At 43.7% G+C, this 72,089-nt stretch overlaps 2 protein-coding genes across 8 annotated transcripts in view; both read left to right on the top strand.

The window, feature by feature from the left end:
* The window catches only part of mcf2l2 (MCF.2 cell line derived transforming sequence-like 2), a 108,141-nt gene extending 98,459 nt beyond the window's left edge, over positions 1 to 9,682 (top strand). The window contains exons 34-35 of the mRNA XM_034530085.1: positions 4,359 to 4,432; positions 6,393 to 9,682. Of these exons, the coding sequence (XP_034385976.1) occupies positions 4,359 to 4,432; positions 6,393 to 6,484 (166 nt within the window). The 3' untranslated portion in view covers positions 6,485 to 9,682. The remainder of the gene's footprint in view (positions 1 to 4,358; positions 4,433 to 6,392) is intronic.
* Positions 9,683 to 20,297: 10,615 nt separating this feature from the next.
* ect2 (epithelial cell transforming 2) lies at positions 20,298 to 61,565 on the top strand. Of its 7 annotated transcripts, none has more exons than XM_034530342.1 (26): positions 20,370 to 20,759; positions 21,450 to 21,607; positions 22,150 to 22,229; positions 27,233 to 27,415; positions 29,215 to 29,304; positions 30,986 to 31,093; positions 32,152 to 32,225; positions 33,576 to 33,706; positions 34,346 to 34,458; positions 34,949 to 35,011; positions 35,495 to 35,720; positions 35,900 to 36,082; positions 36,931 to 37,055; positions 39,509 to 39,628; positions 39,738 to 39,806; positions 40,379 to 40,489; positions 41,879 to 41,975; positions 42,213 to 42,294; positions 43,540 to 43,618; positions 44,989 to 45,108; positions 46,715 to 46,853; positions 48,464 to 48,618; positions 50,117 to 50,224; positions 51,580 to 51,714; positions 56,382 to 56,945; positions 60,076 to 60,173. In XM_034530342.1, exons 2-25 carry the CDS (start codon positions 21,475 to 21,477, stop codon positions 56,922 to 56,924), a joined length of 3,267 nt encoding a protein of 1,088 aa, XP_034386233.1. In that variant the 5' UTR covers positions 20,370 to 20,759; positions 21,450 to 21,474; the 3' UTR covers positions 56,925 to 56,945; positions 60,076 to 60,173. The 7 variants fall into 7 exon arrangements, with proteins under 7 accessions (XP_034386236.1, XP_034386233.1, XP_034386238.1 ...); XM_034530347.1 differs by lacking the exon at positions 60,076 to 60,173 and adding an exon at positions 25,792 to 25,884 and having other exon boundaries at positions 56,382 to 60,069; XM_034530345.1 differs by lacking the exon at positions 56,382 to 56,945 and having other exon boundaries at positions 20,298 to 20,759; positions 60,076 to 61,565.
* Positions 61,566 to 72,089: the final 10,524 nt, after the last annotated feature.

Below are 72,089 nucleotides of genomic sequence, written 5' to 3'. Positions count from 1 at the left end.
AGGCAAACTAAAAACACATCTTTTCCGACTATAACGTGAATAAAAACAGATTAGAACTTCAGTGGCACTTAAATGACACTTACTTAAAGCATTTTGTAGTTTAGTTTTCTTGAAGAAACGTTACTTTCTTGATTGTTGTTCTGAGTTTGTACTCAGGTTGAATGCACTTATTGTATGTCGCTTTGGATAAAAGCGCCAGCTAAATGAAATGTAATGTCATCATACTCAATTTGTGAATTGTAAGATGTGCATACTAATTCACTTCAAGCTCAGAAGTGGAGGTGACTGATCACGTCTCCCTCATGTTTGTGCAGATCAAATGTTGAGGAAAGCATGATGATCTTCCTCTGTTCCTCTAAAGCTGTTGTGCTGTCTTCACTTTACTCCTGTAATGGTGGCTTACCTGTAATGATGTTTTTTTAATGGTTTCCACCCATGTGTAAGGTCTGTTTCATTGTCGTCTCATGCTGTTCGAGCCATTCTCCACTTAGTCTGTGAGGCTCAACTCAAATGTATTGAGTGAAGTGACCCCAATCTGAACCCCAACCCCAAAGCAAACTCAGTCCATCTCAGTGTTTCTATTCAGGGCTGGAATGAGACTTGTGCCTATTTACTCTCGTTGTATACTCAGCTCTGGGCAACCTGAGCTGTCTGGCTGGGAGGCAAAGCGGCCGTGGAAAAGAAAACTATATCAGTCTCAGTATTTAGGATGTTTCCACCGCTTGGCCTCCAGTCAGACGGCCCTTTCTGAAGCTGACAAAAACCTCCCAGAACACAGTAGCTGCTGCTATATATTTATATAACCACTGTTATACTTTAACAGCACAGCCTTCAACACATATAATACATTTTGGCGAAAACATCTCTCTCTCTCTCTCTGTCTGCCTCTCTCTCTCTCTCCCTCTCTTCATTGAATGATTTAAAGTTCCCTTTCTTGACCTCCAGTGTTCCCTTTCTTGACCTCCATATATTGGCAAATGAAACAAAGTGTTTCAGTTCTTTTTTGTTCTTAAGTGGCTGATTGTGATGCCGTGCCAAAGGTCTGGTTATTTTGTTAACATTATTATTTGTTTCTAACAGCAGTTTGCCAGATAACTTTGCTACCCACGGAAAACGCCTCCATTATGTGCCGCCAACATTACTTTTCAGTCTAAAACTTTATGTACCCAGGAAGCAAACTGAATACATAGTGTCTGGCATTCTCTGTGCCGGCCATCAGATGGGTGACTTCTTCTGTAGTAAAAAGATGTCTGGTTGTATAGAAGTCTATGAGAAAATGAATACTTCTCTCTTGATATATTCCCTCAGTAAACACAAGTTTATGGTCTCACTCTCTAGTTTCAAGTCTTCTTCAATACAGCGTGATGTTCATTTAGTAAATGATGGTCCATTTAGAGTAAAAAAGACCCTAAAGCAGGGTTTGCTTTAGGGCGGGGCTAGACGGTCACTACAAAGGCGTTGTCGTATTTTGTGTTATAACTTTCAAGGTTAATTGTAACATTTTGGTCACCAACGATTCTTCTTCTTCTTCTTCTTCTTCTTCTTCTTGTTCTTCTTCAGTGTTTAGTTGTACTGAGCTCCACCCCCTCGGGTCACCTGTAGTTGTAAAAAAAAAAACAAGGTGGCAACTGACAAAATGCCAAACTTCCAAACTGTGATCCAAAAACAAATGGTTGAAATGTGTTAAATACAGTCAGTGTGTACTTGTACCTGATCTTGTACCTTTTATTTTTCTGGGTACCTTCTATATTCCGGCTGAGTATCAAGCCACACGATTTATTTGTGAGTCCAGAGAGTGTGCATGAAAAAGTCTTCTCAGATTCTGAAGTTTGTCTACTTATTCTTTGATCAGAGATTACATCAAATGTTAGCCAATGTTTTATTTATAAAGTGCTTGTGTGCCGGCTTGCATTTAGCGTTCGAGGCCAGTGCCACGTGCTTTATCCATGCACCCTGTAACCTCTCCCCACTGTACACCAACAGACACAGAGAATGACAGATGGACTTCCTAATATAATGCAGTGCAGTACAACAACACCATAAGGCTCGGATATTGAGTTGATAATCGAGACAAATCCAACATCAGGCTTCACAAAGGCAGTATTTGTGTTGATGATACGATGTAGCTTGAGCCTTTTTTTTCCATCGCCATCTGTAATCATTACCCATAGCATGGCTTCCCATGTTAAATGTCTATCTTGAGTTTGGTCCGCGTTAATCAGCCAGGACAAGAGAAAAGAAATGTGACTGGTGCAACAGCTGCTCCTCTGCTGCCCTGTTCTCTCTCTTCAAGGATTAAAGGCTCAGTGTGGCTCATTTGGAATTAAAATGTAATTCACTATAGCATTACCATCACGGAGCAGTGGGAGGTACAACAACAAAACGTCTGATTTATATTATACAATCAAGGGGGGAAAGTGGTGACGGAAAACAAAGTGGCTGGAGATGAATAATAGATTTGTGTTTGGTTCACCAAACCTCCAATCCTCTTCTCCAGAAACACAGAGCCTACGGCCTTCAAGGAGAAACGGCCTCTGGAATCCACCGCTGAAAGTGTTTTGATCTCACGCGAGCTCCCCGCATTTTTTCAAAGTGCCTAATACTCTTTAAGATAAAGGCTGGACTTGCTTTGAATATGCTCATTTCTCATCAGCTCATACATATGGCAGCCCTTAAAACCGTCTCCTGTCGCCTGCCTCTATGGGTTTTCTCCGCTAAAAGGTCTCCCTCACTCACACTCGTCTCTCTTCCTCACTTGAGGAATACGACGAATTGTAAATTTCTTTGAGCTTTGTTGTTGGATCAAAGCTAATGTGCAACTTGACAGGATGTGACTGATGGACTATATGCTGCGGTGTGTTTCCTGTACACCCACGTGCACGCTGTGTGCATCTTCTCCAGATGTAGGCGTTCATTTCACACACACACACATACACACACACACACACACACACACACACACACACACACACACACACACATCGCCCTGTCCCTGTGGGCTTGATGTTGGCTATGTGTGGTTTACATTCGTCACAGTCATAGACTGTAAGGGTATGTAAGGTTTGTGGACCGCCATTTTGAAGCCTCGAGGTCGCCATTTTGACTGTTGCCATCTTGGTTTTTTTGCAACCACAAGTGACGCTAGAGGGTGGAGCTAAGTACAACTGAACTCTGAATAAGACATTTAAAGGTGACTAAAATGTTACAGTTAACTGTTCGGGACTCGCCCCTGATGGCCAATAGAAAGAATGCAAGTTTAAGGCTTCTGGAGGTTGCTTCCTGGTGACAGAATACAGAGGGGAGTACTTCACTCTGATGTGCAAACGTTAAAAAAGCCCATGGTTCGGATTGTATTGTGGTTTTTGGGTCTCAGTTTGGGTGGAGAAACAAATGTTCGAAGTCCAAAATATATGATTGATATTGATATTATGTGACATACATTGGTTCTTTATCTCTCTTCTTTCGTATTAATTCCCATATTTATGTTCCATTTAACTTTCTCTTTTATTTACTTAGTTGTTAATTTTCTTGAACTTTGTTGTTATATATAAATATATAAAATCATGAACAAATGTTTTCATATATTTTAAATGTATTTTAAGTTGAATTACTCATTATTCAAGATATGTGTTCATGCATTTCTCTTCATTTGCATTAATACCCCATTTAGCTGTTAAACTGCTGTGCTCGTATCTGACTTCATATTAACTCCATTAAAAAGTGTGGGACTGGGATCCCACAGTAAAAATCTCTGAACCATTGCTGAACAATACCTCTTTTTTCTACAGTCTACCTCTTGACTACCATTTGCACTCTAATAATACCAAAAATGATTGACTGACACATCAGAAGCATTAAAGTGCTGCATAAACATCTGTCAGTCACTATATTTGAATGTCTCTATGTCGGTCCTGATGATGGGATGACAGATGCCCAAACTGACCAATCAAAGAGTGACCTGTCCGTCTGTTTAACTTCATGTTTACTCCTCTGGGTTACATTTTCTTTAAAACGTCAGTGTGAACAGGAACCGGACCAAATTAATCCGACTACAGGTGTGAAATACATGAGCTTGTGTTTTACCATGAGACCTATGAAGGAAATGCATTCTCTGTTTCAGGCCGAGGTGTCAGTCACATAGGTCTACTGCAGAGCTTCGTCCTCTAAGAACTGCCAATAGGTTCTATTTAAAGGCTGTTTCTAGAGAGCAGTCATGTCAAGAATGTCTCTATATGGAAGTGTTGTTGTCATAGGTTTATTTGTGTTACTTAAAACAAAAAGTTACAAAGTGTTACTGTTTTGACTTCCGTCCTGTGAGCGAGTGAAGACCCTGCCCTGCATTGTGTCTCATGTCCTAGGCTAGTGAAGAACCTTTTAACAGAGGAGACAGGGCTGGTCCCGCCCAGTATACTGCAGACAGCATCTAAAGGAGGTCACTCATTAAGTACCACTGCTACTTCTGACTAACCACTGGCAGCCTTGCTGTAACACTCTCACTCTCCCACCCACTCCTCCCTCCGCTCCTCCACTCCAACTCCGTCAGTTGCTCTCTCACTCTCTCACATGGCAGTTGGGTTGGGGGGGCTTGGGGGGGATTGGGTGGGCTTGGGCGGGCCGCTGCTCTGGGAGAGAGGGACGGTTGGATCGGGTTCAGGTTGGATCGGGTTCAGGTTGGACGGAGTGGAGGGGGATGGTTGAGCTTTTTCTTGAGTTGAATAAGCGGAGCATGTCACTGATCGCAACACATTCTCCCTGCTACACTCTCCTCAGGAGCACTCACTCTCTCTGTACTATTGATGCTGGAAGTGAAAGTAGGAACAACTAAGTATTATTATTATTCTCAAAGATATTTCTTTGTCAAATAGCAGCCCAGTTGCCTTGAATAAATGTCGTCCATGTACGTTTCTGCAAACCACGGATAAGTAGAATGTGGATGCTTTTTTATTTTTATTTGGACATTTTTGCATCCTGGCAGGAAAATGGACATTGATGCTGTTTTTTATTAAGCGTTACATGGTATAATAATATCATATAATATAAGTATAAAGAGCCAGAAGGTCTACTAAGGGGTAGGCAAACAAATACAGGACAATTACCCAGGAGACCACTTTGTCATGTCCCATGTGAAACCAAAAGTTAGTTTTGTTTCGTTAACAATGTGCATGTTAGCTAACGTAAGAAAGTCGGTTGTTATTCATTCATGGTAAGCGAGTTGCGTTAGGTTAGTTGCGTTAGGCTAGTTGCGTTAGGCTAGTTGCGTTACGCTAGTTGCGTTACGCTAGTTGCGTTACGCTAGTTACGTTACGCTGTTGCGTTACGTTGTTGCGTTACGTTGTTGCGTTACGTTGTTGCGTTACGTTGTTGCGTTACGTTGTTGCGTTACGTTGTTGCGTTACGTTGTTGCGTTACGTTGTTGCGTTACGTTGTTGCATTACGTTATTATTTTCACAGGAACCAGTGTGTTTTTCCTAACCGTAACTCTTTTTTTTGCCAAAGCCTAACCAATAATTTCACATTGTGGCATTGAGTATTTGTGCAAGCGTGATACATAATGAGGCTGATACGAAATGTATTTATGAAACATATTTCAAATTCAACGCATCTACAGATATTTGCAGAAACGTACCATGCCAACATTTGTTCTCTAGCGGCTGGGTTATTTTGTCATATAGGCAAATAATTACTGATGCGATGATCAACCAAGCATAGAACCAAAATCAATTGATAATCAAGTCACTCTACATTAATATATTAACTGAAAAGGACAGCCACTCCTGAACTATGTGTTATTTCTCTCTGTTGTCTGCTTCAAGTTCCCCCCTGTCCTTCATCCAACGCTCCACCATCTCCTCCTTTCATGCCGGCTTGAGGGCCGGTCCTTGAAGTGTTACAGCCTTGCTTGTTTTGTTATGGAGCTCTGTCCGCCCCTCTTCAAAACAAATATAACTTCCCTCTCACTTGCCCTTCTTTCCTCGTCCTTTTATCCCTTTCTTCTTCTGTTTTTCTCATACTTGAGGAGGACAGAACTCCAGTTCATCTTCAGTATTTTGGTTAAGTGAGGCCTGTCTCCAAAGGCCCTCTTCACCTGTCTTTGTTGATTGCCCATGTCTCACTTCCCTATAATTCTTTATGCACTCTACTGGCTGATATTGTTGCAGATATTGAACGCCCCACTATGACGTCTCCTTGTTTTACCTTCATATTAAAGCTGCATTGTTTGGTGTGTTTTATTGGCACTGCAGTCCTGGCTGTGCATCCCCCCTCTTAGACACTGTGTTTGAATGCCACAGTTTGTCCACATTGCCCCATGCTTGATTTGTATATCATATAATAAGATGTCATATTGTATATAAAGTTGGAGCTGACTTGAGTCCGTCTTGTTTTTTCCCCAGATATCTTCAGTGATCTCTGTACGGCAGCACTCTCGGACTCGGACGACAACGAAGCCAGTACGTGGGGAGATGTGTCTCAGGACAGCAGATAAACATGGCTGACTATTGTAGTTCATGTTGGACTACAAACATTTTGGTTGGATCACAAAGATAGTTTTTCAACACATTTTCTAAACTGGACTTTCAATATCAACGACTCTTAGCTTTCTACTTGAAGGTCTTCATTAGAACTACAAATATGACCTGCTATTGTATTTTAATTTTCATGAAGCTTCTCAGTGAAGCTTCTGGAAACAGCTGGTACCTTCAGGCTGGTTGCTAAAGTGGGAAAAGCCATATAAGACTTTTGATTCAAGGGAGTCCCAGCTTTCATTGGTCCATGGAGAACTGAAGACTGCATGGATGTGGACACTGAACTTCACATCCAGTCAGATGAATTCTGAATATTTACTGTAGAAAATGCAATTCCAGAGTGTGGTGAATAGCGGAAAAACTCAAATCCCTTTTCTGACTTGCACAACCTTGAAGAAAGGAATAAATTCCATGTGCTGGTTGTGAGCAGGCCTCGGCAACGGGCTCTGTGTTGCTGCTGAAGTCAAACTCTTTGAGACCAGGTTCTGCCTCCACTGCCCCGCTTCAGGACGTTTTGGGTTCAAACTACAGCCACTTCACAGTAGCTGCTGCCTCCTGAGGAACCTACAAGTTGTCTTACTTTCCTGTCTTGGCCCCCGGTAGAGCCCCCCGCATGATATCATCACATTTAATCTGATGCATTATCCCAACGTGCCCGTTTTCACAACCTGTAGACTTGCAAATGATCTGTGTAAATTGCTCAAAGAGGTTTTCATTCATAACCCAGTTTAAAAAAACAAAAAGTATTTTACATATGGTTTAATCTATCTGGAAATAACTTGAATTATGTGCTCACAGGTGTTATACGATACAATGTTTTGTTTTGGACAGAATCTTTTTAATATGTATTGTATGGTTTCCTGCTCGGCATCAATGAACACTCACAAGTTGTGTCAATTGTGGAGGAGTGGGTGAACGGAACAGCTTCTGGGAGGGGGTCCAAGATGTGCTTCTCTTGACAGAATACTTACTATATTTACTGTATATGAATATTCATATGAAACAAACATAACAACAATATAGGTCATATAGGAATATAACACTGTATTTTGTCACTTGGGGGCAGAAACGGATACTTTCTGTTTGCTTTGGTGTGACATGGACGTTGTCATCAGAGGGTGGACAAATGGCGGACTTGTCTGGACTTGTCCATGCGGCTACTGCGCTTAAAGTGCTAGCGGAGTGAGTGCAGGACATAGAACCAAAAAAAGAGCTAAAAGAGGTGATCAATAATTCATAGAGCTGAGCGTAACTCCAGAGTTGAGTTGATTTGTCATCAAATCCACCCCTGGCCACCCCTTTTGCATCACACATAGTCCTTTGACTCATTGTTCATTCACAATTCATTGATTGGTGCGGCTTTAAAAAAAGAAAACAGGGTTTACTAAGTCAGGGGTGCAACAATTGAGAACATTGTTAAAAAACAGAAAGAAGAAAAAGTTATTTTCAAGCAGAGAATTCATTTGAGGAATCGACCATCATGTGTTTATTCATTATACATGCACAGTGCATAGCAGATAGAAGAAGCCAAATGGCTTTTGATGGGAATTAAGCATTACTGCATCTCTTCTTTAGATGAATGGGCGGGTGGATTCATTATCTCTGTGACATGTCATGCTACTTGGACTCATCCTCTACATAAGGGGATTTATCCTAGCAAGCTTTCTGAGAACACGTCACACTCTTTGAGTCGCCGGATGCCAGCTGCTACAGTATCTACAGGCAGGACATATTCAGGCGTTGTGTTTCTGATTTGTGTGCATGGAAACACTTTATGGACAATGGATACGTTACGATGCTATCCAGGCAATCAGAAAGCTAGATATGAGCAAGCTCCTTTTCAGTGGCTCAGACAAGCGGAGCTCGGACTCATACTTGAGACCAGATTAATTGTAGAATCTGAGCGTTTGGATCAGTTTAGCAACTGCATCGTCAGATTCACGCCAGTCTTTTGAAGTCATTGTGGAAAGCTCTTACACCAGTGGTTTTGTTACCGAGATATTAGCACGTGTTAGCAATTTGAAAAGCAGCAAAGTGAAGCCAGCGGACTGGCTATTTGTTGCAAGTGATTTTTCAGGGAAATGTTTTTTTTAGCAAGCAGCACCTGGGCTGTTTCCTAACATCAGCTGTATAGGTTTCACCTTCTCAGAGAGTATAATGGCACTGCACACTGAGGGCTCATTCAAGGAGAGGACATTTTGGTAACTGTAAATAACAGTGTTAGTATATTGTTGCATATTTTCTGAATGACTGCTGTATTGTGGGACACCATGCTCCCTCCAAGGCTTTTCGGCATGATGTGGCATTTCTACTGACGGATTGAGTTCTGTGGACTGTTCACTGAGAAACCTGTATCTGCAGATAGATGGGATGTCACGTCACAAGAACATTGATTTACATTCACTCTGTAACTTGTTAGAAAAAAATTGAAAAAGGGTTATCAAAAGGCTGAATGTATTAACCTGTATACATACATACATGATGACTGAATACATGTCAAAGTGTAATACTGAGTTACTCTGTGAGAAAACTACAGTAAGTAACTGGGACCAGTCTTTTAAAACAAGTCAGAGGTTGGTTTTGATAAGCAATTAGAAAGTGAATGGACGATGCATTGATGGATACGTATATATGGATGGATGGATGATGCTATGATGGATAGGTGCAATAGATGGATGGATGGATGGATGAATGGATGAGTAGATGGATGGTTGGACAGACAGATAGACGGACGGACAGATAGATATTTTGACTGCAACTTGGTTACTAACTGTAACAGAACTCTATTAAAAGTCATATACATTTATATTAGTCTCATTGTAAAGAAATACGCTCCTCTTGAACATGCTGTATATTTGGTTTATCCTCTGCTCAATGACAAATATTGTATCTTTGTAAAGAAATATTTCTATTGTACTGCATCCTGCTGTAAGCCTATTATAGAATGTATCAAGTCTGTATATTGTACAATCTGTCATTGCAATGTACATATTGATTTATTATTATGATCAGGCATTTACGATATTCATTTTGTCACCTTGTTTTTTTCTTTTTTGTATTTTAGACATAGTCAATTATTCCAAACTTAATAATGCATGTAAGACTGAGATTTGATACAGAGAGGTGCTTGATTTAAAATAAAGACCCCATTTCTGATAGACCTTGTTACATCCTGTTGAAAAAGGAATGTTCATCCAGAGCAAGAAGACCACATACAATCAGACACTATTCAATTCAATTCAGTTTATTTTGTATAGCCCAAAATCACAAATTACAAATTTGCTTTACAATCTGTACACATACGACATCCCTGTCCCAGGACGTCACATCGGATCAGGAAAAACTCACAAATAATAGAAAAGGAAAAAAAAGAAAACCCTTTCACCACTACATTAACCAAGCGAGCTACCAGATAAAATGATGCAGTTATTATACATAAAAGAAGAAGAAAAAAAACTATTTTGAATACATTTTAGTGGGTCTGCTTTGTGCCATAAAGTAATCCAACGTAGTCACCATGAAGTCAACCTTTAGTTTGAAGTGTTGAGTTTGGCATTTTGGGGAGACAGGGCATTGCAGACAATATGCTAAAGCTAGCTGTTGCTAGTTAGCATGGGGAGCAAAATCTATTTGTAATTCATATTACCTGTGTGATTAATTTTGGCTATCGCTAAACAAGCCAAATAAAGCTAAAAAGCTGCTTTATGGTCTATATGACTCTAAATGGAGCATAATTTACTAAATGAACATCACGCTGTATTGAAGAAGACTTGAAACTAGAGATTGAGACCATAAACTCATGTTGAAAATAAAGGATAATAAATCAATTCCTTCAGTAAATATTGCAGTAGTCATTTCCCCATAGACTTCTATACAATAAGTTTAAGGCACTTCTATATTGGCTCCACTTTTCAGAAGTGGATGTTGCCTCTAGAACACATTTACCACCAAACTTGCCTTGTTTTTTATGAATTCAGCAAGAACACAGCAGAAGCTGCCAGTCTTCTCACTGATGCTCGTGTTTGTTTATTGGCTCAAAAAGCTGTGATGGCGGTTTACTTTAACAGACCGGCAGGTATCAGGGGTAACATATTTGACATATTTTGTGAAACAAATTCGTAATTTGCACTCATAAAGGAATAAATCATCAGAACATTAAGCAAATAATATTAAAGAAAAACTACTGTGCATTTCTATTGGTAATGATCACACTTTACTCAGCAAAGAGAACTACAATGAAGTTCCCAGGGACAAGAGACGTGAGCAGTCAGATGATAAAAACTGTAAAAACTGTATTGGAAAAAAAAAAGGCAAAGGAGAAAACGGTGAAGTGGGAGGGGCATCCAGAATGTCCCATATCCCGAAGGCCCAGGCCGCCAGCCTGTCCTGGTCAGAGCACCTGACTATAGAAGAGGGAGAAAGTCCTCTGTGGAGGAGGACAAGGTGGATGGTTGGAACAAACAGACACAGGACTTTCCTCTGTGTGAAACCAAGTCAACGATGACCTATTTCACCTTACTTTTGTTACATAACTTACATCACGCTGCATACTTATTTTACGTAGCAGTAATACTTGTTTTATAACCAAAACCTTGACCTTTTCCTAAACCTAACCAAGGAGTTTTGCTGCATACGCAAACCTCAAAACTCAGTAAACCTATGTTGTAATTTTATATATGTATATATATATATATATATATATATATATATATGTATTTACTTTGCTTTCCTATATTACAAATTCAAGGATAATCGAAGAGTACAAGTTACTAATATACCCAGAGCTCAAACCCCAGGCTTCATCTTAATGCAACACAATATGAACACCCACATTCAGCAGAGAGACTATGTGAGAGTGAGAAGACATCGTCTCTGCTGATAGGAGATGGAACCGTATGCACAGTGAGAATGGAGGAGATCTATTTCCAACACCTCGCAGTGTTCTCTATCTCACAGAAAAGACTTGTGTCAAGAAAGCACGGCTCTTCAAAGGAGGTGTTATTAAAGTCTGTGCCAGGAGGCGGTGGGTATACTCGCTGTCTGAGAAGAATCCTCTCTGCATGTCATCACAGCTTATTAATTTGGATTTGAGACTGTATTGACATTAAATGTAATTATTTCAATTTCTGGGATAAAAGATTTTAAAAAAAAAACAGCAACAAAGATCAATCTGTATCTATTGGCGCCCTGATGGAAGCATCTGGAACTTAACATGTAGTCGATGTGGAGATCCAGAACAATAGTGTGTGCCTTTGAGATGACGCTCCCCTCATACAGGTGCTGAAGGTCATTAAGGGTAGCAACAGTAATCGTATGGCACCTGTACAATTTCACATCAAAACCATTCAAACCGCCAACGAAGCAAATTTGTAATACTGCAACACGGGCCGAGCTTCCAGGAGAACTGGCAGTCTGTCTGAGGAAAACTGTTGTAAAGTTAAAGTAAGCTCTTTTATGAGTTCTTTTGAGTAAAACTGTTGAGTAAACAGTTTTGTCTAGGGCTTTTATTGTGAAAGGTAGGAACAAAAGGAGTGGAGCTGTTCTGTCTTGGGTCAGACCACAACACTTGCGAGCAAAAGCTCAATAAAAATCAACATAAACAACAGTTTGAAAAAAATATATGTATCTACAAAGAAGAAAAACAATCACCAATCACCTGTCAAGTATTTTTTTTAAAGTGCCCGCCCCTTTTCCAAAAGGTTTCCATTGACAGTTTCTCAGATGGAAACAGATGGATGTAACACCTTGCGAGTTACCATATCTCTTCAGTGAGCCAACATACTGTACTATAATTCATATTCAGAGTTAGAAGAAAAACAATCACCAATCACCTGTCAAGTATTTTTTTTAAAGTGTACTATAATTCATATTCAGAGTTAGATAAAAAGCCTGTGTGCAAGAACATGTGGCTCAATACAAGTAAAAAGACATGCATGGTTCTTATTTCCCTCCAGAGATAAGGTTAAGGGTAAGCGTCCTCCATTCCTCTCTTTGCCCTGTAGGCAAAATGTAAGGGGTCCAACTCCAACATGTTATGTTTGTAAAGTGTCAGATTTTAATATTGTTCTAACGAGGCACATGAGAGCCACAGGGAGACGATCATCCCATGCTTTAAGACTTGACCTTTGCCACTGGCACAACGAAAGATTCCTCCCACATGCTAGCAACTTTTCTCCCCACTATGCCTTCAGAAACCATATACAATTACCGTGTCTATTTTTATCAGATTTGAGCCTGCAGGCCCATTTCTAAAATTAGAAATCTCATCTTTAAAATCATACAGCAGATAATAAACCTGCAGGAGTTTAACTCTTCTGCCAATTCAGCACCAGGCTTCTCAAAAGGAAACCTCCTCTGCATCCCAACCATGGACACAGTTCCTTTAATTAGCTCATCCCTCACTTTACTTTCATACTTGATTTGAGCTTTTAACAAGTTTATGTGCCTCCCTCATTTCATTGTTCTTCATCATAATCAGACAGCTTCTTCTGATTAAGAGCATATTTAAGTGAATTGCTAATCCAGGACTTATTAAATATGATGTTCTTTGAGGAATCACCATATTTTAACAACAAGTAGAGGCAGTGTCTGTTCGATCATCAAAGTCAGAGCAAGAGTATTTCAATAGAACCCAGTCAGTAGAATGAAAGCAGCCCTTCAGTTCCAGTCTGCAGTCCAGACCTGAACGACTCTATTTATTTCTCACTCTCTTCAGGCCCGACTGATAATGCAAGTGGGACCACATGAACAGAGCCGTGGTCTGATGAACCCAGAAGTCATCAGGTAAGATTGATGTATTATTTACTGGTTCACTACGTTAGTAGTGTTGGACAAGTGACTGGGAGACTGAGAGAAATGATTAACAGGGTTAAACTTGCATTCTCTCTACTGACCACCAGGGGGCAACTCCTCGGGTTGTATATAAGTCTATGCTTCATGTGTTTAAGCTGCATTCTCTCTACTGACCACCAGGGGGCGACTTCTCTGGTTGTATAGAAGTCTATGATTCATGTGTTAAAGCTGCATTCTCTCTCCTGACCACCAGGGGGCGACTCCTCTAGTTGTATAAAAGTCTATGCTTCATGTATTAAAGCTGCATTCTCTCTACTGACCACCAGGGGGCGACTCCTCTGGTTGTATAGAAGTCTATATAAATGACTCTACTTCTCTCTTGATGTATTCCCTCAGTAAACATTGTAAACGTTAGTTTATGGTCTCAATCTCCAGTTTCAAGTCTTCTTCAATACAGCATGATGTTCATTTAGTATATATTATGGTCTATTTAGCGTCAAACAGACCATAAAGCAGGGTATGCTTTAGGGCAGGGCTATAAGGTGATTGACAGGTGACGGTCTGGCTGTTGTCCGTGCATTGGTCTAAAGGGTGGTTGAGCTCCAGGAAACAAAAGAATCCACATCCATGATCGACATGACAGTGAGATCAAACAGAATCACAATCATAATCGTTTATTTGCAACATACAAGGAATTTGAAAAGGTGAAAGGTGCACAACAATAAACATAGAATAAAACAATAAAAACAATAATAGAGACATCATTTAAAGATAAATGTGGTAATAAAAAACAACAACAGATAACAGTATTTAAACAAGTATATATTATAAAATAAAAGTGGCAATTGTATTTTAATAAAGAAAAGAAAAGATGCGCAAGGGTGTTGATGGATATTGCCATGGGGATGTCAGATGTTGTTGATGACAGATCCCCATTCGTACTCTCAAAAGCCGTCCACTGACTTCTGTGGTGTAAAAGGCTTTTCCATATGTTGACGCGTGCGATGCAATGCAGGCGTCATGATCAGGTGTCTGTCTCTTGTGATATCAGTGGTCAGCGGCTCCTCAGGTGTTTGTATCATTAGCATTCCAGTCGGGCTCTGCTTCTCCATCAAGGGGAAGAGAACGCGCTATACATGTTTAACTTATTAAAGCATAATGTATTCTCTCTGTCTGTGACTGGTGCTAACTGTTTTATCTGCTTTCCACGGAACCCAAACGGAACCATAATTTAAAGCGGGGAAACGTGTGTTGTAAAGACTTTAAAGCTCCAGAGTGTCAGTCTGGCATCGAGATGAGATAAGGCTGCCATTTTATCTGGATGCTGAGGCTGACTGTGACTTAGAGGGTAGAGCAGGTCATCATCCCGCCTACATGCAGAGATCAAGTTTTCTGTCGGTATATGTTTAATCTGATTAAGTTGACTTTTTTTCTTCTTTTATGACTACTTACTTTTCACACTGTCCCCTATATCTACCTACTGGCGTAACACCTATATACTTTAAAACTTCAAATAAAAAAGCAGTCAACACACCTCACATCAACGTAGTTCATTTGACAACATGATGGAGGTTTTTTAACATACTAATCTTAAGAAAATTTTTACACAATAGTCCATGTCATAAATAACTGAATTGCGGTGTTATAATTAGTCTTGAGTGGTTCTGTTTTGGCTGAAGAAATATTGTACTAACAAGGCTTGAGTGGCCACTCAGTGGCTGGATGCAAGAAGCAGGGGCAAGGAGGCAGGACACAGGAGCCAGGACCAGCTTCAGACACAGCCAGGAAGAAGTAGAGTTAGTAATGTGCAATGAATATATATATATATATATATAGAAAGGTGTTTTTTAGTAATATATATATATATATATATATATATATATATATATATATATATATATATATATATATATATATATCGATATATTATACCAGCTTAGGCTAGAGAAGGTAATGGGGTTGGATGAATATTGAAAATGTCAATGCAGACTTGAAAGTTGACATGCAACATGTTGATTTTTAGTAACCGATTAAAAAGATTGGACTAAAAAGGCAGTCTTTTCCTCCCAGAGGCCACTCACCTGCTGTAAAAACAAGCTGGCATTCAGTTTAACCTTTTCAGGACAGAAACATATTCACAGAAAGGTTGTTTGTCACTTCTTCCAATAGGAATGCAAATCTAGTCCGACATGTCTGTGACAAAATGACATACATCATAACGTATGTTTATGTTTTTTAGCGACTCTAAATTCTGAACCACAATGTCAGTCGAGTATTTATGGAGAAGCCACGATTGTTGTTTAGTCAGTCTGGCCAAGGAGCAGAGAGAGCGGTTGAGAGAGTAACATGATGAATATGTAGTCAGAGGGTTTCAGACACAGAGACAAATGTCGCAATAACCCTCAAAACTTGATAAACAAGTTGTGTTTGTGAATTGTCACTGACCTCAGAGGGTAAAGACAGAGTTTCTGAGCATATCACAAACACTAGGAAAGGGTTCTTTGTTTAGGTCTCTGATTTTACACCAGAGGTCAGAGTTTAATACCAACTGTAGATGATTGAGCCCTCATCAGTTCTCTTATATTATTAAAGGTATTGATTGAAACATTTGTAAATGCAATTAATTCCATACCTTGGTATGATCCTGAGAATGGAGACACTTTGTAGCCTTAGGGCTGGTTATTGTCTCGAAAGGTACGATGCCAGTACTAATACCAGTACCCTTACAAGGTCACAAGTTACAATGTTATTTTAATGTCATTGTACAACAGGGTTTAGCAATTTTGCTAAACAACAGAAATACAAAGATAAGCACAACAAAATATATCATATATGGAGGTGTGGAGGATGAATGGAGAAGTCTGTCAGCCAGAGGAAAGAAGTCTGCTGGTATCTCGCTCCAGACGGCAGCAGGCCAACAGGTTGTTTCTGGGTGTGTCTTTTAATAACCTTTAGCTCTTCTCAGGCTCCTCTTGTCTCCAACATCACTGATGCTCAGGAGATGGTACCACTGACGTTCTGGGTGGTTTTAACCCCCGCTGTAGAGCCCTGCTGTCCTGACACATCCCAGCTGAATGGGTTGGAGCTGCTGCCGTATAGCGGGCCAATCACACATTGCTTTAAATCCATGATCGCTTGCATTGGCTGAGAGCAAAACCAACCTGCTTACATCTCAAGAATTGGTAGTCTCCATTCACCTTTGTGTGTATTTATATTTGTGTTTGGTGACTGAGCGTCAAAGAGCAGAGGCTGAGTTCCAACTCTAAAGCTTTGGGGAAGTGTAGAGAGGACAAAGCTGGAGAGAGGGAAGATAAGGTCTTGACAAAGCTTTGTTCCGCACAGAGAACTTCCTGAGGGCTGAATACAGAAAGACAGGCAGAGATTGTGTGTGCGTGTGTCAGTGAGATGACTGAGGGAGCAGTCCGACAAGGCGACAAGCATACTAAGGATTTCACAGAAGTCAAAGGAAAAGAAGAAAAGCAAAAAGGAATCGCTGGAAATGAATGTCTCCAGTGCCCTGCAGACCGCATGCTGCTACCCTAAGGACCACTGTTTGTATTTCTGTCTTTTTACCTTTGTGTCTGTCTGATTGCGTCATTGTGTGTACGTGCGTTTGTGTGTAATGTGACAGATGTTGGATATCTATAGTTGAAGCCAACGTCCTCACAAGGACTGAAAGATGAGGTAGAGTCTCCAAACTCAGGTCATTCCAGCCAGCTGCTCCTTTATTAGACATATTTGTGGATGAAAAACAAGATTCCATAGCAGATTACAGTCTGGGGAAGGAAATTAATTTTAAAACATCCGAAGCTCATTATTCCTAAAGTTGAACAGCCACTGGGGTACAACCATGTTATCCTGAAAAAGTATGCTTGGTAACATTGTGCTGCTTCGGAAATAAGACCTCATTACACTGTGATTGCATATCAGTATGCAAATGAGGTAGTTGGCTGGCGCTGGGCTCTGTGTCAGGTTAAAGGAAGCCATGGATGACAATTCTTTAGGGACTGCAAGGGTCAATGGAGAAATGTGTTAGCAGGAGTGCTGGCGCAGCAACCCTGTCCTCGTCATGCCTTAACCCTTCATTTTGGACCGCAGGAAGAGGTGGAGTTAGATCTTTTTTCGGAAGAAAAGGGTCACCGTGCAGACTTATAACTAGTTGAGATCCACATTGTGAGCCGGACCATCCTGGACTGACTGCATGTTAATACTATGTTAAATGTTAATACTTCTGTGGCTCAGCAGCCACCAATCAGTAGGTCAGTGGTTCAATCCCTGGTCCTCGCAGCCGACATGTTGGTGTGTCCTTGGGCAAGATACTGAACTCCAAATTGCTCCTGATGGCTGCGATTGCTTTGTGCACAAGAATGTTTTCTTTGCTCTGGAGGAACACAATCACCAGTGTGAGAATAGGTGAATGTTGGCTGGTGTTGTAAAGGGCTTTGAGTGGTTTCTAAAAGTATAAAAGCACAAAATAAATGCAGCGTATTTATCTTTTGCCAATGATGGGGTTCGACGTCTGACAACAAAAGTGCAGTTTAATTGAATTGGTTGACGTTAACTTGACTGACTCACGCAACTAACGACTGACGTGATAACCTGTCAACAATGACTCACATGGGACTCGAACAGCAGTCACCTTGACAAAAGCCCTGTGTCTGTTTACGTTTGTAAATTTACATTTTTATTGTTTTGATGTTGTTGATGTTGTTTCATCTTTTACCTTTATCGTTCTCAGCTACAACAATCCCTCTCCTCATGCTACCTCATGTAACAATTGTTCGAAAGACTTCCACACGGTGAGATATGCAGATATTAAATTTGGGGAAAAGAGAGGCCTGGCATTGGATCAGAAATAGGTACGAGCAGATACTGCAGTGTCTCCACTCACTTTTAAAAAACTAAATCATAAATCACGACTATTGCATGTGCTAAATACACATGTTAAATACTTAATGGATGAGATCGAATAAATTCAAGATTCAAGATATTTTATTGTCATATGCATAGTATACATGCAGACAGTTACTCCGTACAATGAAAAACGTACTTATTCGGTATTCCTTCCACACAGTATTACAATAACTTAAAATGTAAGGCAAAAATATTACTTAAATTAAGAATACAAAAAAGGTAAATGCTAATAGTATAAGAAAATATATGGAAAAAATAATAACGCACAGAAATGTGAGAACAGTATTGCACAATCAGTTTCACTGAGTGTATAAGATGCATTATGCATTGTTGCATAGTATTGTATGGTTACCAACTCTAGCTTTAAATTGTGGCTCAGTGGTGAGCAGGGTCGTTCTGATAGTTCTGATGGGCCAGTAGCTCCTCCCATGAGTGTATGTGTATCAAAACATTGGTACTTGCGTACTGTGCTGCGAACAGATCGGGTCCGGTCTACATCCAGGACGTGGTCTAACCTCACATCCAGGACATGGTCTAACCTCACATCCAGGACGTGGTCTAACCTCACACCCAGGACATGGTCTAACCTCACATCCAGGACATGGTCTAACCTCACATCCAGGACGTGGTCTAACCTCACACCCAGGACATGGTTTAACCGTACACCCCAGCTCGTTCACTTCACTTGGCTTCTGCCAATCGGCTTGTAGCTCCTTCACTTCGAGCTAAACACTCAACAAAGTCACGACTGTTTGCTGTCCTGGCTCCTCATTGGTGGAACGAGCTCCCCATTGACATCAGGACAGCAGAAAGTCTCTACACCTTCCGTCGCAAACTAAAAACACATCTTTTTCGACTATACCTTGAATAGGGAAGGTAGAGCCGTAGTAGCACTCTAGTAGCACTTAAATGTCCCTTACCGATAGCACTTTGTTGTTTAGCACTTTAGTAGCACTTAAATGGCACGTACGGATAGTACTCTGTAGTTTAACGTTATTGAAGAAATTGTACTTGCTTGATTCTTGTTGTTCTGAGTTTGGACTCATGGTTTAATGCACTTATTGTAAGTCGCATTGGATAAAAGCGTCAGCTAAATGTCATGTAATGTAATGTAATGTAATGAATGGGTGAGAACGGGTGAATGATGTCATGTAGTGTTAAAGAGCTTTGAGTTGTCGGAGGATGAAAAAAGCGTTATACAAGTACAGGTCCATTTACTGTAAAGAGGAAATCAATGCAATGGCCAGGTAATACATTATCATTGGAATATTTTTGTTAATATTTTTAACATTTTAGGGTCAGCATGGGTTGTTTTATTGAGGAATGTGAACAAATGCAGGAAGAAATGATTTATTCTTGTTTTATTTGAAAATCATTAATTTCGGCTAAATATTCCAAAATTCCACTTGCCAAGACTATTCAGATCAGGTTTTTTTTTGTAGAGAAAAATAGACCCATACAGAAAACTACTTATGTTAAATTATTCTTTTATTGTTTTGTGGCTAAAACCATATAGCCCCCCACCCTCCCCCTCCCCGCAGCAGTATCAATGTAGGCCAATTAGAAACCACAATTTTACATTTTAAGTACATTGAGTTATTTCTATTAATTTGCTAATTTACTATACTTCTACTAATTTAAATAGATATTGAAATCCAATAGTTGCATTACACAAAATGATGTTCACATTTTTGTTATTCAGCCAGTGTTCGTGGATCTGGTGGACCCGCTGCATTTTTGTGTTTTTAATTTAACACAATCAAACAATTTCACGTTAAAATACTCAACAGATGTTTACTTCATCCTAATTACAAGCAATATAAACAGCATGTGCTACTCGTGTTTTAATTTGTTTTAAATAAAATTTTATGAAAAAAGAAAATATATTATAATCAAGATATGAGTGATACTCCTGGGCACAGTATGCTAAATGCTGGCAAAAACACAGTTTCGATATATCAATAATGAATACCCACTTTTTTTTCTTAGAAAGTAATAACATATTTCCGACAGTCCGTGAAGGCCGCAAGTCTGGGCAGCAAACCTAGTGCGCATCGTGATTTGAATGAACAGACCAATCAGCGGCCTCGCCAGTCGGAAGCCGCTGGCTTTCCGTCACTCTTGCCCAATCACCGCGCGGCACCGTTGTTTGCCTTGCTTTTTGAAATGAGCTCTAACAGCAGGCGGACACCTACTTGGGACTACTATGAAGTAGCGTAGTTAGCTGTCAACAAACTAAAGTAGCCATATTTCGACAATTTGAAACTATTTTCACGTATTAAGAGCAACATGCGTCGACACCAGACTTGAGATTTAACGGAGAAATGTTCCAGCTTTTCTGAGTATTTTGGACCGAAGAGGAATTCTCCGACATTATTTCTTGTATTGTTGACTTACTCGCTCGGTAACTAGCTCCGTTAGCCAGAGAGCGTATTGAATTGAACGAGCTCGGCCGCTAACGGCAGTGTCGCTCCGCTCGCTACCTCTCTGTTAGTCCCTTCTCTCAGGCACCAGCCGCCGGAACAGCCGGTAAGTTTGGTTTACTTTGAGCTAGTTTGAGCTGTGCTAAAAAAGCTAAATAACGCTAAGCTAACCTCTGGTGAAGGCAGCCAACGTTTAAATAATGACTCCTGTAAGCTAATGACCACTGCTGGCCTCATAGTTCAAGACATTCTGCCCACTATGTTACACAATGACTATCTTAGGTCTTAGGAAACACGAAAAGGAGAGAAAAGTTACCAACTAACTATGTGCTTCGTCTCCATAATCCGACTAACGTGTTTGTAAAAGAAAGGAAACGTGTCCGTTGTGAGCTTGTTACACGTTTTTACCACGGCACTGTTTGTCTTTGTTTTAGCCATAACCATAATTACACGTTATTTTTGATTGCAGCAGAGAGTTTTAGGCCACTGTAACTGTTACTGACTGTCATTGGGCCCAGGACACACTATGCTGTTAACCAAAACCGTTGTATCCTCCTCGCCTAGTTTTCCCAAAGTTATCACGGTCCACATATGTTGCTGGATTGTCACACTTGGGCAGTATTTTGCGTTTGAATTCATGCCGACTTGAGTCTCTGGCCTCAGTTTGACAGTTGTCTCCCTTCTTCTCCTCCTCTTCCTTGTTGCTCTACTGTCTCATTCCTCTCTGCCTGGCTGGCTTCTCCCTCTTGTGTCTCTCTCTCTGTTCATTCCCTGTAACTTTTGATGGCTTGGACAGTTCGGTGCCTTCACAAGTCCTCAGCATGGCTGACAGCAGCATACTGACTTTGGGGACAGCCCGGAGTCTGTTGGTGGACACTTCGGTCTACGATTCGAGGATCGCAGAAACCACCAAGGACCATGTATTTCTGGGCATGTCATGTGACGACGGGGAAGGTCAGTCTGCATCGGCTACCATTTTGTCTTCTCTCCCTCCTCCTTTCTCTTAATATCTTGACCCATATACCTCCAGTTTCAGCATAGATAACACCCAAGTTAACAAACCAAGGATTTCCCTGTAGAATAAGTGGGAGGCTTTGGCCGCCTGTGAAATGCCACTACTCCTATAGTTTCTTTTCACTCACCAGGTGAGGCGAGAAGGTGCTCAGTACCGGCAATATCTTAAGACCTGGTATTGGTATCAGGACTGATAAAGTAGGATCAGTGCAGCCTTAGATTAATTAATGGAATAGTATTTTTGCTTGATATGCCCATCCCATGTTCTCCTGGGAACATGTGCTGGCTTTATACTTTACTCTTATATCAATCCACCTCTCCCTAATTTCTATGCTCCCATTCTCTCTTACCTCTTAATCAAAGATGTTTTGTCGGCCTATAACCCCTGGCTGAAAAACGTACATGGCCTCCCAGAGACTACCTACTCCTTGAGGTGTGTGTGTCCCTTTACCACCTTGTTCACTGTTCTTTTTCTCTCTCAGATATGCTGCCAAAAGTGGAGACGAGGGTTGTTCTTGTGGGAGCAGCGAGCAGAAATGGAGCTCTGGTCAAAGCACTGCAGGTACATCAATCTCTATTCACCCTGAACTACCAATGGGCTCCATTAAATCGGCTGGCCTTCACCGTCTGAGCTTTTCTCTGTTCGACAAGTAGGCCACAGAAATTCTGTTTTGAAGGCCTGTCCATAGATGAACACTTTTTGCCCGTGTTTTTTTCTATATCTTTAGTGTGTAGATGGGAGTTGCATCTGAAGCGGCATGTAATGTGAAAATACCTCGTGGATGTCCATGAAGTTGTTTTCCCCCAACATCATGGACATGGAATTGCATGTTCAGGATTTCTGCACTACACAGCAGTGTAACCTGCTGTCTGTGTAGCAATGATTTCTGAAATGCAATCATATATAGTGACATAATTAATCTGACAAGAGCTAAAAAAAAAAAAGAAAGTAAAACCATCAATGTAAAACATGAAAACACTGAAAATAATAACATTGAAACTAGTGCTGCAACAATAAGTCAACAAATCAGGCAGTTTTATGGTGGTGGTATTATGAAATTAACATCGATACTCAACTCGAAACATGATTCTACTAATTTTCACTCTATTGGCAAAGCGAGTTTAAACTTATATAAAGTATATACAAAAAACAGATTATCTTTATTGGCTCCAAATAAGAAGGAAAATTAGGTATTTACCTAATATGTGTTTTGGGAGGACTATCCTGCATCATAATGTAAATGTAATATGATTGATTCTGAATTGGTAACCTAGTGACAACCAAAACGTGTGTGCGTTAATCATGATAAAGACAGTATTGCAAAATCCATGCTGTGGCCCAACGTGACACCGGTGATGGTGATGTGTGCACCACTAACGTACATACTGCCTACGTCTGGTACATACTCATGAATACAATATCTCAGAAACAGCAGGAGGGAATTTCTTCTCCTAGACTCAAGGGCAAACTGACTAGATTTTGGTGGTCAAAAGATAAGGTCACTCTAATCTAACAAAACACAAATTAAAAGTTAAATTGAAACCTTTATTGTTTTCAATGTAACCATTATGACTGCCCCATAAACCATTATCCACAGTATAGCCCATGACCATAACGCTGCTTTTACTTTCCAGTAAATAATTCCACACATTATAGTTTCTTGTTAAAAAACATTTCAATTTTTTTTTTGGTCACAATTCTCGTTCCACCCTGACGGCAATCAATGAATTAAATGCTCTGACGGGAAATAAAGTGGTACCAGTGGCGGTCTCAGGACGGTCATAAGCCCATCCAATCATTTAATATGGCCTGATTGTAATGATTGGACGCACTACCTGCCTGAGTGTATTCTACCCAAGCACCCATTGAGTCACCACAGTCTTCCACAGGCTGCTAGCTAAACGGCTGTGAGTACTTACAGACGCCGTGTTGGTAGTTTACGTCCATTCTGATCCTTTGGGGGAGTGTTTGGAGGAAGGCCTGACTAACCGGGCTCCAGAGCTACTTTAATTGGAAAGGATTGGGCGACGCTGCGCTGTTTTTTTTTGCTTGGATATTCTTGCACGTTTCTCAAGATGACATCGATTGCATTGTTCTATTTTTATTTTGTTTTTAAAGCTGCTGCATGCTGAGGCTTACCCCTCCGAGTGGCTCAGTTAATTGCCACTCGGCTTACATGTCTGTACTTGGAGACTTATTTTGACCAAAAGAAACAGCTTCATTTTTTAAATTCAGTAATACTGTTTATTTGAGGGAGAAGTGCGCACACACTTTTCTAAAATCTCTCTCTCACACACCTGTCTGAGGAGATGAGACATGGTAGTACAGGAGTCCTAGTAATTGGCTGCTTGTAGAGCCTTCACAACCCACAGTATTAAAGTGTCGTTTCGGCATTGAAATGAGTGATGAGTGGTTCTCGTGAACAGCTGCTGGCTGTAGCCGGTGTGTTTGTATCACAGGCCATTCTCTGCTCCCTCACTAGCATCGCAGCCCATCAGAGATTATCAGTTCACTACACAGCGCCACTTGGCTTCGAGGGCTTCTCACCACGCGTCTGTGTGCGCTTAAGAGAGAGGCAGAAGAAAAGGATCGCGGCCAGTTTGCTCATAATCTTGATGAATGATGAGATTTTTAATTAGATCTAATTATAGGCAAGACTCCAACACAGTACTATGGAAATGGTACTGTCTGTGATCTAGAAATCTATTATCTAGTCACGGAAGGAATTTAATTCCACTTTTCAGAAAAATTATACTTCAACAAATGGATGTCAAATGAACCTGTCAAAAATACTAATTGTCATCCGTTACTTTGTTATAGTTATCTCTAGTAGATGCAGAAACCCACATTATTCAAATTATCAGGACATTAATTGGCTTTCATTTCATCGGATGAATAAATAAATCTTAGCATTGATGTCTTTTAAGCTGCTTAGAGCTAGTGTTAAGGTCATAAGTCCCTCAATTATGTGACAACGTTTCTGTCAAACTACTGGATTTATTAAATATTCAAGTTAAAAACATTGATACTATGCTGCTCTTTTGAAGGGCACTTATTTACATTGTATTTGGTGACTTTTTCTTGCCTTTGGAATACTAAGTGCTTCGTAAAGGCTTAAATTAATTACTCAATTTGTTTAAAAGGCAGTTCGAACCTCTCTAGCTTCTGCTAGCTCCCCTAGCACACCCATTGGTGGGTCGTAGCAGTTGTCAGGTCAAAGGGATTTTGTTCCTAAATGGCTCCTTTACAATCGTCTTGCTAACTTTGTTCATCCAAATCCAAACTTAAAAACAATTTCCCCCGATTTCTTTGCCATTTGAGCAGACGGAAACATACAGGTAGGCCTACAGAAGCAACAAAGCCCTGGGTTAATGTTACATTTCCCTTTAACAAAACACAATGCACACAAGGGCGATTTATTTAAATGTCTACCAGTGGGTGTGGGTGTGTTTGTGTGTGGGTGTGTTTGTGTCGGCTCCAGTCAACAGCGTAGTTCTCTGTCTTTGAGTAGCACCTCGTGAAGGTGATTTGGAGGCGTGGTGGCAGACTAAGTGCTGCGAGAACGACTTCTTTCCCAGGTCTCCTGAGTCCTGTCACTCGTGACGGCTTCCTGCTTAAATCATCTATTCCTCCCTGCCGATCTGCAGCGCGGCCACTTCCAAAGGCGTCTGCCGACAGCTCCATCAGGGTTCTCCCGATTGCCTGCCGACCGCCTGCCGCCATCGCTCATGCAACCCACCGAAAGAGCCCCTCCTCCTACTTCTTCATATCCCCCTTCCCCCTTCTGTACCTGTCTTTTCCTGCCTCCCCTGAGGGCTTAGAACTTTTATATTAATTTTTCAGAGAAATTTCTCCTCCCAGGCTACCCCCTGTGATGCTCGATACTTGTTTGAAGTCCCCTGTCTTTCGACTTTGCAAGGACACGGACCCCGCCCCACCTCCTCCTCGCCTTCCTATATTTTGTCCTCATGTGGGTTTATTTGTGTGAATTTGTCTCTGGCTTTCACTTTTTCTTTCTTTCTCATTCTCTCCCAACACTCTGTCCTTCCCTTCTTTTTATTTCCCTATCGCCTCTCAAATGCCAGTGTTTGACATCTGCTTCCTGCTGGTTGGTTTTTTACAGGCCATCAGAGTAATGGAGGTACCGGTGGTAAAGATAAGAGAAGGCGAGGCGGGCGCCGAGGAGAAAATGATGATAAAATCTATAGTCAATATGGTACAGTACAGTGTCGGCCTCTCTGTGTGTGACTGACACTTTGATGAGGACTGGGGGAAGTGCCGCATGAGTCTTGATTCACACCGGGTACTCACTCAATCATTGTGCATGGCCAACTCACTGATGGTGAATTGATTTGTGGGTGCATAATTAATTGTATGTGATGCAATACTTGATAACTGGATCTCTCCCTAACAGAGATGGATTGAACTCAAATGTCAATGCGAGTTTCTGGGCTGAGGAGTCATTTAAAAACGCTTAATGGCATTTAAAAATGGGCTTTTTAAACAGGCAACGTCCAGCATGTAACATATTCCATGTATATTCCAAAAGCACTTGAAGCGTTGGTGTTTGAGTGTCCTCTCCTGTTAAAGAAATAACATGTCAATTAGCTTTCCCTTTTTGAGGGTGAGATGAGAAGATAACAGTGTCACGTCTGGATGTGGCTTTTACAATTATACATTTACATACATAAATGATTAGACATTTACTAGTGCTCTGCAGGAGGGTCGTCTAACACTGGAAAGCCAGGCTCACTGTATCCCCTTCAGGTCTTTTGCTAAGCTAGTGTATGATATTGGTATTAATCTGATCATCTCACCTTTCAGAGGGAAAGCAAATAAGTGCATTTCCCAAAATGTTAAATTACTCACACAGGTGTGTGTGTGTGTGTGTGTGTGTGTGTGTGTGTGTGAGAGAGAGAGAGAGACTCCGCCGATGCTTCTTCACTTTGTCCTGTGTCATTTGTTTTATGGGCTGGTTTACAGGCAGCACGAGTCATTTCACCCCTCCTGCGCTGCCAGCTCCGCACATAAGCGTCCCGACAGTTTGCTCCGTTATTGAAGCCGTCGATTCAGACAATTCTATTCAGATTCCCGAGTAACACATTCCCTCTTCTGAGAGGGCAGGACTGATTGTTTTCATGCAGCACTAAGCGTGGTCTCTGTGTGGAACACCATGCTGTCTACTGCGTGTAGAATGATGGGGTAGTGCAGTCTTTTCTACACTCCCATCAGGAAAAAAATCTTAATTTAAATTATTTTAAGAACTCACTGGCTCTGAATATCTCCTCTGAATCACGGTCGGATTATTGTGACGCAGTGTACTTTCTGCCTTACTTGTCAGTGAGTATTCAAAAGAATGCAAATATTTGGTCTCTAAATAGTTTTGAAGGTCATGGACATTTGATGTTTCCATATTTTTCTTAATAAAAAGTACAAACCGATCACCCGCCCTTGCCAACCCCTCTTTCATTCCCCGTGCTACGTTGCTGATTCATTATGACATTTCCTTCCGCAGTGCGCCACGCACCGCTTCATTACTCCGTCTTGTCATTCCTCCTTTTCAGGACATCAACAGCTCGTGCATCATGACGGACAACGTCGAGGAGTTTGGCGATGGCGAGAACACGGATTTCGAGACGGTGTTCGTCCTCACGGACTTCGATTCTTCCGACTACAACTACCTCTACAAACGCGACAACCGCATCGTGGGGCCTCCCGTCGTGCTGCACTGTGCTGCCAGGCAGGAAGTAAGTGATTCATCCTTTTCTCTCCGGGGCATGATGTGTCACGGACTAGATTCCCCAACAGGATGTCATCAAGGAGTGATTTAATTACTTTAATAACTTCCCCACTTTGGTCCAAGCGTGGCTTTTTAGACCTCATCAACTTTGAATTCAAACAAAGAACTTACAGCGTCCCTCTGACACATGTGGTCGGTTTGTCATGTGGGGAGGACCCAACAGAGACGGGCCCGAGATTAACCTTGATTTGACGAATCGGAATGCAGAGAATCCGTCGTGGCTCTGCGACAGAGTGATGAACGGGAGCTGCCTGCTGTGCTGTCGGTCTGACAGAGACATCACATAGGATGCTAATGCGGAAGATGAACAATATGCCCCGACTGTGGCTTCTTTCAACACGACGGAGGGCGCTCTGCACATTTGTCAGCTGAGGACGGCACACGCACACGCAGGCTGTGACTGCATTGCAGAGCACCATAGAGATGTGTGTCTCTCGACAACGGGACCAATGGTCTCGGGCCATTTAGCAGTTTTTCACCAACTTATCTGAACATGACTACATTACATTACATTACATTACATGTCATTTAGCTGACGCTTTTATCCAAAGCGACTTACAATAAGTGCATTAAACCATGACTATTAGGTGTTGGAGTCACTATTCATGCATGTTTACCTCTGTGAACCATGCACAATAGTGTTAAACATAATTTCCCAAGACCTTTTTACAGGAACATAATACTAATATTATAATTTGTACACATAACATAACCGTGGGTGGGAGGGATGCTCAGGGGGCCGCAGCCCCTCCTAAACCCAGGTATTTTGAAGAATATCAATTGATTTTAAGAAAGCTTAATCTTTATGTGAAGTACGCAATTATTTCTTGTGGGAAAGAGGAATTGCTTTGTTTTATATCTGTTTATTATTATAGTTATTATAGGGTTGGGTACCGTACTCTGTACTTTTAAAAGAACTGAACGCATTACGTCCCTGCTATGCAGGAGTTCACATTGAATCAATCAATAACGTGTTCCCCAGGTAAGTGTCGAGAGAGAGTGAGTCCAAGTAACAGGCGTCATCCTGTCAGACACACCACCTGGAGGGAGTTTCCTCCAGTCAGCTACAGCGGTCTTAACTAGTACTGGCACACTGGGTCATTTGAGTCTAAATTGAGAAGGTTTGGTATTTATTTATTTACGTTCTGAGGAAGAGAGAGAGTGTTCAAGTATGGACTGAATTGTAGACGTGATGCAAAAACCTGGTTTCATCATGAAGGAATTTCTTCAAAATCCAAAATGTCCACCTGGACTCGAGGAACAGTTGGTTATTGGGGGTCAAAGGTCACTGCAACCTCCAATTGGTCATCAGTCTGCAGACTGGTAGCCAATGGATGACCGCACCAAGACTTCCTTTTCTGTGCTCTGTTGCTTAGTTACAGTCTGATTAGCAACTTGAGTTTCACAAGCAGCCAGTTTAGAAGTCCATTTTAAACCAATAAAAAAGCTTTATGAGACGATGGCTGTTGGCCTCCCAGAATGCATTTTCGACCGATGTGTTCCACCTCTTTTGTGCTCCACGCGGACGGTTTACCTGCGTTCAACGAAAGAATGCTTGGACGTGATTGGTCAACACACCAGAACGGTGTTCCCCACGTGAAAGCAGCATTTGTTCAAAGAGTCGACGCTGTCCATCCCTGAATGTGGCGCTGTCGTCTTTTGCAGGGCTCTTCCACTCAATTGTTAATCACATTGTTAAAAGACACGCTTGCATTAACGGTATCGCTGTGTTATTCTATACTTCAGTCTCTCCAGTTTTCCTGTCGTCCTCTCTACTGCACCACAATGCTGAACCTGTCGCTGTGTTTCACCGGCTTCAGGAACAAAGAGGAAGTGGTGAGTATGTCAAGGCACTTTCTTTGTTCTTGATCCTTCTGCGTAGAAAGGCCATGTTTTTTTGTTGTTTTTAAACCGACCTGTCTTTTGGGCAGCACCATTCCAGATGCAATGCCATGAGCGTTCTTTCAGGATGCATGTTGTAGGGGAACACTTACTAATAGGGGTTTTCCGTGGTGGAGTTATGCCGTAAGCAGCCCTTTTGGAGTCGAACCGGATGTGTGTGTTAACCCATGGCACGGCAGAGAAATGTAGTTTACCTTGATGACTTGTTGAATGTGTTGCTGGTTTGCAGTAAAAGCAGCAAGAGCCTGTTGCCTGTTGCTCTTCATCCAACATCTCGCTGTGGCTGTTTTACCTGTAAGACAATGTGGGAATATACCGTTTTTCAAATGTTGCCTATTTATATGACTGCGATGGATTTAAAATAAAGAAGTCAACAATGTGGTTGAATTGTAGACTTTCAACTTTATTTCAATGGATATAACAAAAATATTGCGTTTAGGAATTAGTCATTTTTACACAGACACCCACCCATTTTCAGAGTTTCAGAAGTAATTGGACAAACTAACATAAAAGTAAATATGATTATTTGTAATACTTTAAGGAAGAGCCTTTGCAGTCAATGGTAGCCTGAAGTCTAACACCCATAGTCATCACCAAACGCTGAGTTTCCTCCCTTGAGATGCTTTGCAGGCCTTTACTGCAGCCTCCTTCAGGTGCTGCTTGTTTGTGGGTATTTCTGCCTTCGCTTTTATCTGAAGTAAATAAAAAGCATGCTCACTTGGGTTGAGATGAGAAACGCCACGGAGCAGGGTAGAACATGGAACTTAAAACGGAACATGTTTTGACTGTCAATTGTAGGCAGAGGAGGATGTAAGAAGAAGCAGCAAAACAACAGTGTATTATTGTACCGTGTGTTATGACATCTTAATATCCAACCAGGACTGGAGATCAGCTCCTCGTTCACTAGAAACGTCTCAATCCTTAAAGCAGTGCCTCTCAAACTTTTTCTGTCACGCCCCACTTCGGAGGAAGAAAAATGTTCATGCCCCAAAGCCCCAACAAAATTGTAACAAAATGGTCTGTGCTGAATATTTATTGAAATAACAACTTTTTGTGCTTTTTCAAATAATAGAATCACTTTGCAATCACTTTCAAGTAAACCAGATTGCCCCATCAGACAAAAACTAATAAAACGTGCAATCACTGTGTTAAAACAACACAAATAAAGTTATATCTGTGCAAAAAATAACTAATATTTGGCAAAAAAAATAGCTATAACAAAATCTGCATTCCCCCTTGCGTCCCACCTGTAATACCTTCCCCACAGTTTGAGAGGCACTGCCTTAAAGAGAGAGGTTGGAGCACTACTTTAAGCTATTTGGTTGAGATGCCCTTGTTTGTCTTGTCACTAAAGGCAATGCAGTTCAACAGCACTGCAAACTACAGCCATCAAAACATCCATCAAGTCAAACACTTACTGTTCCATATTTCCACGCTGTAATATATGCTATTTGGAAATCAAATGCATATCAAAAGTCTCAGGTATACAGAGGGACTGATCCACTATGTTGGGGAAAAAGATTAATAGCAATAGAGAAAAGGTAATTGGCAGAGCAAAATGTTTATCATAAACCACCTTGGTTGAACTTGTGCTGGCTGTTTTGTTTCCTTGTAGAAGAACTTGGTGAATCTGGTTCATCACATGGGTGGAACCATCCGGAAAGACTTCTCCACCAAGGTTACTCATCTCATCGCTTACTCCACTCATGGAGAGAAATACAGGGTTTGTACATGCATATCTTTGAATAAATACCATAATTTAGCCTCAGTAGGGCCATGGAAGAAGTAGAGTTAGTAAGGTGCAATGAAGAGATGTAAATTCATCCATAAGGAGAGAGAGAAGAGGAGATAAGTGCTCAGTGTATCCTAAAACATCCCCCAGCAGCCTATAAGCCTATAGCAGCATATCAAGGGGCTGGACCAGGGCAAACCTGATTCAGCCCTAACTATAAGCACTATTAAAGAGGAAAGTCTTAAGTCTACTCTTAAATGAGGTGACTGTGTCTGCCTCCCGGACTGAAAGTGGAAGCTGGTTCCATAAAAGAGGAGCTTGATAACTGAAGGCTCTGGCTCCCATCCTACTTTTTAGGACTCTAGGAACCACAAGTAGCCCCACATTTAGTGAGTGCAGCTCTCTAGTGGGGCAATATGGTACTACAAGCTCCTTAAGATATGATGGTGCATCACCAATCAAGGCTTTGTAGGTGAGGAGAAGAGTTTTAAATGTGATTCTTGATTTTACAGGGAGCCAGTGCAGAGCAGCTAATACAGGAGTCACGTGATCTCACATGGTGTCATTATTCCAGCTCCATCACTGGGCAGTCAACATTCTCTACATAATGATAAATTCAACCAAAATACTTTTTTATTACCCAGTTAAATCCTTTTTTAACTGACTGCAACATGGCCTCCTCCATAGCGATACACTGAGAAGGCAAAGATCTGTTCATCTTTTTGTCTCTCAGTTCTTACCGTTACTCTTTCCTCTTCATGGAGGGTGTATTTTGTTGAAGCTCAACAAGAGATAATCCAGTTGAACAACATACTTGTTTTTGTATGGTGCCTGGAGTGAAAACTGTTTGTACCTGTCAAATTTGTAGTGTGATTCTGAGTGACAAGGGGGATCAGGATCAAAAAAGTGACTGAGGGGGGGATTGTTGTACCGTGAGCACTGACAGTGGAATTACACGCAGGTCTTCTAGTTCAAGGGTTTTATTTACTCATTTGTGTTTCCTTTTCCTCCTCTCTCTTTCCTACGTCGTACTGTGTCCCATCTCTCAGCTGGCAGTGTGCATGGGGACGCCCATTCTGACGCCATCGTGGATTCACAAGGCTTGGGAGAGGAGAGATGAAGTGTAAGTAGAAGGAAGGAAGGAAGCACGCTCAAAGCTGCTGTCCTTTACGACGAACCAGCTCTACAATACGAGTGCTTTTCTCTGCATATGCGAGTGAAAAATCTCTGTGTGCCAAGTGTGAAAAGTAATTTTGCCTGACGGTTGTGAGCAAGGCTGCGTCCAGGTTGACTATGAAATCCATGGTTCAGCTAGCAGCGTCTCATTTCCAGCCACTGGCTATCTTTCACCGGTTGCAATGACGAGCGGCGGCTGGTCATATCTGCCGTTGCTGGCAGGCCGAAGTGAAACGTGGCCGTTGTCCGCTTCGTGTCCCGTCTGCCGGCTCGTATTTGTTCTCGGCGTTAGATTATTTGTGAGGGGAGAAACTCCACTCTGAAATATCGATTTTACAACTGCGAGGATATTCTGCCTCCCTGTAATCGAACTGGAAAAATTAGATTTAGTATCAGCAACTTTTAAACAAGGTGGATTTGGCTATGTGTTGCCACTGACATGTTTCAGGCACTTTAAGGGTAGCTGCAGTGCTGAAGAAGTACAGTAACTCCCATTTCACCCCCCGGCGTGCTCCAGATTCACTGTCATTTAAATGTGCTCCACACTAAACATTGTTATATTAATTTGTGGCTTTTAATGTCTTTTCTTTGAAGTGTTTGTGGAAGCACAACACAAACCTAGCACCTACAATTCTTCAAAGTTCTGGTTTTGTGAAGCCCCAGGTTATGGGGTGTGACGTCCTGACCAAGACTGTATGTACGTAGCTAGTTGATGAGTACACCTGTCTGTGTTCTCTCTTGATGATATCAATGTGCGACGTCTTGTTACTTCCTGCTGATGAAAGCTGGTGTATCTAGCACTAATATTTATGATTGCTTATTGGTCCCCGGAAGGGATCGTTGTTGATGGACGACTGTGGCTCTGGTCGCAGAGCCGGTCGTCCTTTAACCAGAGGATCGGCTGTTCGATCCCCGTCTCCGCTAGGCAATGCCGATGTGTCCTTGGGCAAGACATTTAACACAAAATTGCTCCTCTAGGCTGTGCCATTGGTGTGTGCGTGTGAATGTTGTATGATTGTTAGTTAGTCCTGATGGGCAGGTGTCACCTTGCATGGTAGCTCCTCCCATCAGTGTGTGAATGATGACAAGTAGTGTTACAGAGCTTTGAATGGTCAGCATCATCTGCAGGTAGCAAGCTGGTTAATTGTAGCATTTTCAGTTAATGATTGTCCAAGTGAATGCATTATGGTTGTGTGGATTTACACACAGATCAAATTAACATACAACTGGAACAGTTTTAGGAACGATGTCATGGTGGTATTGACTGACCTTGTTTCTCCCACCTTCATGTGTTAAGGCACTTTTACGCAGAAGAAGAGGCGTTTCGAACAGAGTTCAAAGTTCCTCCGTTCCAGGACTGCGTCCTCAGCTTTCTGGGCTTTTCAGATGAAGAGAAGGCCAACATGGAGGAGAGGACTCTGAAGCACGGTCAGTGTCATGGCGCCCACGCAGCAGCTTTTCCTATTGGGTTTTGACAGATAGTGACACATTTGACAGTGCTTAGACATTTATTGTTCAGGTTTTTGAAACCTCTTTAGAAACTCACTATGTTCTTACTCGAGCCCAGTGCAGACCTAATCTGTTGGGAAGTGTTCCAGTTCTGCTGCCCCTAGTTCTAATTGCTAAGCTAATTGGATAACTGCTGTTTGAGAAAGAGGCTTACATTACATGTCATTAACTGACGCTTTTATCCAAAGCAACTTACAATACGTGCATTCAACCATGAGTACAAATTCAGAACAACAAGAATCAAGAAAGTAATATTTCTTCAAGAAAGCCAAACTACAAAATGCTTTAAGTAAGAGCACTTTAAGTGCCCCTGAAGTGCTACTCTGTTTTCATTCAAGGTATAGTCAGAATAGATGTGTTTTTAATTTGTGGCGGAAGCTGTAGAGACTTTTTTTATTGGATAAATACAATATACACAGTATAAACAGTATTGGACAGTATAAACAGTGTGTGTGTGTGTGTGTGTGTGTTCCTCCTTTCACATTAGTAAAGCTGATCCATAAAAGTTTTTGTGTATATATTTTCTCATCATCGTGCCCCTGGTTTTCTGTGTCTAAGGTGGCAGTTATCTTGAGGTTGGAGATGAGAGGTGTACACACATGGTGGTGGAGGAAAACTCAGTAAAGGAGCTGCCGTTTTCTCCCAAGAAACTCTATGTGGTCAAACAGGAGGTAGGTAGTGTTCTTTTAGTTTATTTCAGTGCTGCTTCCAAAGACGAGAACATTTGACACACCTCATACTGGTCAAGCACCATCTGGTCATAACAGGATAACTGCTTTGCTCCAGGAAGATACAGACACAAGGGGGACAGGAGGAAAAATAATGAATCCTCTCAGTTTTTGTCCTCCTACACAGAATGCCAAATGATCAAGTGCACAGGATTCCTTTTTAGATGAAACCTCAATGGATACAGTCTACTCCCCCTCTCTCGGTCTGTGCTGTCGGAAAGAGGGATCAATAATAGATTTCCTCATTCAAGTGGATGAGCAATTTGAGCAAGGGTAGTTTAGGTGTAGTTATAACCCTGCAATCAATATGTCACTTTCATTGGTTTTCAAAGGAAAGTCTGTCATTATAGTTTTAGAAATCTTTTTTATTTATTTATATACCTCTATCCTAACCCCGGGCAGTATAAAAAGTGTTTTCTCTCTTCTGTGGTAGTGGTTCTGGGGCAGCATTCAGATGGACGCTCGGGCCGGAGAGTCCATGTACTTCTATGAGAAGGTGAGTGTATTATGGGTCATGTTAATGTACGTTTGTGTGTAGTAAATCAAGCCAAATTCATGTTCACTCACTCACGAGGTGCTTTACTAGAATCAATTATTTTAGAACTTGACACTAAACAGCACACGGTGACACATAAGGGAGTCTATCAATGGATGTGTAGATCAAAGTCCATATATAACGCCACAATTTCTAAGATTACATGATACAGCTGGAGAAAGGGCCCCAATACAGTGAGCTATTTTGGGAGCATGAACAATGATTTCGAGCTGTAAGCCATCCAGTCCTTCATGGCGGTCGGACAGTTAGTCAGTCTCATCAAGCCTTAGAGAGATCTGTTCCATGGATAATTGTATTTGTTGCATAAGGTTTTCATCATAATTTAGGAGACATGCAGCTGGTTGGCATTTTGCTATCTCTTTCATTTATCCTGCATCCGTCTTGTCCTTGTGTCTTTAATATTCTTGTCCCACTGTACTTCAGAACGACAGCCCAGCCATGAAGAAGGCAGTGTCCCTCCTGTCCCTCAGCACGCCTAACAGCAACCGCAAGCGTCGGCGTCTCCGGGACACGCTGGCTCAGTTCACCAGGGAGACGGAGATCTCCCCCTTCCCTCCGCCACGCAAAAGGCCGTCAGCAGAGCACTGCTTGTCCATCAGTTCTCTGCTGGACATCTCTAATACCCCTGAGACATGCAAGGCCTTGGCAGGTAAGAAAGAATGATGGAGGACTGGAAATCACCCGCTTGATTCAACCCTAACACCTTTTTTTTCTTTTTCTGGTTGAACGTTATACCATTTCTGGTATGTACATATGGAGAAATGCAGTAACTTATAGTTGATTCTCCTTCAAGATTACAATAACCAGATGATTCCCTCTTGATTTCAGAAGACAGAGTAGGAAAGAGTTCAGAGAGCAAAGCAGACAGTACTGTGACCAGGGATAGGATGAGAAGAAGGAATACCAGGGAAAGGAGGATAAGGACAGACAGGGGAGAGAGGAGCAGAAGGGCCTCCCGGGGGACAAGTACTCGGCAACCACCTGAGGAGCAGCAACCAGGAACTTCTACAGGTCAGGTTTGGCTTCAGGAGTACGACAGTAATAGGCCGACTCAAGGCTAATATCCAGAAGTTGTTGTAAGGATAAGAGAACTCTGAGGGGACGATACATAAGCCACTCCTCCGTTTTATCAAAGGAGCTGAGAAAGAAATGCTTTTCAGTTGCCAGCTGACTGTTAAGGAGTACAAACGGAAAACATTGGTTGTATGTAGTGTGCCTTCTAAGGAGCTTTCAGACCCTTTTCCCTCATGCAACAGGTGGCGTAGCACCTTTTTACAGGTATAACACAAAGCATTCCACACTGGACACTGGACCAGGCCATTCAGATGACAAAAGTCTTCAGTTCCATATTGGCAAATTCATTATAGTGTTACATTTCCTCTTGAATCTAACTTTCAGAAAAGATAATGGTTTCGTTAGTCAAAGGTATTTCTAGCATGAATTGGTGTTTGTCTACAATGCTGAATATGAGTTGAGATGCCAAACCTTAATTGTTGAAGTAGCTTATTTAGTTTATGTAGTTATTCTTGGCTGTTTGGTTATGTGCTCTCTGCACACTACTGTCTGTACTTGTTTGCTTACTATATGTGGTTTGTTAGTGACCCCGTGACGCAGCTGATCATATCAAATACAAGTCCTGTAGTGAAAACAAAAAGATCATATCATCAATATTTAAAGTTAATCAATTGTTTAATTGCCACTGTTTTTTTTAACATGATCAGAGCTTATCCTCATTAGATTCCATGAGGGGTACACTTTATTTATAATTTGATGAAAATGCTATTGCTCCACCACATCTGTGCTTCCTGCAGTGCTGTATGAACAACGTGCTCTCCTTCCTGCCCATCTTGCTCCTCCAGAGAGTTCAAAGCCATCCAAGAGCTCCACTCCGGTTCTGTCCAAGCAGTCAGCCAGGTGGCAGGTCTCCAAGGAGCTCTACCAGACAGAGAGCAACTATGTGGACATTTTAAGCACCATCCTACAGGTAGTGTGCATGTGGACAATTAACACTCCCTCACGCCTGTCTCTACGTGTCGTCACCCGCCTGTCTCTACGGTGTCGTCACCCGCCTGTCTCTACGTGTCGTCACCCGCCTGTCTCTACTGTGTCGTCACCCTGTCTCTACTGTGTCGTCACCCGCCTGTCTCTACGGTGTCGTCACCCGCCTGTCTCTACGTGTCGTCACCCGCCTGTCTCTACGTGTCGTCACCCGCCTGTCTCTACGTGTCGTCACCCGCCTGTCTCTACGTGTCGTCACCCGCCTGTGTCGTCACCCGCCTGTCTCCACTGTGTCGTCACCCGCCTGTCTCTACTGTGTCGTCACCCGCCTGTCTCTACTGTGTCGTCGTCGTCACCCGCCTGTCTCCACTGTGTGTCGTCACCCGCCTGTCTCTACGGTGTGTCGTCACCCGCCTGTCTCTACGGTGTCGTCACCCGCCTGTCTCTACTGTGTCGTCACCCGCCTGTCTCTACTGTGTCGTCGTCGTCACCCGCCTGTCTCCACTGTGTGTCGTCACCCGCCTGTCTCTACTGTGTCGTCGTCGTCACCCGCCTGTCTCCACTGTGTCGTCACCCGCCTGTCTCTACTGTGTCGTCACCCGCCTGTCTCTACGGTGTCGTCACCCGCCTGTCTCTATGGTGTCGTCACCCGCCTGTCTCTACGTGTCGTCACCCGCCTGTCTCTACGGTGTCGTCACCCGCCTGTCTCTACGGTGTCGTCACCCGCCTGTCTCTACGGTGTCGTCACCCGCCTGTCTCTACGTGTCGTCACCCGCCTGTCTCTATGGTGTCGTCACCCGCCTGTCTCTACTGTGTCGTCACCCGCCTGTCTCTATGGTGTCGTCACCCGCCTGTCTCTACGTGTCGTCACCCGCCTGTCTCTATGGTGTCGTCACCCGCCTGTCTCTACTGTGTCGTCGTCGTCACCCGCCTGTCTCCACTGTGTGTCGTCACCCGCCTGTCTCCACTGTGTGTCGTCACCCGCCTGTCTCTACTGTGTCGTCGTCGTCACCCGCCTGTCTCCACTGTGTGTCGTCACCCGCCTGTCTCCACTGTGTGTCGTCACCCGCCTGTCTCTACTGTGTCGTCGTCGTCACCCGCCTGTCTCCACTGTGTGTCGTCACCCGCCTGTCTCTACGGTGTCGTCACCCGCCTGTCTCTACGTGTCGTCACCCGCCTGTCTCCACTGTGTGTCGTCACCCGCCTGTCTCTACTGTGTCGTCGTCGTCACCCGCCTGTCTCCACTGTGTGTCGTCACCCGCCTGTCTCTACGGTGTCGTCACCCGCCTGTCTCTACGTGTCGTCACCCGTCTGTCTCTACGGTGTCGTCACCCGCCTGTCTCTACGTGTCGTCACCCGCCTGTCTCTATGGTGTCGTCACCCGTCTGTCTCTACGGTGTCGTCACCCGCCTGTCTCTACGTGTCGTCACCCGTCTGTCTCTACGTGTCGTCACCCGCCTGTCTCTACGGTGTCGTCACCCGCCTGTCTCTACGGTGTCGTCACCCGCCTGTCTCTACGTGTCGTCACCCGCCTGTCTCTAAGGTGTCGTCACCCGCCTGTCTCTACGGTGTCGTCACCCGCCTGTCTCTACGTGTCGTCACCCGCCTGTCTCCACTGTGTGTCGTCACCCGCCTGTCTCCACTGTGTGTCGTCACCCGCCTGTCTCTACGTGTCGTCACCCGCCTGTCTCTACGGTGTCGTCACCCGCCTGTCTCTACGGTGTCGTCACCCGCCTGTCTCCACGTGTCGTCACCCGCCTGTCTCTACGGTGTCGTCACCCGCCTGTCTCTACTGTGTCGTCACCCGCCTGTCTCTACTGTGTCGTCACCCGCCTGTCTCTACTGTGTCGTCACCCGCCTGTCTCTACGGTGTCGTCACCCGCCTGTCTCTACGGTGTCGTCACCCGCCTGTCTCTATGGTGTCGTCACCCGCCTGTCTCTATGGTGTCGTCACCCGCCTGTCTCTATGGTGTCGTCACCCGCCTGTCTCCACTGTGTCGTCACCCGCCTGTCTCTATGGTGTCGTCACCCGCCTGTCTCTATGGTGTCGTCACCCGCCTGTCTCTATGGTGTCGTCACCCGCCTGTCTCTATGGTGTCGTCACCCGCCTGTCTCCACTGTGTCGTCACCCGCCTGTCATGTCCATATGAAGCGAAGTGGAACTCAAACGTAGCAATGTGTCATTGTTCTCTTTGTCTGGACCAAATGAATCAAACTCTAGTTTTCAAACCGTTTTCAACACTTGCTAACATTCGGTTGTCTAAAACTCTGACCAACTGAAGGAATGGACGCAAAAGGCTGGCATGTCTCGTAAAGACACAGCATAGCACCAGTAATACAATAGGTTCTATAAGGACAGTGACAATACACAACTCACTTGTCTACACTCTGAGTGCTGCTCATTGATGTAATGCGTTTAATGCAATTTATCTTTTAAAGCTTTTCAAGCTTCCATTGGAGAAAGAGGAGCAGGTGGGTGGAGCCATCCTGGCCCAAGAAGAAATGAAGACAATATTTGGCAGCATCCAAGAAATCTACGAGGTTCACACTAAGATAAAGGTAGAGTCCTCGGTGGTTTAGTTTCACTAAAGGGCCGTGATGGTGTCATCTTTGGGGGGGCATTGTTGACCTGTTCCTTTCTGTGTGTGATTGCTGGTTTGTCCTTCAGAGTAACCTTGAGGAGCTGCTGAGAGACTGGTCCGAGGACAGGAGTGTAGGAGATATCATTCTCAAATATGTGAGTACAAACGAGACAGATGTGGTCCCTTGCCTATTTGCATGTTTATACAACGAAGTACTAAAGATGACCTGATTGCAATCTGCTTGACTGATCCGCATATCCTGTTTTTGATTCTTTCTGAAAACTATAAGTGCACCGACATTATTGTAACTTCATGGAAAATTATAAAGAAAGTATAAAGATAACGCAGTTCAGTATGTGATTTTATTTTTTTATTTTATTTATGAGACAAGTGACAGGCAGGTATGGGCTAACTACTGAGAAGGGTCTTCTAGTTACACAGAGGGATACGGCCTAAGGCTCAGGAGGTAGAGAAGGTTGTCCTTTAATCTCAAGTTGGGTGAATGATATACGAAATAAATAAAGCCCTTTGTCAGGTAGAGCGCTACATGAATGCAGTTCAGTTACCATTAATTTAGTCGTGGCATTGGAAATGGTTTCATGGGACTAGATTAACTACAAGAAACAATTTTTTTGTGTCTTCTCTGTGGAACCTCGTTCTTGTGTGTGTGTGTGTGTGTGGGTGGATCTTTGATGCATCCGCCGCTGTCCTCCTCTTCTCTCTCCAGTCTAAGGAGCTGGTAAAGGCCTACCCACCCTTCGTCAACTTCTTTGAAATGAGCAAGGAGACAATTGTCCGTTGTGAGAAACAAAAGCCACGCTTCCACGCTTTTCTCAAGGTATGACCTTTGCATTTCTAAATTTTTTTTTTTTTTACATGACCGGTGGATGGCACGAAACGGAAAGAGTTGCAAAGAAAAAAACAGCAACCGGTTTCAATACTCGTTTCCCACAAAGACGATACACGGGCAGCATTCCTCACAGACGTACAAGCCATTATCTTTTCATATAAATCTAAAAGGTCAAATATATAATAGACCGTTATGCAAACTACAGTATGTATTATGCCCATTTAGTTTTTTCATTTGAGGGATTTTACATAAATGAAAATACCATAATAATAAATACGGGTTCTTTTCTCATTTAAAGTAAAATAAGGGCTGCATATAACAGCTTTTCAAAAATGTGCATAAAGTGTTAAAGTTAAGCTTGTGTTTCCCTTTTTTAATTATTTGTTATAACTCCAGTTCACATCTTAATGGCCTCAATAAATTGTATTTATTTATAATCCCTTCACTGCCATGTGAAATCTGACGCTGAAACAATTTGTATTATTCATCATCATCTATAATCCCTCCAGTTCAGCGTGGAAACTGACGATACATATTGTAGAACTCTAATTAAATTGTACTGAATTGGATTTCTCTAACTGGACCTCTCTGGATTGAACCGAATAGCTCTGCTCTACCCCGTTACAGGGTACCACTCAGTGAATCACAGCATCTCCAGATGGCTGAAATGCAGGTCAAATGTTTGCGTGTGACCATAAAAATTAAGTTTCCTAGCATATGATCCGTCCATATCTTTGGCTGCAGACAACGTTACAAGTGGAACTCGCCTTAACGTAGAGACGGCTGACGACCTAACGCCAGCAGCAACGTTGACATTTCAATCAGGGAAAGCTTTGAAAGAATGAATTCATCTTTCCTTTCTTTATTAAACTATCGTCCTCTGGGGAAAGGAACTCTGGCCTTTGGCACTGACAGCAGAGCGTTGGCATGGAAGGAGAGATCATTACATATGTTATAACTCCTCCTATTTAGAACGTTGCCTCTCAAGCCACACAAAGGAGCTTGATTTCAACCGTTGAATCAGTATTTTCTATCACTACTACAGTTAAAGTATGTTTGTAATGTATACAATGAAGGTTACTGACCTGCTGCAGATTTATACTGCATAATTTACTCCTGAATCATACAGAGGCTTTAATAAAAATAATAAATAAAAAAAAAAATATATATATCTCTCTGTTTCGAAGTGCAATAAGTAGTGACACTTTTAGTTTATTTATTTTTTAAATACTGCACAAAAGGCCCGTTGAACCGATGGACTTGAGCGACTTGACCTTCATTTTGTTGGTGGTTGACATGCGGCGCAAATGTTTGTGTCCAAATCAATGTGTCACACACACACACACACACTGTCGCACTAATGCTTTCACTCTACAGATCAACCAGGCCAAGCCAGAGTGTGGCAGGCAGACGCTGGTGGAGCTGCTCATCAGACCCGTACAGAGACTGCCCAGTGTGGCTCTTCTTCTTAACGGTAACACACACACACACCTATTAAAAGACTTAAGAGAGAAAAGGAGTATGCTAATTACATGGTTGATTGTCTTCTTCTCCTTATCGTTCCCCTTTCATACCCGTCTCCTTCCTCTATTATCTCCTGTTGACACCTGTCTGTAATTTCTTCCTCTCCTTCTCTCCACATGATTTTCACCTCCTCAAGCCCGTCTACTTTTATTTTGACCAACGTTTCCTTTTCTTTCCGTTTCGTCAGACATAAAGAAGCATACGTCGGACGACAACCCAGACAAGATAACGCTGGAGAAAGCGATCGAGTCTCTGAAAGAAGTCATGACGTGAGTCGGCGCGACCTCACCCGTCTCCCTTTTGTGATGATTGCCCCGCCAGCAATGTTTGATCATTTTCAACCCTCATGTGAACTCTGTGCGGTCAGACTCGGTCGCGAGCCTTTTGTGGGTTCAACTTGCATCACCCGACTGTTGTTGAGCCAGGATGTGAAACGGGACTTTGACTGAACCGCTTTAAGATTTTATCTGGACATACCTGACTGCTTGCTATTTAATTCCAAAACGTACCATTATACTATAATGAAATGGTTATACAGTAAGTGATTGTCCCACTTTGGATGGTGATACCTGCTGCTCTACTTTACATTACCTCTATGTACGAGGTGTTTCCTGCTTAGAGAACTTCAAGGCGGCTGCCTCTGCCACCTCCAGCTCCCATCAAAACTGTCACCATGGAAGCCACTATGATCTTCCATTCGCTTCAGTCGGGGGGATTTCTGTAATTCGTAACGTCAACGTGGAAAGCGGACCTGGCGTTCCATGTTTTAATAATCTATATGGCCAGCACCCGTTTATGATCACGCTTGCCTTGCACTGCCTCTGTACGTCCGTTTGCTCCAGTGAAATCTAAGGAATCAATATTTATTCATATCATATTCTGTCAGGAGAATCCAATTGTGCTACAAGGTGGGGAATGGTACACATGTATCTGTTTATAAGATCACTATGGCACCACTTCCACCTCATTCAGAGCCAGGTAAGGCCCAGCATGTTTGACCATCATTGACTCAGAGCTGGGAACTAGAGCTACATCTACTGACCGTCCAACAGTCCATAACCCAAAGATGTTCTATTACCTGTGATACTAAACATCCGCGGTGGATGTTGAACGATCCAAATTGATGTTTGTCAACGACTGGATCTACCTCCTTCTGTTTCATGGATTGTGGAAGTCATTCATACATTGTCATATTCATGTAATGTGTTTATGTAACTGTACACATGACATCTATTCTTCTGTCCATCCGGGGAGAGGGATCCTCCTCTGTTGCTCTCCCGAAGGTTTCTTCCCTTTTTTCCCTGTGAAAGGTTATTTTTGTGGAGTTTTTCCTGATCCGATGTGAGGTCCTGGGACAGGGATGTCGTATGTGTACAGATTGTAAAGCCCTCTGAGGATAATTTGTGATATTGGGCTATACAAAATAAACTGAATTGAATTGGACTTCTTAATAGTTTCAGTACCTCTGAGATGAAAAATAACACCCGTTGCCTCTCTCCTCTTCCTCCCACTAGTCACATCAATGAGGACAAGAGGAAGACTGAAGGACAGAAGCAGATCTTTGATGTCGTCTATGAAGTAGATGGCTGTCCTGTAAGTTTGAATGTCTGTGGGTGTGTTCACCAACTGCATTAAATGGAACCAACATATTCATAATTTGTTTAGATCAGTCATAGCCAGAGTACGATGTGCAAGTGTATTTGACATGTGACACTATGATGTCATTGTTGATTTGTTGCACATTAAACATGTCATTATTAGTTGTTTCTTATATAATGTGGATGCGTGAGCATTAGAGAAGAGTGAACATTTTTCACCGTTTTGGATGTTCCAAAGCTTTTCCGTTAGCCCATCTCCTCCCGTGTGCGCCTCTTTTTCTTCAGTCGAGGCCGTCAGTGTACAAGGTTTGTTGGTAAATTCATCGTCATCGTACAACGCAGGGTTTCACGTTGGAGCGCGGGTGTATTCCCTTTATGCTCCATGAGAGAGAGAATATTTTTATGGTTGAGGAGAGAAGCTGCTGTGTGGTCTGCTGCTCTCCTCTGTGCGTCTGTTGGCTGCCTGGGATGTCGTTTTTGAAGAGCCAGGTTCTCACAGAGGCTTCATCAGAATCGTGGTGGGGGGGGGCACTTGTTTAGATTTGAGAGCAGGGTGGAACCCTCTCCTGTGACAGTAAAGATGTCAGTGATGACATCGGTTAGCTGGTTGGCACATGTTCTTAGTACACTGGGGTGTCATCAGGCCCAGCAGCTTTACTCCTCAGCGTTCTTCTCACATCTGCTGTGGTTACCGACGGTGGCCGGTCCTCTGGAAGTGGGGCAGATGTCACAGCTGACTGCTGAAAGGCAGCTTTCATGTGCTGATATATGATGCCACTGGTGTGTATTCCTCAAGATTGTTATGGTTCTCCTGGCTGGCAGCATGTCTGAGCACTCGTAAAGGTCCGGTAAATCTGCTGTTGCTTCATCTGTTCGCACTTTGTCTTCTGATTGGTCGGCCTGTTCATTCAGCTGGGAGTGCGCAATGTGAATGTATGAACATGGTCCAGCGTATTGTTTCCTCTGGTGGAGATGTGGATATGCTGATGGAATTCAGCTGAAACGTCGTGCGGTATGCAGTCAAGTGCAGCAGCTGGTTGTTCTGATGGAGCTGTAAAGACGTGGCACCGCCGAGCCTCATTTTCCTGCATCTTGACATTAGCCAGCAGCAGGCTTGGTAGTGGAGTAACCTGATGTCCAAGCTGGGTTAGCATCGCTCTTTCCTCTTGCCTCTTGCCGTGGCTGTCACACAGCCTTTGGTGGTGTTTGTTTTGGGTGGACGATGCCGTGGCGGTAATTGTGTGCGGCTGTCACCGTGGTCACAGTCGATGTCTTTCTTCCATCTTGTATAACCTCCTCTCTCGTTGTTTCATCCCTTATTCTCGACCCTTCCCATTTACTTCCTGTGCTTTGTCTTCTCTGCAGGCCAACTTGCTGTCGTCCCATCGCAGCCTGGTCCACCGGGTAGAAACGATTGCCCTGGGAGACCGGCCCTGTGACCGGGGAGAGCATGTCACACTCTTCCTCTTCAACGACTGCCTGGAGGTCAGAATACACGTACAAAAAAAAAAATATATATATACATATACACACATATATATATATATATATATATATATATATATATATATATATATATATATATATATATATATATATATATATATATATATATATATATATATATATATATATATATATAATATACATACATACATACATACATATACACACACACACACACACACAAAATATGTTTGACATTCACACCTAGTGTATCTGTTGCAACTCCAGTCAGGGCTGTTGGTAAAACTTCAGATTAGACTATCTTGAACTCTTCACGTCTATTAACTCCGTACTTTAATCTCTACCTGCCTTTAACCCTAACTGATGAATCTAACTGTTCCATTTTTCCTTTTTAAAGGCCTGGGTCACACCAACATTTACAACGGTGAAACTTCACTGCAAAATCCTTCATTTCAAACTGATCCACAGTTCACTTTAATTAACTGAGGCTTAACACTAAATCCACCTTTTTGAGATGGTAAATTACATGTATCGTCACTTTTGTTACACCATCTTTAAGAAGTGTAAGTGAAACTAGTAGTTCTCCCTCCCCATTCATTCATACCTACGATTCTGTCAGCCTCCTCTGCTGCATCCCGGATTGTTGGATGTGGAGTGATGGAGGTTAAATAGTGAAAGTCATCTGAGGAACAGATTGTGTATTTTCAGAAAAAACAACATGAAAGACACAATGAAAAAGTGGCAGTTATAAATGTGATACAAATGTCATCATTTAGCAAATGTAGTTCAAATATGTAGCCGCATCACCTGAGAGCGCTTCCTATTTTCACCACTTTATACTCTCTCATTTAACCAGTGATGTCACGGGTCCATGAATACCTTTTCTGTGCACCTTGTTCGTTAAGCGAGGCACAGCATGCATCTCAGCATGCTCTTACACACACGCTGAGATTCATGCGCACACGCAGCGTTGAATACATGAAGGAGGCCTTATGCCGGGTAGCATTGAGAAGGTGATCAATCCCTGAGTGTGCAGTCGATCATTGCTGACACAATCAGTTAATTAGCAAAGGGGCAGCGCGGGAAGTGTGTGCGCGTGTGTGTGTGTCTGTCTGTGTGTGTGTCTGTGTCTGAGTGTGTGTCTCCACACAGTCCTGGCTGTATAATGAGTGAACGTTGTGTTCGAGTGGGTGGCCTCGCTACTCCTCTCATTGATTACTCTTGCGCTCATATAACCACTCTCCCCCTCTTCCCTCACACTGCCATAATAACAATGACCTACGGTGTAGTGTCCTGTTTTATCCTCTCTCTCTCTCTCTCTCTCTCTCTCTCTCTCTCTCTCTCTCTCTCTCTCTCTCTCTCTCTCTCTCCCTCCTCCTCTCTCAGCATCTAATTAATGTGGCATTAATGAGTTGCATCGCTTACCTCTATGAAGGCCTTCATTGATTTATTGCCAAGTAACCGATAGCGGCTTCTCCCACACACTGCAAAATACACCCACACGCAATCTAAATTGCAACCACATGCACGCACACAAGTTGCCTTTCTTCCCATTTCCCTCCAACGTTGTTGTCTCATTTTGTGCATCTGTCTGATGTGTGTGTGTGTGTGTGTCTCTCTGCAGATCGCGAGGAAGCGGCACAAGGTGATCAATACATTTAAGAGTCCGCTGGGACAGACGAGACCACCGCCTCCGTTCAAACACATCACACTGATGCCGCTGTCCCAGATCCGCAAAGTGCTGGACCTGCAGGACACAGAGGGTAACACACACACACACACACACACACACACACACACACACACACACTATGGCTCAGTGGTAGAGCAGGGTCGTCCTTCAATCAGAGGATTGGTGGTTTGATCCCCGGCTCCGCTAGCCCATGTCGATGTGTCCTTTGGCAAGACACTTAACCCCAAAATGTCTCCCGTAGCTGTTCTACGGTGTGTGTGTGAATGTTAGTTACTGATGATGTTCAGGTGCAACCTTAGCTCCTCCCATCAGTATATGAATGGTGTAGTGTTAAAGAGCTTTAAGTGGTTATTATTATTATTATTATTATTAATGCCTAGAAATAAGACAAACCAACTCCAACATCTCAGCTCACTTTGTTGAAACATGGCAGAAGCTTTTTTCACAGTACGTTTGTTCAAGGACGCTCTCCTATCTGACATCTGAGTCAGTTCACTTCTGCAATTTTGTCTTTCTCCTATTGACTCACCAACAGGAGAAAACAAACATCAAATGGGTGATGCAATTTGTTGTTTGTTTCTTGTCTCTTCAATGTGAAACGTGTGTTGTTGGTAACTTTTTCTGTTTTTGTTCTTTTTACTTTTGTGTGGAACTTTTCTACTGCCATGACTTTCTCTGAAAAGAGGTTTTTGAATCTCAATGTATCAGTTGATCTTCAATTAGAGAAGAAAAGAACCATAAATGAATGTAGTAATCTATTGGTAATACTCCATTGGACATTTGTTTTTTCTTCTGCAATACTAATTGCAAAATGAAAGTTTTTTTTGTACATTTTTATAGTTCAATGCATGAATCTGCTCTTGGGAGCAACATTTAGAGGCTCGATCTATAACTCATTTTTGGCCCAAGTATACAATGTAATCATAAACTCATTGGTTGTTTAGATTTTAAAGGTGATGAGTCCCATCTCCAACACCTGGTTAACTAGAAGTGCTCCGTGGTCATGAAGCCGAAAGGCGCCTTTCCAGCTGTCGCACACTGCTTCAACCATAGTCAACCATATTTCAATGTTCATATGGGGATTGGAAACCTGACTATTGCTTTAAGACGGACTCCAAAATTCTGAACTTATCCTTCTAGTGGTAATAAAGTTTCTGCAAGTTGCTGTTTTATGATGGAAATGAACTGATATGAATGGCTGCTCACAGGAAATCTAAAAAAACATAACCTGTCAGAATAATTTGTCAGCAGTCGCATACACGACCTGTATTTAATGGGCTGCAACTCTAAGCTTACGGTATTTTAAGTGTTCAGTATGAACAAATTATTGTTACTCAAATATGAAGTGATTAATTGCGCTTTTGATTGCAAGTTGCCACGGCAACAGAATTGGAAGAGGCAAACGTTGTGTTAAATTCCCCTTCTCTACTCATTGATTCCTCTTTGGTCGCCTGCACATGATGGACATGATGTTTTTTTTTTTTCTTCTTCCCTCACTTGTGTCTGCTCTAATCTGTCCATCTGTTCTCTCGTCCTTTTCTCCCCATCCAACACTCTTCCTCCATCATCCTCATCCTTTTCCGTCTCATTCTCTTCATCTCAATCTCTTCACTGGACGATTCATTCGGTCACTGTTCATTATCTCTCTCTCTCCATCACTGTCTGCCCTCCTCCTTTCAGACTGTGTGAATGCGTTCGCCTTGGTGGTTCGCCCTCCAACCGAACAGGAGAACTTGTTGTTCAGCTTCCAACTGGCCGGGGAGGAAACGGTTAAAAGCGCCTGGCTGCGAACTCTGTGCCGCCAAGTCGCCGACACCATCTGCAAGGCTGATGCGGTGAGAAGTTACACACACACACACACACACACACACACACACACACACACACACACACACACACACACACACACACACACACACACTATGGCTCAGTGGTAGAGCAGGGTCGTCCTTCAATCAGAGGATCGGTGGTTTGATCCCCGGCTCCGCTAGCCCATGTCGATGTGTCCTTTGGCAAGACACTTAACCCCAAAATGTCTCCCGTAGCTGTTCTACGGTGTGTGTGAATGTTAGTTACACACACACACACACACACACACACACACACACACACACACACACACACACAGACACACACACACACACACACACAGAGAAATGATAATGGGTGGTTTGACAGTGGCATCCAGGGAAGGAAGCCTTGATAGCTCCGTAATCCTCATCAGCAAGTTTTCTCTGGAGAGCTGTTTCCTCCCCAAAAGCAAATCTAAAAGCTCTTCCACACCCACCTCAGTCCTGAACTTCAGACTGTTCAGGTGATCCAAAACAACAGGTGGGAAGCTGCCCCCCCCCGGACCACTGTTCAGTTTGGTTCTTGTTTTTTTTTTTTTTTTAAGGGTGGTTCAGCCTTTGGACCATAACTGGACGTTCTGGTCGTCTGTTTTTAGAACCTGATGAAACCAAATGAGTAGCACAAGCTTCGAGGGGGAGGCTCGATGTTTAATTGACATTTGGGTCTCCAACAGTATGAAAAGAAACTCAACAACATATTTTTTTTATTTGAATAGTTGACGATGTGAATTTTAACCAAGTAATGCTATTAGTTAAATATTTGATCTTTTTACAGAAGTTGTAGTGTTAATTCACTAAGACATGCACTGCTACGCCCACAGCCGCGATGCTATTCATCACCTCACACGGCGCTCACTCAAACAGGAGTAGTGATTTTATTGGGCTATTTTTAGCTGCGAATTAATACGCATTTGATGCTCTAGTGAGTAATTCCAGCGTGCGTGTGTGTGTGTGTGGCTTAATGTGTCACAGCATTAAACAACATGAAGCACAGAGGAATACAGTACAATGCTTAGTTCTACCAGTTCCTAGTTGGTTTTATTCTTTTCGTGGGATTGTTCATGCTGAAGAGAAACATCATCGGCCAATGTATCCCTAAATGGTTTGGGGGAGATTGTGGAAAACCAACGTTTTATGGGCCGATTTTAAGCATGATAATTCTGAGTGTACAGGAAGTTATGGATGTGAGGCTGTCTGCTCCATTTAGCAGAGCAAGCAGCAGGGGGCGATGTTGGCCTCTGGTCTGCCTGCCACCTCGCAGCTGCATTCCTAATGCTGTTTTCACTGGGTCAGCGCTACCATGTGAATACCAACAAGAAAGAGCCCAGTGCAGGGTGAGGGGGGAGAGAAATAAAGTGTGTGCGTTTTAAAACCTACTACACACCCTTGCTACCACAAAATGCAAAGTGTCTATCGGCATTGATGGCATGAATCGCACACTTCAGGTCCTGATTCCTTCTACTGTGTTTGTTCTCGTCACCAGGAAGACCTGATTCAGAGCACAGACCCAGACTCGCTACAGGTCAGCACCAAGGATATGGGCAGCACCCTGAGCAAAGCCTCCAGGGCCATCAAGAAGACCTCTAAAAAGGTAACGTTTCCCCATCGTTGACCTGCCCAACTGTGCACCTCTTCCAGTGGTGACTCCAGGTCACATCAGCCAGGCGCTGTTCAGCCGGCTGAATGCAGTGCAGTCTGTAAGATTAGTCTTTAACCACAGAGCTGTCAGCAGCCACACGAGAGAGACACATTGGCCTGAAGTCGACCCGGGTGTCCTCATTCGGGTACGGCCCTGATTCCGACTGACGGGACGACTTAAATTATTTTGTGCTGAGTTACACAGAAACATGAATGAAATTAGGCACAAGGCATCGAGTGCAGACTCTTTTCCTTTGATGTGATTTAGCATTTATAAAACAAAGGGCTGGGATTGAAGGCTGCCTGAGATCTTCTTAGCTGCTCTTTCCAGCTCGCCCAGACAGGGCAGCTGAAGGATTTGAATATTTAACTGAAGAGAAGAGTCAAACTGCCTAAAAGAATCTTTGGAACAAGCAGATAAAAAGATATGCAACATTTCATCACTGCATGGGTAAAAAAAAAAGGTTTATGTGACGCCAACGCAGACGCATGTGAGGGAACAAATGAGAGCAGTGAAGGTTAAGAGATTCCAGGAAGGCTATGGGGCAGACAGTGTGTACTCCAATCTCTCTTCTCATTGGTGCTACCAAGTTGCTTTCCTGATTCACCGTGTGGTGAATTTATACATGGCAACATATGCAGAGCTCAGCAGCTGTTATCTCTTCAATAAATGGGTTTGAATGGATTCAGAATGTACCAGATTACTCCTTTAACAGATAAAAGCACATTATGGAACTACTAATGGTCAAATGTTTGTCCTGGAATAAAAACCATGACTTGCCAGCTGCTGAGCCGTCTCACTAGATGTCACAAAGGCTGATGTCAGCACAGAAACGTGGCCCACTTTAAATTACAATGCTATGTAGTCATCTTTTAGCTCTTTTCCACTTCAGAGTTAGTGTCATCGGCACTGGTTAATATGTATTCAAGCAATATGTGAAGAATATGAATAAACAATATCTAAGTGTTACCACATGGAAGTGCCAGCCTGCTCTCCTAAACCATATAGAAATAAGACTTGTGTCTTTGGATGGTTTAATATTGCAATTGTTATTATCATTACATTGGGCGCATCACCCTTATAATATATCAAATGTACTTAATAAAAGCTCTTACTTTAGTTATTGGTCCTCTGCCAATAAGTACTGCAAGCGTTATGTGACGAATAAAGAACAACATGTTGGGTAATTATCCTCAGCTGCGACGGATACTAAGAGAGACTAAACGAGTGCTGGCCACAGATACTCCTGAGGAAGTAGCTGATCCTGTGTGTGTGTGTGTGTGTGTGTGTGTGTGTGTGTGTTTTAGGTCACCAGGGCCTTTTCCTTCACCAAGACCCCCAAGCGTGTGATCCAGAGGGCGTTCATGGCCAACAGTACTCCAGATGAGAAAAGCCAGAGGTTGAGTTGTGAGAACCGCATCGGCAGCAGCTCCACGCTGGCTGTAAGTCTTTTTGGTTCATAGTCACTGGGAGCAGCACATGATGCTCTCTTATTTCCAAGTTTTGTTTACTTCATAAATACTACCTTCAATGCTGAAATTTCCTGAATTTAAAAATGTGTCTCCTTTTATAGAAATGGCATAACACAATTAATACTGGGATGTTTCTCTGTCCGTCTACCCGTCCATGTGTTCCTCATTCCTTTTCTCTTCCTCCCTTTGAGAACCAGACAATTGATGTCTCCATCAGTCCATGATGGAGCAGCTTTCAGTAGGTGTTAGTTGTGTTGATTTTAAAGAGCAGGAAAAGCTTTTAAAAGTGCAGGAACTTTTTCTGCTTTTTGTAAGATTGTCCGTTCAGTCGTTGCCATACTTATTTTCCTACACGTTTTGTGTTATGGCCAGTGTTTGAATGAGTCATTTCTTGTTACTCTATTTTCATTAAACAAGTGGGTGTGAAGAGGAGGTGAAATGTTAGGAAGTTAAAGAAAAATAAATTCTAATCCGCACATTATTCACACCATGTACACACTTAGTCACTCATCTCACTACCTGGTTCCCAATGAGAATGTAAATGTAAAAAATAACCAAAGGATATATATTTATTTATGAACTCTGTGTACAAACAAAGACAGAAATGTGCTTCCTTAAGTACAAACAGCAGGCGACTCAGCAGCAACTCCTCCATCTAAATAAAAGAAAAGCTCACGAGGACAAGGCAATGAAATGTATCTTGGCTACAGCCAGCCATGTGGCTACAGACCTGACGCTACAGACAGACATGTGGCTTCAGACAGACATGTGGCTTCAGACAGACATGTGGCTACAGACCTGACGCTTCAGACAGACATGTGGCTTCAGACAGACATGTGGCTTCAGACAGACATGTGGCTACAGACAGACATGTGGCTACAGACAGACATGTGGCTACAGACATACCTGTGGCTTCAGACAGACATGTGGCTTCAGACAGACATGTGGCTTCAGACAGACATGTGGCTACAGACAGACATGTGGCTTCAGACATACCTGTGGCTTCAGACAGACATGTGGCTACAGACATACCTGTGGCTACAGACCTGACGCTACAGACATACCTGTGGCTACAGACAGACCTGACGCTACAGACATACCTGTGGCTACAGACATACCTGTGGCTACAGACATACCTGTGGCTACAGACATACCTGTGGCTACAGACCTGATGCTACAGACATACCTGTGGCTTCAGACCGACATGTGGCTTCAGACCGACATGTGGCTTCAGACCGACATGTGGCTTCAGACAGACCTGTGGCTACAGACATACCTGTGGCTACAGACCTGACGCTACAGATATACCTGTGGCTTCAGACAGACATGTGGCTACAGACGTACCTGTGGCTACAGACCTGTGGCTACAGACCTGTGGCTACAGACCTGACGCTTCAGACGGACATTTGGCTTCAGACGGACATTTGGCTTCAGACATACTTGTGGCTACAGACATACTTGTGGCTACAGACAGACATGTGGCTTCAGGCAGACATGTGGCTTCAGGCAGACATGTGGCTACAGTCAGACATGTGGCTACAGACCTGACGCTACAGACATACTTGTGGCTTTAGACAGACATGTGGCTTTAGACAGACATGTGGCTTTAGACAGACATGTGGCTTTAGACAGACATGTGGCTTTAGGCAGACATGTGGCTTTAGACAGACATGTGGCTTCAGACAGACATGTGGCTTCAGACAGACATGTGGCTACAGACCTGACGCTACAGACATACCTGTGGCTTCGGACAGACATGTGGCTACAGACAGACATGTGGCTACAGACAGACATGTGGCTACAGACCTGATGCTACAGACATACCTGTGGCTTCGTACAGACCTGTGGCTACAGACCTGTGGCTACAGACAAACGTGGCTACAGACAAACGTGGCTACAGACCTGACTCTTCAGACATACCTGTGGCTTCAGACAGATCTGTGGCTACAGACCTGACGCTTCAGACAGACATGTGGCTTCAGACAGACATGTGGCTACAGACATACCTGTGGCTACAGACATGTGTCTACAGACCTTACGCTTCAGACAGACATGTGGCTACAGACATATCTGTGGCTGCATACATACCTGTGGCTACAGACATGTGGCTACAGACGTGTGGCCACAGACCTGTAGCTGCTGTTAGGACTGAGGCGAAAGCAAGCGGCCTCACCGGTAGATGATCCATGTAGAGGACCACAATTTTGGCTCATGTTGCTAGGGATCAAAGATATGTACAGGTCTGTTAAAGGCATTTCAAACGCTATTGAGCCTGCGCATGCATGTGTGTGTGTGTATCCATGAACGACAGCAAAATGCAGTTTGAGACCGTTTATTGAATATAATAACCTAATTTATATCCACTATTTTCATCTAAGTTGGTGTGGGAGTTTTGGGTTTTCAACCACACTCACTAAGTGTTGAGTGTGCGACAATCTCAGAAAGCAAGAGGCCGTATGCGTATGCTCCCCGGTAGAGGTTGTATGCGTATGCTCCCCGGTAGAGGTTGTATGCGTATGCTCCCCGGTAGAGGTTGTATGCGTATGCTCCCCGGTAGAGGTTGTATGCGTATGCTCCCCGGTAGAGGCCGTATGCGTATGCTCCCCGGTAGAGGCCGTATGCGTATGCTCCCCGGTAGAGGTTGTATGCGTATGCTCCCCGGTAGAGGCCGTATGCGTATGCTCCCCGGTAGAGGTTGTATGCGTATGCTCTCCGGTAGAGGTTGTATGTGTATGCTCCCCGGTAGAGGTTGTATGCGTATGCTCCCCGGTAGACGCCGTATGCGTATGCTCCCCGGTAGAGGCCGTATGCGTATGCTCCCCACTAGAGGTTGTATGTGTATGCTCCCCGGTAGAGGTTGTATGCGTATTGTCCCCGGTAGAGGTTGTATGCTCCCCGGTAGAGGTTGTATGTGTATGCTCCCCGGTAGAGGATGTATGTGTATGCTCCCCGGTAGAGGTTGTATGCGTATGCTCCCCGGTAGAGGTTGTATGCGTATGCTCCCCGGTAGAGGTTGTATGCGTATGCTCCCCGGTAGAGGTTGTATGCGTATGCTCCCCGGTAGAGGTTGTATGCGTATGCTCCCCGGTAGAGGTTGTATGCGTATGCTCCCCGGTAGAGGTTGTATGCGTATGCTCCCCGGTAGACGCCGTATGCGTATGCTCCCCGGTAGAGGTTGTATGCGTATGCTCCCCGGTAGAGGTTGTATGCGTATGCTCCCCGGTAGACGCCGTATGCGTATGCTCCCCGGTAGAGGTTGTATGCGTATGCTCCCCCGTAGAGGTTGTATGCGTATGCTCCCCGGTAGAGGTTGTATGCGTATGCTCCCCGGTAGAGGCCGTATGCGTATGCTCCCCACTAGAGGTTGTATGTGTATGCTCCCCGGTAGAGGTTGTATGCGTATTGTCCCCGGTAGAGGTTGTATGCGTATTGTCCCCGGTAGAGGTTGTATGCGTATGCTCCCCGGTAGAGGTTGTATGCGTATGCTCCCCGGTAGAGGTTGTATGCGTATGCTCCCCGGTAGACGCCGTATGCGTATGCTCCCCGGTAGAGGTTGTATGCGTATGCTCCCCGGTAGAGGTTGTATGCGTATGCTTCCCGGTAGACGCCGTATGCGTATGCTCCCCGGTAGAGGTTGTATGCGTATGCTCCCTGGTAGAGGACGTATGCGTATGCTCCCCGGTAGAGGACGTATGCGTATGCTCCCCGGTAGACGTTGTATGCGTATGCTCCCCGGTAGACGTTGTATGCGTATGCTCCCCGGTAGAGGTTGTATGCGTATGCTTCCCGGTAGACGCCGTATGCGTATGCTCCCCGGTAGAGGTTGTATGCGTATGCTCCCCGGTAGAGGTTGTATGCGTATGCTCCCCGGTAGAGGTTGTATGCGTATGCTCCCTGGTAGAGGACGTATGCGTATGCTCCCCGGTAGAGGACGTATGCGTATGCTCCCCGGTAGACGTTGTATGCGTATGCTCCCCGGTAGAGGTTGTATGCGTATGCTCCCCGGTAGAGGTTGTATCCTTCGCTGTAGAGGCGGTATGCTACGTGCTAGATTCTGTACACGTCATCTATTGCTTCTGTCCATCCGGGGAGAGGGATCCTGTATGCTACCCTCTAGATGCTAGATGCTGTATGCTATGCAGTGGAAATGCTATGCAATAGATTTGCTAGAAGTCTTTTTATTCCTGTTGCCTATAACCCAACAAAGTAATGTAGTATAAAACAATTGAGGCTATGATTTAGCACTAGCTGTTTGGGTGACATTTTCTGATTGGAACAAGATACTGAAACATTTGATCAGCTTTCTTTTGAACCTGTGTTTATTAATTTAACACTGTAGGCGGTTGTGCATTGTGTAATTAAAACTACAGTCTGTCTAGGTATGCAATTTTAAATTCCCGCCTCCAGTCTTTCTTGCTCTTCTTAAACTTAACTCCTTACATTTCTAACTTACTTTATGTAATATAGAGCTTTACATAGTCTTTCACATGTTGTTTACCTTCTAAGAATATCCTCTCTCCTTGACTTCTGTTTCATCGTCTATTTATCTGCCTGTACCATCTTGTTTTTCAGGGGTGTTTTTTTTACGATATGTAAATCCCGTCTCATGTGTGTCTCCCCTCTGTTATGTGATCTAGATGTCTCGCTCTACCTCCACGTTCAGTTTGAGTGACTCCACCAAGAGCAGTGTTGTGGTGCAGCGCTCAAACTCTCTGGACCATCCTCCGCTCAGAGCCAGGGTCCCAGTCTGTATACGCACCCCCAGCAGCCCAGCCCCAAACCCTGCCCACAGCCCCCGCCCCGAGTTTAACGAAAGCCTCCGCCCCGTCTATTGCCTTAGTGCCCAAGAACCCAAGTCCATCCTTCATGCTCCATTATTGTCCCAACCAGCACCAGCTAATTCAGGCCCCTACTCCTCCCAACAGTCCACTTCAACTCGTTCCACCTCCACCTTGATTCCAGCTCTCCGAAACTCCATTCAGTTAAAAAACTCCCTACCTAAATCTAGCCACCCCGTGTCCAGACACCTACCCTCAGTTGGGTTCCAGACAAGGTTCCTGGCTCCTCCACTTGGTAATGTCAAAGGCAGGACCTTGTCTGAGTCATGCGGGGATCCCCAAGCCCCCTTGGACCCACCCAAGGCTGCCCTGACCAGTCCGCGCAGGGAGACTCTGCTCTGAACCTCAGTCCTGGAGTCTGACGTGAGCAAACTTATCACTGTGGTCTAGTTTTAACTCCGGGTGCACCAATACCATTTTCAATTTCATATTAATCCTCACCACCTGCTGATTACTCTGCGTTGGCCTTTTAACATCCAAATACCACAGGTGCATTTCTACTCCCAAATCAACTCCTTAAAAGCTGAGACCCTTCGACAGATATGGATCGGATTAATGACCGTCTGCTGTACAGCTGAACTCTGAACTCCAATAATTAGATGGGGGAGGGGGTGTAATGCTTCTCTCCACTTGAGTGTGTGCAGGGCAGAGATTTTAAGGGTTGATTTGGAATCGCTCTTCTCCTCTGAATCACCTGGGTTACTAACTGATGGTGGTGGCTGGGAATGTTCACGAGGTGGGTGCTATTAATTGTGGGCTGTACACAAAAGGCTGTAATGGAGCTGACTTAGTGTAGAGCTGGGACATAAAAGAGGCAGAAGCCTGCTTTCCCTCGGGGGGGGGGGGGGGCTACACTGTCGCATATAGAATATTTCATTTTACTGTCAGGTTTTAAACATGACTGTTTATTTCAGGGAAATCCATATTCATTATAAAGGGTCGGTCTGATTAATAACCATCCACTTAAAAAGTGTTACGAAGTTAAAGTCTCAGCAGCTTCTTCAGAAACAACTTGAGGGACTGGTGTTAGTTGGAGATGATATCAAGAGTACAGATGAAAACGTCACGGTATGCCGCTCCCCTCAGCCATCTAACCCGTTCCCAGTTAATTGGCCAGAGCTCTACCAGTCTGAAAGCTATTCATGCCTGTGACATGGGGTTCAAGCATACACCTAATGACAGTGTCATCTATTTGCAGATCATTAAACCATTTCACAATGAAACCATAAATAAGCCTTTTCATTCCAACGAACATAACGGTGAACGGTAAAAGGGTCATTGTGCTAGTGTTCAACTCAAGTTGTTGTGTTTGGCGAATAGGGGCAACGATGTCTGCAGTGTTCTCCCTCCAGTACGGAGCCAATTCCAATCACTAAATGGGCTGCAATGCATTCGCTCGGTGTGACAAATTGCGAGCTTTGTGTCTTCTTCTCTCGAGATGAACCACGTGTTTTGTGTGCGACGTTACTGTCTGTGCTGCTGCGTGCAACATTAAAACTATGTGTGTCAATGAGCAGCATAACATCTGAAATATGAGACGGACCTGGCAGTCATGGCCGATCAGCTGCCAATCTGTCGGATTTGGTCATAAACTGACACATGAAAGATTTCAGTCTGAAGACTCGAGACCCGAAGTTACGGGTTTACCAAAGTTGGGACCATTTTAGGACAATCCAGCCAATACTCTTTTAGTTTGGACCAAAGAACCCTTCAGACAGACAGACCCTCCCTTGAGCCATGTCATGAGCAGGAAGAATAATTTCTTCAATTGACTTGAATGTTGTAGATTGAGGCAAAGAAAATGGTCACAAACCCCCATTGTGTCCATCCATCAGGACGAGTCAAAGTCAGTCCAGACACATCCCCGTGTGTGTGTCTGTGTGTGTGTGTGAGTGAGAGAGTGTGATGTCAGTGTTGTGATCAGCTCCTATTAATCCGCTCCAATAAAACCCACATCTGGGTGAACCTCAGTGTTGGGAGCGAGAACACCTTTGCATGACGCTGGTAATATGTCAGTGGAGGCGTGGCCGATCTGTTGGTGTGTGTTTGAGTGTGTGCGCCGGCTGAGGTGAAAATTTAGACGCTTTTATGCCCACTCACACAAGTCAAGAGCGCATTAGCATGCCAGCGCGGTTCTGGCAGGTGTCTAAAGACCAGGACTACCCTGGACCTGGTCTCCCCTCCAAGTGGAAACCAGATCATTCAGCCCAGTGTTCTTGAAGCACTCTAGCACTTCTCTCTGAGGTGTAATCTGACCATTCATACACAGAGGGAGGGGAGGGGGGAGGGGGGTTGAAAGCTAGGTGGAAAGCTACTGAAGTGCGTTTGTTTTGGCAGAGGTTGCCCATCTTATTGAGTTCAGTGCCAAAGTTTGTCTTTGAAGGCAGAGAAACGCTAGTAACAGCATTTGTCTTTGTGCACTCTGTAATTAAAATGAGGCTGGAGCACATTAACAGACTAATTCTTCACACACACACTCAAAATTAAGGCCATATTAAATCCATTTACATGTTTTCCAGATTACATTGTATTTTATTTTTTTAAAGTTAACATTTTTCCCATTTCAGAAACAAATGTATATGCTGGATGACTCAAATTTGAGCAATTCAAAACATTTAATATTCAAAATGTTAGTAATATCACAGAAGAATGAATCAAATTCCGACTGATGGCAGTCGTGTGGATGTTGCTCAGGATTCTTAATTGAAACCCGGAGCCGGAGCGGCTTCTGTTCATGCAACCATTTCTATACACTGCGTCCACTTTTTGACGAATTCCACTGTTGAATTAATTTCCATTCTCAAAGTCTGACTCCATCCGTGTGTTCCACATGGTAGAGATTACAAGGTCCCACATGACACGCTGTGGCTTTTACTGGCAGGACTAATGGCTGCTGGTATGGAACTATATGGTAAATGGCTGAGTGAACACTTAACACACACACACACACACACACACTGGTGCTTTCTTCTTCCAAATATAACACCATGTCCTCCCGCTAACAGCTTATTCAAGGTTATCTAAAGGATACTTTAGTAAATCAAAACATATAGCCTCTATATCTTTTCAGTGTTTGCTTTCGGTTATTAAAACATACATTGTCCACCAAAGTCATTTCTGAGATCTGGAAACACCGTAACACTAATGAAATCTGATGGTGCAACAAACATGAGCAGCCAGACCACCGGATGTCATCACGGCCACTCTATGAAGCAAAAGTGCTGAAATATCGGTGTGGCATTTGTGTACAAACTAGTCCCATCCCATTCAAAGTGGATTGGCATTCAAACGCAGAGCTTTAGTGGACACGCAGCTTGGGAAGTACGTTCAGCTTTGTTTGTTCTGGCTGCTCATGTTTTTGTAGTCGCGATGTCACGGTCAAGTTTGAATCCACCCTGGTGATCCTTTAACCACACGGCTGGGTGCTTTCTCACCTCTCCTTCAATACCGCCGTATTTCTGTGTCTCATAGTCCGTCTGTTTTCTATCCGCAGGCCCGCCACTCCCCCTCCATGGTCAATCTGCCGTCCATGTTTGAGAGGAAGTACCACACATTCAGTCGTTCCACCACCCACCTCTTCTGAGACACCGCTGCCCCCGGGGACCGCCGGCCACCTCCCCGTCTTTCCGCCTCCTCTATAGTCGACTGCCGCTCAACAGAAAAGACCCGGCCGGACAGGTGCGCTGTCCTACGCGTAAGCTACCTGGTAATTACTGGAGCTCCTCTCTCACTTTTCAAATCCAGAGGAAAAATTGTGTTAAGCCACATTTGGAAAAGAAACCGCACTGAAGAATAGTCCAGCTCCTGTTGGAGTGCTTCGGGGCTGAAATGACAAACCAGTTGTTCATCAGCCCGATGCCCAACATATGACGCGTGCAGCTGAAACTGCTCCGTGTCCGTAGCTGACGACTCGCATCCGACAAACAGTTTGAAGCATCTCTCCCAAACATGCGCGCTGCTTGAAATGAGACTGTCACGAGGAGCTAGCTGGAGGAGCTAGCTGTAGGGCCTACCTGGAGGGGAGCTACCTGGAGGAGCTACCTGTAGGGGCTACCTGTAGGGGCTACCTGTAGGGGCTACCTGGTGGAGCTACCTGGAGGAGCCACCTGTAGGGGCTACCTGGAGGAGCTACCTGTAGGGGCTACCTGGAGGAGCTAACTGGAGGAGCTACCTGTAGGGGCTACCTGGAGGAGCTACCTGTAGGGGCTACCTGCTGGAGCTAACTGGACTGGTACTGCACCGTGCAGGGGCCCACATGTATGTAAGATCACCTCTGTGATGTAGCGCTTGCTCGGCCCGTAAACAATGAAGGATGCTCTGCTTTTTGTCGGGTAATGTTAATGGATTGTCTCGTCACGATTGATTTGTTTCTGTTGTTAATGTCCACGCACACACACACACACACACACACACACATTTAGTGTTAATACATTCAGCTTCCTGGTTGCTGACCGTCGCTGGACTTGGAGGAAGTAAATGCGCGTTTCCTTTGCGATGATCCGGTGTTTCTTTTGAACCCATGCAGGTGGTTGAGCTCTGGTGTTTGATGTTCCAGTGAAAGCCACCGTCTTTACTTTGCTCTGTGCGGGACCTTTATATTATTATAACTGACATGTAATGTTTTATTGTAATGGGGTGGACTTCATTTCACCTGATATAATAACTTCACTTCCTATGATTAACCCCACCGTCGACATTTACACTTGTGATAGTTTCCAGCTTTTATAAAGCTTCTGTTTTAACATGTGAGAGATTGAGTTGAATAAAAGCACTTGTGCTCTTGTTCCCTGTCCACCTTTTTAAGACCCTTTTTACAGCGTTTTAGAAGGGATGCTGCATCACTGTACATATTTATTATTGAAGAATACTTTTCTCTCTCGCTATTTATGGATTCCACTTTCATGTCTGTTTTTCCTCTGATTCAGTTTCATTGAGCGTCTTTTGTCTCCTGTTTCATCTCTATTAAATGCACTTAAACATGTAGATTGAAGCTGTTTTTATTTGTTACTCCGCTGTCTGCCTTTGATCACCAGTACATTGTACACACTGTATTCCTATTGGCTACTTGCACCACGTCCTTTGTGTTATATTAAATCATCGTATTTACTTTATGTGCCAGACTAAGGTTTGGTGCAAAGTTCAACCAAACACTCCACAAGGTTAATTTAATTGTAAGAACATGTTCATCTTGATCTTGTAAAAGCTGATCTTAAATCCGCCACTATGATCCTTCTTTGCCATCGCAGATATAATTGATAATCAACAGATTAAGCTTCTTCATTGGGCCTCAAAATGTTTGACTTGCCAACGTCTTGGAGCTTCCAGTAGAGTTTGGCCTGTTTGTGATTTGCAAAGCCTTTTGAAGCGAGCTCCTCATTGCTCCTCAGTTCTTGTCTGTACTTCTTGCTCATTTGATGCAGGAGTTGGTTTAGAAGTATCTGGATCCCCCAGACAAAAAGAAGTGCACTTCCCCAGTTTCCTAAATCAGAGCTGTTTTAAATTCACTTTTGAGCCGGCAGACTCACTGGGATCTTTTGAAGGGTGTAAACCCGGTCCACAAATACTGACGAGTGGGCAGAAGTGGATAACCAGCAGGTGTTTAGTTTCAGGTCAGGTTGTGACTGATGGATGAAAACAGTTTAAAGTGCTTGTATAACCTGTAACGGCGAGACCAGACACGCAGCCGTACCATGACGGCTCTCTCATACTCACAGATCCCCTATGGATCCCCCATTTATCGATCCTCTATGGATCCCTCATGGCTCCCCATTGATCGATCCCCTATGGATCCCTCATGGCTCCCCATTGATCGATCCCCTATGGATCCCCCATTGATCGATCCCCTATGGATCCCTCATGGCTCCCCATTGATCGATCCCCTATGGATCCCCCATTGATCGATCCCCTATGGATCCCCCATTGATCGATCCACTATGAATCCCTCATGGATCCCCCATTGATCGATCCCCTATGAATCCCTCATGGATCCCCTATGAATCCCTCATGGATCCCCCATTGATCGATCCCCTATGGATCCCTCATGGATCCCCCATTGATAGATCCCGTATGGATCCCTCCAGGATGATGTACAGACCAGCAGCGCTTTACCAAACTTGACTATCAGTGGCTATTAGTGTTGGATCTCATGTTCGATTTGTCCCGTGCTCTAACGGAACAAGACTTTACATTTAGTTTCAGAAAGTGTCCATATTATGTTATTTATATATACATATATAGTTTATAGTGTTTTATGTTTAGTTTGATTCTTATCTGATGTATTGGTTGTCTCACTTTGTTCCGAGCCAATGAGAATTTGATAATGAAGCTGAAAGTCATACGTCTCTCTGGCCCAATGCCAACATCTTAAACCCTGAACTGAAGTCACCTGCTCAAAGTTTGAGTGAGAGGCTGTCGTAGCTTGAAATAGTATGAATACGGATGGGACAGCACTTTGTTGCAACATAGCACGTTACCATGACAACATCAACACATTGGATGGCTTCTGCCTCACGAGATGAGAGGTAACTGTCAAATAGTCTATTTTCTCATTTACATCTCAACAGCGTCAAGTACAAAATGAAAATAAATGGTTGATGAAAGCTTTGTGAACGAGGTAAATCCCTCAGGAAAAGTCTTCAGAAAAGCAGACTTAAGGGGAGGGTTCATAAAGGGCTCAAAATGTCTGCAACAGAGCCCTCAAACCCTCGAGGATTTGAAGCTTCTCATAGAGACTGAGACGGGGCCTCCCAGACTGCTAGAAGCTTCTCATAGAGACTGAGACGGGGCCTCCCAGACTGCTAGAAGCTTCTCATAGAGACTGAGACGGGGCCTCCCAGACTGCTAGAAGCTTCTCATAGAGACTGAGATGGGGCCTCAGACTGCTAGAAGCTTCTCATAGTGGAGACTGAGACGGGCCCCCACAGACTGCTGGTTTACCTCTTCAGGATCCTCAAAGGGATGCGGTGATGGCATAAAGACCCAAAACGTCTCAAGAAATATAGATCAGGCCTGCCAGAAAAAGACCAGCTGCCACAAAGTGTTAAACTACACATGTTAAAGGCAGACCGCAGTGTTGTGTTATTAATGTTCATGAAGCTGAATGAGTATGAAATCAAATATTACAGAATACAAAAGTGTCTCTCTGAACTCTGACACCACTAAAAGGGGTCAAAAGCTATAATTTAAGAAGTGCTTTATTTCTGCACGGTGCGTTCCTTCGGCGTGTGCCCTCCTGCCCTCAGCTTAACCATAATCACATTAGCTCCCCCCGAGTCGGCTGACTTCCCCTCACTGAGTCAAGGTGCGTTTTCAATGGGGAGCCTTTAAATTGAGCCACCTCGGTATTTCAGTCACGGCGGCGGGCCGGGAAGGGAGAGGTGCGCCTGTTTTGTCCTCTTCACATGCAACCTCTTCAAAGCATTAGGAGATAATCTGTAAATAATAAAGCGCGGGACGCGCCGGGCTGCCAGCGAGCAACCGGGGTGGAGTGCCATGCGGGCCCGAGGCGAGGCGAGACTGGGGAATAGCCACAATGAAAAGGCACCACTTCACGGAGGACACTCGCTCTTTTCATATTTGCCTTTGCCTTCACTTCAAAGTGCCTCTGACTGGCTGTTTAGGGGTGAAACGAAAAGGGAGAACGGGCTAAAAGGAGGCGGGGGAGGGGGGAGGGTGGGGGCTGGAGTGGTCGAGGTCTGCCGGCTCCAAGCTGCCAGCAGGAAGGACACAGTCCCAGATCAAGGTGAAGACGACACTTCATATCCGGACCGTCTTACTAAATACTGTAATTGAGGACGAGGTCTTCGTGCAAACAAAGCTCTTTGCATGAACGTGAGATAAATAGAGTTCCTCTCTCACGGATTACACGGGAGACGGCAGTAGAAAGACGGAGCCGCTTGACTTTGAAATCCCTCCGTGGAAAGTGAGGGTGTGGAGATTGGACCGTTCATGTAAAGGAGTTCTCTGCCGTGAGAGAAGTTTTCATATTAAGTGAAAGTTTCTCTTATTTAACCATGACCCAAAACTTTAAGCAAATGTGTTTTTTTTTTTTCCAGACGAGCACTCCTCCTGTAACCTTGAGAGCAGAGGCGTGTTCTCCCCGAAGCCAAGGAGGGCCATACTTTCAGTATTAATCGAGCTCCACTCATCATTTTAAAGCCATTCCGTGTTGACGTTTATGTGATTACACCATGTTTCATATGACTCAGATGTTTGGAGAGAAAATCTATGAGCAAGTGTTGTGGTTATGAACATTCACCGTCAGGTCATTTGTCATTTATCAAACTAGCACCAAAGTGAGACCTTTTCGAAGCTCACACATTGTATTGGCCACACAACAGTAAAATATCCGTCTGGGTTGCCATGTGTGGCAAATGTTCCTCCGTTTGTTTGGTGAAAGTGAGCGTTGCACTTGTACAGATGAGGTAAAGGATGCACTAAAGGATGACCTCATCCTTTTAGCACAGCGGTGCTCCGTAATAATGTCAGGATTCAAGGATGCACAACACAAACATTTCCAACACAACAAACACGTGGCAAACGAAACGAAACAAATTCCTGTAGTTATTTATTTTATTAACTCATCATAAGGAATGCAAACCGATGGTTTTAGCATCTTCACATAAAAAATTCAGGTAACCATTGTCCATAACCTCTGACTATGTTTGAGGTCCAAGCATCGTGATGTAAACACAGAGTCCAGCTCCTCTGGTCCCCCCAGAGTCCTGATCTCTGTCCTGCGGTCCGCCCTTCAAGTGCAGCTGGACCACGATGGATCCAGGTCTCTGTGAAAAAGCAGCGCGAGGTCTTTCATCCATCTTGTTTTCCTTCGACCGGTCATCAGACAGCCTGGAGCATGCTGGGTAGTGGAGTAGCCTCAGGTCCTAGCTGCGTTAGCTTAGCTTCCATCTGGGCTCTCCTCCCTGGGGCAGTCTGGTGGCGTTTGGCCCAGTAGGTCTGGCTGGTTGCTCGTTGGTGGGCGCTGATCGCCTCACGCTTCCTTTTCGAATGTTGATGATCATAGTGGTGAACACGAAAAATATAAACAAATAAAAACAAAGATGTTCATGGGAGCTACCGGCCAAAGCATGTTCATGCGCTGCCGGTGCCATGGTGTGCCAGTGTTGGACACGATAAAAGTTTGACCTGATGATGGTGCTAAATGAAACATCAAAGAAACACCAACAAGTATGGCAATCTTTCAAACTCTGGTGTTACAGCAGCACATCAATGCCCGTGTTCAACAGTCAGACAAGGTTCTACTGTCTGCGTGTACGCCTACTTTGTTCCATAAATGTGTCTCATAAGTTGGAAAGTAAGCAATTCTATTTCAACTTTTAAAAGTCTCATTTTCATTTTTGGCACTTTTCATTTGCTCCCAGAATTTCAGATTGAAGTGTCTCTCTAGCCCTGTGGTCTATAACTACACTTTGGAAACAGGTGATCCGGGTTCGTATCCCAGCTGGGACTACTTTCTTTGGGGTCGGCCCGTAACCACAAGGTAGCCGGTTCGATCCCCGCTCTCCCCATAAGTTAAGTGTCCTTGAGCAAGACACCCCAGTTGCTTCACTGCAGCCCACTGCTCCTTAATAACTAAGGATGAATTTCCAACGGGGGTTTCAATGAAAGTGTACATTTAATTTATTTTCTATAATAATAATATCTCAGGTAACCCAACTATGACTAGAAATGAAAATACACCGATTTCTTTTATTTTCCCTTTTTGCAGTCCATAAATACAACATATTTTAATAATAATGTAAATTATATACATATATGCAAAAACTAAAACAATTGAATATGTTATGTGGTAAACTGGTAAGTTACGCACCGTGGAGGAATTAAATAGTCAGAGAGAGATTTTTACAAAACCTTCATTTTACATAAAACAATACGAACAAACAGACACATTGTAATGACATTAACTAAATAAAACAACAAATAAATCCTCAACACCATCAGTGTCCCTGGAAGGTGGTCCTGAGACTCCATCCAGTTTAAAGTCTCTGTGGAGTCGGGAGCTTCCTCTTCTTCACCTCCTGCAGCATCTCCTCCACGTCCTCGTCCTCCGAGCAGGGAAGCCACCGCCAACACGCATCCCAGTCCAGGACCGGCTACCTCCATCCGCCTCCTCAGGGTCACCCTGCTGGGCCCCACCCGTCTCCCCCTGTCCTCCCTGCTCCTCCTGCCGGTCCCCTCCGACCCCCTCAGGACCCTTCTGGTTCTGTCCCTCAGCAGCCGCTTCACTAGAAGCGTCCCGCTCAGCTGACCTCTTACTTGGGCAGTCCCTGGCCTGATGCCCCTCTCGTCCACACCTGAAACACTTCCCGTTTCCAGAGGTCACGTACAACACAGACAAAGTCTCCTCACTCCTGTTAATCAGGACCATGAGGAGCTGCCTCCTGTGAGACACCACGTGCTTCTGCAGGGGAGACCTGCACCCCGAGGAGACCTTCCTCACCCCAGACACCACCTGCCCGTGTCTCGCCAGCTCACTGAGCAAAACCTCGTCCCTAATAAACGGGGGCATGTTGTCCACCGTGACCCTGACCGCCGGTGTTACCAGCGGCAGAACCGGCACCACCGTGTCTTTCACCACGATGCCTTTTGCCGCCACTAGGCTCACCTTCTCCACGCTGTCGAGGAAAATCACGACCGCGCTGTTCATGCGGGCGGCGGACTTCACGCTGCCGTGACCCACCACCCGCCCCACCGCCAGACTACAGTCCTCCAACCCGTACACCGTGTCTCCGCGTCAACCAGCTGAGATCCATGACACCGTGCTAGCACGCCGTGCTATAGTCCACTGGGAGGGGCTCCCGGTGGACTATAGCTGACCTTCAGAACATCAATAGGCTCTATGGAGAACAGTGCTCCGCTGGATATTGACCAGCACTGATCTGCCATCAGTGTTTCTCTTCTCCCCTTTTGCAACCTTTTATTTCCTAATTAGTCAATGAGCGCCTCCTTCATTTTTCTAACAGCTGGATTCTGGATGCTCTCCCCACTTGCAGCTGCCAAAAATGGCGTCAAGTTAAATGAACCATTAAAGTGTTAAATGGAACCGATCTTCTACGATAGCCCTGTTGCCAAGGTGAGATGTTTACAGAGAACATTCTCTGTCCACATTCTGATCTGAATAGCTTTGTGCTGAAGTCAGCATGTCAGTCACAAACCAATGCATCCAGTGGTGGACTCTCCAGTGGTGTCTGTCTGAGGGGAAGAAATCAAAAATCTCATTAACCCATCGTCAGCATTGGGCTGTTGGAAAGCGCCCGGAGAGAACCTCGGGGGTCCGTGTCTCGCTCAGGGACACTTGGACATGTGGACAGTAGAAGGGTTGTGTGGTTAAAGGACGGCCCGCTCCCCCCACTGAGCTACCCCTGACAATACATTCTATAAAAGTGTGTCGTTATTACTTGCATGGTTTTACTCATTCACCTTGTGGGTTTGTTACATTTAAGTTTTTTATTTCCAAATTAAGAAATATTGCCTCATCAGTCTACATTCTGCCTGTTATTATTTTTAAGTGTCACATGTGTTCCATTCGCAAACTGGACGTCTGCAATGTCCCATGCTCTGATATTGTGAATGAAGAGTAGTTCATTATCAGTTTTTGAGTCATTAGTGAACATGAAATGGATCTGAAACTGAGGAATGAATTATTGTCCAGCTCTTCTTAGCTATCAGTATATGTTATCAATAATGTGAACAAGATCAATCATAAGCACCTCATGTATGAAAAGCAAGAAAAGCTGAAAACCACAACCCAAGTCTGATGTGAATAGATCAATGTCTGTCTGAAATAATACTCGATGGAACTCAGATCAGATAGCTCATGGTGATAGCAGACTGGTCTGGAGACTGGAGGTTGTGGGATCCATATTCATGTGAATGTCCCTCAACCACAAGAGGAATGGGGTGAGGAAACATTGTCATCCTCAGTTCTGGTCCAGAAACTCTGCACCTCTGAAGAGGAGAGGTTTGGTTCTCAAAGTCCCGTTATTGACCCATTGCAGGGAGACACCAGATCACATCATTAGCTTAGCCTAGAAAATAAATAATTAAAGAAAACAATTCATCCAGGTCCATAAGAATATCAACTTTACATAAATGTACAATCAGCTCTCTCTCCGTCCACACTGCCAGTACTCTGGTTCCTGCGTGTCAGCCAAATGGCCAACTTTAGAGTGCCAGAAAGAAAGTATGCTGTCTGCTTTTCAACGGGCAGCTTGTACGGAGACCACCAGCTGGCTTTAGGGGAAACATCTGGACCAAAGAACTCAGTCCACCTCCACTATTTCATCCCTGCCAAAGGCCGCAAGTTCACAACTTTGACACAGGTGTGGTAGATTACTTTTGTACCCGTGTCCCGAAACTAGTCCAGGTGAGGGGTTGTCAATGTGGACAGCTCACTTTCTCCTTCCTGCCATCCCCCTACAGAGAGACATAGACAGAGAGGGGAAACAGTACTCAAAGCCATCGTACCACTGGTCTCACAGAGCTCGGTTCATGGCGAACTCTCTCTGGGCAATCGACAGGGCGGCACAGACTTCCTCCACCACTTTGTTGATCAGGTGATGTTGATGCTCAGTGCGTCCACCGGTGTTTCCGTCATCTTCATCAGTTGTAAAGCAGCCCTTGAGCTGTCCTGAGTCTAAAGGAGGCCATTTTGGACTGGAAGTCAATCAGTTTGTGCCCCCCTTCATCAACAGGCAGGTACATAGCTGCTGCCCAGACCAGAAAAGGTCAACTATGGCTCTCTGGATGTTCTCCATCAGGCCTCTCGTGGCATCAGAGCAGTAAGTTTGTGCCAAAGAGTCAAGTAGACTAAGTTATTGGCAACCATAACTCTTCCCCTATACGACAACTGGGGTAGCAACCATTTCTATTTAGACAACCGAGCGCACACATCCTCCTTCACTCCCTCCCAGTTCTTTGCTTGAAAGAAAAAAAACTTTCAGCCCCTCGTTCCCCGACTCAAGTCCACCAAGCAGACTGGCCGATCCCTCTACTGTCCAACCAACAAGGTTTCACTCTTAGCCCAGTTCACCCATGCAGATGAGGCCTTTTCCTAAGAAGACAATGTTTCCTGCAAACAATGAACGCCCTCCTGACTGGAGACAAAAACACACACATCATGATCCTGTGACACAACACCAACGTTTACAGTATAATTCCTGCACAAATCTTAAATGTCTCTCAACAATATTAAATTACATTATATCCTATAATTTTGTATGCGTAATTGGCAGTACCTTCAATAATTATTTATTTCTACCAACATGGCATGTTGTGTGTCATATGGTGCTGAATTAATCTAGTAATCACAGTGCTATTATGAAATCGGTTACAGACTAGTTTCATTATTGAAATGTATTTGTTTCTTAAACTCTTCAATCCTACACTAACTGTTATAATATAAAAAGGCATTATCAGCTGCTGCCCTCTAGCCCATCAGCCACTATCTTTTTCATGTTGTGTCACAGTCCCCCCAGCATAACAGTGTGGGTATGTACAAACCTCTCCCTCACCTTTGTTGGTTTTAATGCACTTATTAGGATGGTAAAGTTTACTTAATTACTTTATTATTATTAGTTCGTAGCGTTTGGTGACACCACATGAAACCAGCATAACCATACACCAATTTATCCCTGAAACCTGACAAGAGTAAAGTTTTAACCAAGGTCCAACAGCAGCCATGGGGGTTGTAAGGATCATTCTTTACAATTTCCTGCAGAGTATTATTTCCCATCCATTATTAAATGCATATTTAATCTGTCGAAATTCTTTACTGACTATCATCAATCTCTGTTCCGACATCTTCCTTTCCTTCTCTCAGTCTAAGATGACTGAAAGGTGCATATTGGTAATTTTTGTTCTGAACCCTTAGAAAAAAATAATAATGAAGCCAATAATTAGAAAGTAATATATTACAGGGGACAATGACACACTAAGTGCTGGATTTATATTGATTTTGATTCTGTAATTTTATTTTGCCCGTTTATGAAAACAAACAAAGAACAGTAGCCTGTTAAGTGTTTTGCTCAAGGACACATCGTCATGGGCTAGCAGAGCCGGGTATCAAACCACCGATTCTCTGATTGAAGGACGGACCTGCTAACCACTTAACTATAGTAAAGAACAGTAGTCTGTGGTTAAAGAACAGTAGTAGTCTGTGGTTAAAGAACAGTAGTCTGTGGTTAAAGAACAGTAGTAGTCTGTGGTTAAAGAACAGTAGTCTGTGGTTAAAGAACAGTAGTAGTCTGTGGTTAAAGAACAGTAGTCTGTGGTTAAAGAACAGTAGTAGTCTGTGGTTAAAGAGCAGTAGTAGTCTGTGGTTAAAGAACAGTAGTATGTGGTTAAAGAACAGTAGTCTGTGGTTAAAGAACAGTAGTAGTCTGTGGTTAAAGAACAGTAGTAGTCTGTGGTTAAAGAACAGTAGTCTGTGGTTAAAGAACAGTAGTAGTCTGTGGTTAAAGAACAGTAGTATGTGGTTAAAGAGCAGTAGTAGTCTGTGGTTAAAGAACAGTAGTATGTGGTTAAAGAACAGTAGTCTGTGGTTAAAGAACAGTAGTCTGTGGTTAAAGAGCAGTAGTAGTCTGTGGTTAAAGAACAGTAGTAGTCTGTGGTTAAAGAACAGTAGTCTGTGGTTAAAGAGCAGTAGTAGTCTGTGGTTAAAGAACAGTAGTATGTGGTTAAAGAACAGTAGTCTGTGGTTAAAGAACAGTAGTCTGTGGTTAAAGAACAGTAGTAGTCTGTGGTTAAAGAACAGTAGTCTGTGGTTAAAGAACAGTAGTAGTCTGTGGTTAAATAACAGTAGTAGTCTGTGGTTAAAGAACAGTAGTCTGTGGTTAAAGAACAGTAGTATGTGGTTAAAGAACAGTAGTCTGGTTAAAGAACAGTAGTCTGTGGTTAAAGAACAGTAGTCTGTGGTTAAAGAACAGTAGTAGTCTGTGGTTAAAGAACAGTAGTCTGTGGTTAAAGAACAGTAGTCTGTGGTTAAAGAACAGTAGTCCATGGTTAAAGAACAGTAGTCTGTGGTTAAAGAACAGTAGTCCATGGTTAAAGAACAGTAGTAGTCTGTGGTTAAAGAACAGTAGTCTGTGGTTAAAGAACAGTAGTAGTCTGTGGTTAAAGAACAGTAGTCTGTGGTTAAAGAACAGTAGTCCATGGTTAAAGAACAGTAGTAGTCTGTGGTTAAAGAACAGTAGTCTGTGGTTAAAGCACAGTAGTAGTCTGTGGTTAAAGAACAGTAGTCTGTGGTTAAAGAACAGTAGTATGTGGTTGAAGAACAGTAGTCTGGTTAAAGAACAGTAGTATGTGGTTAAAGAGCAGTAGTAGTCTGTGGTTAAAGAACAGTAGTAGTCTGTGGTTAAAGAACAGTAGTAGTCTGTGGTTAAAGAACAGTAGTCTTTGGTTAAAGAACAGTAGTAGTCTGTGGTTAAAGAACAGTAGTAGTCTGTGGTTAAATAACAGTAGTCTGTGGTTAAAGAACAGTAGTCTGTG

The sequence above is a fragment of the Cyclopterus lumpus genome, chromosome 4 (assembly GCF_009769545.1).
Source record: "Cyclopterus lumpus isolate fCycLum1 chromosome 4, fCycLum1.pri, whole genome shotgun sequence".
Lineage (NCBI taxonomy): Eukaryota > Metazoa > Chordata > Actinopteri > Perciformes > Cyclopteridae > Cyclopterus > Cyclopterus lumpus.
The sequence above is the reverse complement of the archived record's forward strand: the minus strand, read 5'-3'. Positions and strand labels throughout refer to the sequence as shown.

What these genes read in the sequence shown, in the direction of transcription:
- ect2 (XM_034530347.1), top strand. Translation starts at nt 21,475, where the DNA reads ATGGCTGACAGCAGCATACTGACTTTGGGGACAGCCCGGAGTCTGTTG. An exon ending in GTCATGTGACGACGGGGAAG is followed by an intron (nt 21,608 to 22,149) that starts GTCAGTCTGCAT and finishes TTTCTCTCTCAG; the next exon opens with ATATGCTGCCAAAAGTGGAG. An exon ending in TGGGAGAGGAGAGATGAAGT is followed by an intron (nt 32,226 to 33,575) that starts GTAAGTAGAAGG and finishes TCATGTGTTAAG; the next exon opens with GCACTTTTACGCAGAAGAAG.